Source organism: Lactuca serriola, chromosome 1 (assembly GCF_051521515.1).
Source record: "Lactuca serriola cultivar US96UC23 chromosome 1, Lser_US96UC23_V15, whole genome shotgun sequence".
Classification (NCBI taxonomy): domain Eukaryota; kingdom Viridiplantae; phylum Streptophyta; class Magnoliopsida; order Asterales; family Asteraceae; genus Lactuca; species Lactuca serriola.
The window spans coordinates 235,067,734-235,131,262 of record NC_136408.1 but is presented as its reverse complement, the minus strand read 5'-3'; the positions used below and the strand labels follow the sequence as shown (position 1 = coordinate 235,131,262).

Sequence of the window (63,529 nt, the reverse complement as noted above, 5' to 3'; positions counted from 1 at the left end):
CATGATGATTATTAGCATAACACTTATGCTCCCAGTAGCTTTGACATGCACTCAGAAATCAGCTGGACTTCTAGAAGTCAATACTTTACTGACTTTCTTACCAAAGTTCAGATTTCTGAGATGAGATTGCCTTGATAAGAGTTTATCAAAATCATACACCTTATATTAGATAGCTCACATGTGTGTCTAAACAATTTTAGATCTATGAAAAGGGATGTCGTAATCATAGTCTCAGTTGTTTAGATCTTTGCTATCTGCTTCAAATCTACTTGGTGGAAGTGTTTCCTCACCATCATTTTCATGAATCGGAGAGAAACCTTATGACCCTTAGATTTTATGGTGTATGTGTTCTTATCCATGTGAATTGTCAAAACCATAGTCACAATACAAGGATAATGAAAAATCCAAACTCATATGGGCTGAACTAATCTTATTTTCTTGCCGCATGGCAGCTCAAAGGCCTGCCATTGCTTCCAAGTTGCTATGCAAGCAATTGAGAACTCTATGAAATCATATGCAAAGCCAACTTTAACTGGAATGGGCACAGAAATAGAAATATGTCAACACGATAGGTTATAAACCTCACGTCGTGTGCTAGTGTTAAACTACAGGTTTTTATTCATGATTAGATCTTGAAATTCTTTTCAGGATCTTTAAGACTCCCACTGTCCTCTTGACCTATAAGACTTTCTTTTCAAATATTCAAGAGATAGTGTGGATTCTAATCAAGACATACATTTCACATAATTGGCCTTAGTTGGTCTTTGTTTTATCCAAAACATCACAGCATACCAATTTCAAAAGTACAAGAGTAGAATACTTTTACTCTTACATTTGACTAGTGTTAAGAAACCTTCCTTTAAGATATGTCACTCAAGTTACAATCTTGGAGTATGACTCTAAGAATTGTTTTTTTGGAATCAAGCATGACTTGTCTTCTTGATTTCATCATTTCAACAATTCATGATTCCTCTTCAAAGTCATACGAATGCACTTAGAGGATAAATTGTGATAAGGTCTCTTAATCATTAAGATGATCATATACCATGATACTAAAGTACTCTCCCATCTTTTCAGATTTGAGAAACTTTTATCCTTCTGCCTAATTTGATTCTTCTTATTCGCTCTGCCATACATTTGGAACTTTTCCAATGTTTCAGAATTATACTTTAAACTTGTAAGTATAACCATATTTACTAAGCTTTAGTAAATCATGACGAATAGTCTTATAGATCTTTTGTGGTGGACTTGATCAGTGCACAAGAATGTGTACTCGATCCCTTAGTCCCTCACTTGACTCACATATAAATGTGAACAAGGAACTAGTCTTAATTTTCCAAAGCTGAAAGTTCTCATTCATCATACTGTACAACTTGTATGATTCCAAGTTTCCATCCAACTGAAACCTTGGATGATGAGAATCTTTCCTTATTTGGTAAATTTAGACACTACCACTAGTGAAAGAATCAAATTCATATTTCCATTATTGCTAGAAACATACAAACATTAAGTTTTCATAAATGCCATTGCAAGGAGATATAAAATAAAGTAAAAAAAACTTTTATTTATTTATAAAATGCGGAAAAAACTTTTCCTTACAATGCAACATTAAATGAAAACTATACTATTACATGTTTCCTAGCAATCTATCATAACTCCTAAAAGTAGCTCAAGAATCTGATCTTCAATCAAGCGATAGAAATACATCTTCGCGGTCAGAGTTAGCATGCCTTTTCTTTAAGTTTCCTTCACTTTTACTTTGATTCTTAAAACATCAACATGTGACCCAGTCACATCATGTAATAAGAATCTCGTAATAGAGACTTAACCGAGTTAGATAGTGGACTTTACCTAAAGTAGAGTCAAACTTATTGACTTTACCAGCCTTATGATCTTTCAGGTAAATTTGGTAGCTTCGCAACCATTGCCCTTTCCTTTTGGCAATAGAACCATATGGACCCTTTTGGGAATGGTACATGGGACAATCTCAGACTTAGCCTTTCTCTTTACCATTTGGTCAACCGAGTTGACTATGGCCAATCCCTTTCAATTGGGAAGAGAATGCTTTTACTGGGTATCCAATGCAACCATTGTAAATGTCCATTGAAGGTTTAGGAAGTTGATCTACTAATCAAATTTGCTTTACCAAAGCTCCAAATCATTGCTGATTCAGCAGTATCAAGCAAATAGATAAGATCATTAAGGGTCATGTCATAGTCTATTTCATACTAGTCCCAAAGGTAACTCACTATGTGACATAGAAAGTGAATGAATATCCAACTTTCTTAAGACTTTGACAACCAACTCTCCCCGCTTGTCAATATGTGACTTCATCTCCAAGATGTGAGCACACATAGACTTTGCTTGCCAATAGGGCTTTAGTGACCTTGAACTTGTGGGTTAGGGAGAATAATTGGAGGAGATGGAGGAAGTGAAGTTCCAAGAGATTTGGGAAGATCATAGATGTCTGAACTAGACATCTTTTTGGGAGATATTCAAGATAGTTGATTTAAAGTCCTTAATATAACACCCCAATATGAAATATTAAGGCTAAGACCCAACACAATATTTTATAATTTGGAAGAGGGATGCCGTAATCCAAGCTATAGAATACTTGAAGGTAGGTGAATGACGATTCACCAATTTCCACCATGAAAACGAAATAATTCAATTAGGTTTTACATGGATTTGAAACTCCTAGATCTTTTGAGATTCATTGAACTGTTCAATGGCATGTTTCAATCTCGAGTGTGCCCTTCAGGTTTTGTGACTGGGATGCCGAGGATCACAAAACAAAGTGTGAAGTAACCATGCAAATTACTTGGTACTCTTAAGTGTTTAACCCTCAATCGATGTGCCAGTTAACCACACACGCTCCATCGATACTATGATAAACATTAAGTTACCCTTTGCCTACCTTGTTAAATACGAGTTAGTGTGCCGGTTAACCACACACGCTCCACTAACCGAATTAAACAAAGTGCAAAGTGTAATTTCATGGATTAGCACCTTATTCACATTTTCCTAAGTAACTAAGATTGGGTATTTTTAAAAGGTTTAGTTACTTAGTATTTATCATTAATACTTTTAATGAAGGCAGAATTTATAGTCTTTGTCCTACCCGTTCGGCTAATGACCATCCACCAGTCAAGGAAGCGGTGGGTGAGAGTGGACACCCATTAAACTGTCATTTTATAGGCAGTAACCTTATACCCCCCTTATAGATCGGCTTCGTGAATAAGGCCTACTAACGGTAAGACGACTTGCTCTTATACATATATATAATTATTATTAACTTATAATATTATAAAGTATAAGGGTTGAATTTTAACTTTTAAAATTCTAAGGGCTTAACTTGGAATTAAAGTATTCATGGGAAATCTTTACAAATTCCAAAACTTGAGGGCAAGTTTTGAAACTATTCAAAACTTTTCATTTCATAACTTTTGAGTTTAATCGTTCATCAAAATGAAGACTCTTCATTTTTTATGTAACCCCTTATTCTTTAATAACACTTTGAAAGAAGTGACTCTTAAACATCCATAACTTGAGGACAAGTTATGGAGTCATAATATTATTTAATGAAAAAAAAAAACTCTTCATTTTTATGTAACCTATGACACTTTTATGAGTTTTAAGATTCATAAATGTGACATTTTGTGTAACTTGAGGACAAGCTACAAAACCACATTTTATGAACTACCTCTAGATTAATTAGGATTGAAAACAACTAAAACAAATTTTTTTTCATTAATCTAAACTAACTCATAAATCAAGGAAACATAAAACTTTTGGTAATCCATAAGTTATGGAGTTAAATGTTTGTTTTATGATGAAACTTTTCATGTTCCATAACTTAAGAATAAGTTATGGAATTCTTTAAAACATTAACACCAAATTTTGTAACTCCATAAAAAAAAAAAAAAAAAAAAAAAAAAAAAAAAAAAAAAAACTTTGTATCAATTTTTTTAAAACCTTTTCATATCCATAACTTATGGAGGTTTCAAAAAAAATCTTTAGATCAAACTTTTAAAACTAATAAAATAATCATATCATTTTATCTTTTACTAAATTTGACCTAATTCAACTCATATAACAAATTATTCAAATTTGACAAATAATTTAGTTTTTCACAAAAACAAGTAATTATCTTTAAATTTGACAAACGTCGTGTTTTTTTTCTTGTAAAAATCCTTCAAGCCCTCGATTTTAGTCCAGACACCCACGATGGTGTGCCCAAATCCCTCAAACCAAGGCTCTGATACCAACTTGTAACTGTTGGGTTATGAGCATTCTAACACTCCTATGGTGTACATGCAACCCTAAATACCTTGGATCTATCTTTTTTCTCTAATATACATGAAAATACTAATATTCCAAGGTATTACCCTATCTAGCATACAATCATAGATACTTGGGTAATAATATAGATAGAATACATACCTCTTGTAGTGTAGCTTGACTCCATGGGGATTGAGTGCCTAGTTCCTCAAATGTGACACCTCAAATGGCTCACACAACATCTAATGCTCTTAGAATAACTTAGAGAGAAATCCACACTTTATGAAGTCAGCTAGCCCTTCTTTTACACACACTAGTGGCCAATTTTGGTGAATAATATTATGCTTATATAGTGTGTTACAATTAGAGTTACACCATGTAAACCCTAATTGTCATGACCTTTCATTTCGATGACCTATGGGTTATCTAACCTCCATGGAGCATCCATGGAGCATCCTATGGGTTTAACCCAACTTGATTATCCATGGAGCTTTGGCCCACTATATAAGTTATGGAGGATTTACACAATCAACCCATATATTTAATTAGTCTTCTTTTGATCACATAATTAATTCTAAATTAATTCTTGATCAATACTAATTAAATATTATTATTCTTATTATTAATATATTAGAACTTATAATATATTAATAACCATAAGTGTCTTATTTCTCTAATTTAGTCTGTCCAAGTGCACGATGCCATGCAACCCAAATGGACCATGTCGGGCCGGGTCAATTACATACCAAATATAGTTATGGACTTAGACATTAATCCAACAGTAACATCCCAAAATCGATACTCAAATTTTTTTTAATTACATTACTTATAAAAATAGTTTACAGAAAACATCGTTGCTATCATTTCAAAACGTCAAGTCACAAATCACAAGTCTCGAAAACCATACATCAAATAGTAAAATGTCAGAGTACGATCTCAGGGTTCTCAAAGCAAAAATCATATGTGTGCGATGCACTACTACCCTGCTGGCTCCTTCCCCTTTGTTGAAGAGGTACCTGAAACCAAAACTAAAAACGGTAAGCACGAAGCTTAGTGAGTTCCCCCATCATACCGCATACCATACAACCATACATACTGTCGGGCAGTTCTGGAGTGCCCGATCTACCCGTGTCAAGCCATTCTGGGGTGCTGACCTACCCATGTCAAGCCATTATGGGGTGTTGACCTACTCGTGTCAGGCCATTCTGGGGTGCCTGCCTACCCTCCGGTCTATCTCGCCCGGTCACGGGGACTATTTCACCCCTACTACTATCACATAATAATATATATCATAATCATGCTGTCAGACAATTTGGGGTGTCCGACCTACCCTTCGGTCCTAACTACCGAATCGGGGACTATTCCCCTTCCTACTACCAATAGCACATAGAACATATCATATTGGCACATAGAACACATCTAATAATAGCAACAAGACAATTATCACATAGACCATCATCTCTAATGTAATAAACTACTAGTGGGTCGGCCTTGGTGCCTTAGACCCACTTCTATTGGAAGGTAACTCACCTCAATGTTGTGTAGTGACTGCACTGTCCTCGGTACGAAAACCAACTCTTCTCGACTCCTCGATCCCTATAGGACAACGTTTCTAAGTTATCAATTCATACTCATAATCCTTACAAGGGTCAATCAAATCCCAATCAAATTCAATGTCAAAACCTTGGTCAAAGTCAACCCTGGTCAACGTCAACATCTGGTTGACTCGACTCGCCGAGTTGGTCCACCAACTCGCCGAGTCCCCATGACCATAAAATGTCGTAATCCCTTCCCTACTCGTTGAGTCATTAAGAGGTTGACGAGTTCGCCTTCAACAAAACATCGGACTATCTTCAACTGACTCGCCAAGTTCGTCCTTGAACTCATCGAGTTCATCTTCATCCATATGGAGGTATTCAGTCTATGACTCGTCGAGTTCATCCTTGAACTCTTCGAGTCCGTCTTCATGTGGTTGGTACACTACCTTGAACTCGCCGAGTTCCTCCTTGAACTCGTCGAGTCTTTAGATGTACAAGTCCATAACAAACTCCTAACAGGCTGAGTATTCCTTCCACTCAACCAAAGACCATTTCCAGAAGGCATTTGGGGAAAAATGCGACCTGACTCGCCAAGTCACCCAAGTGACTCACCGAGTACCTCTTTGTCCAAAACTATTCAATCGATTATAATGGGTCTTAATGCATCAAAACCATAGATCTGACCTCCTAGGTTCCATTTTACATGTAAAGCTACAAACTTGATGTCCATTCATGGGGCCTTTGGCTCAAAAAGCCATAAAAAGGGGGTTTATATGTTGCATGGGTTGCCCAAGGCATTAAAGTTGGCACCTTTATGCCATAGGAACCCTCAATGGTTCCAGATCTGAAGTGTAACTCCAAATATACATACAAATCCGAGTATAGCCTCTCAAAAGCTTAGAAAAGGTAGAAAATAGCCCCAAAACAAGATCTAGGAGATAGATGGTCAAGTTCAAGCTTTTTACCTTGAATGAATTGAGCATGAAGAGAAACCCCTGGATCTACTAGCTTCCACTTGAACTCCCAAGCTTTCTTCTTCTCTTGCAACTTCAAATGCACATAAAAGTCACCAAAAAGCTCAAGAACACTCAATAGGGACTTAGGGTTTCGAGTTAGGGTTTGTCTGGGTTGGGAGGGACGATGGGGGTTGGGTTGAGGCAGAATAAGACGTTTAAATAGGCTGCGAACCCTAACATTAGGGTTTCCTCCAGACAGCTCCTACTCGTCAAGTCGGTCCCCCGACTCATCGAGTAGGTCACTAAACCTCCGGGTCCAAAGTCGAGTCTACTAATGAGTTGGGTGTGACATCCCCATTTTCACGGCCAGAAAAGACCGGTTTTGTTTATGCTTTATAAAAATCAGAGTATCTCTTTTAATAAAAACGTTGCGGAATTTGTTCCCAGTAAAACATGATAAATACGTTATCAAAGCGTTTCCGAGGAAAAGTATTTTTATTCGTTTAAAAACATTTGGGATGTCATCGTCAATACAGAAACATAAGCATAAACATAACTTACATTCATTAGCGCTAGTGATTTACATCTCCTTAATCTCTCAGTGTAATGTGACATCATAACAACATCTGTAATATAAATAAACTGAGTGGGTCAGGTTGGGAAACCTGGTGAGTACATAGGGTTTTCAACCCACAATAATATAATTATTATGTTTAAACAATCAAACAATCGACCCAATTACCCATACCCATTATATTCTTTACTCTTAAGGATCTATCCTAAGAGTCATATATCCCGCATTCGTTCATTCTGAAATCCTTTGCTTCCAAAGTTATAGGACTGGCATTAAATCCATAGCTGCCAATGCTCGTTTGTAAAGCACTAATTCCATAGTTGTTGGGTACTAAATCCATAGCTATCAGTGTTTATCTAATAGGTACTAAGTCCATAGCTACTAATTCCTAACCGGTACTAAGTCCATAGCTACCAGCGTTTGTCCAATAGGTACTAAGTCCATAGTTGCCGATGTTATTTGTTAGGCACTAAGCCTATAGCTGCCAATGTTTACTCACATCATCTTTTATCTCTCATCATTCATCTACCCATCTCATACCCAACATATTTGTATATTTAAAATACGTATACAGTTCAAATCATTTAAAACATGTATAAAAAAAACGTTCATCCAACATAGACAACAAGTATTCAAATAATATGCACACATAGCACGTAGTTTATATAAAATACTTCATATCTATGTGTAAGATGAGAGTAACTATGCACTCACCTGAGAAGGTGGTGACTCGGTACTCGGACAGCGCTTCGTTTACTTTAAAATAAATTCCTTCGACGAAACCTAGTATTATTCCCACTAGATTTTAGTCTAATATGTGACAACCGTCAAAATTCGATTTAGTTCTAGATTTGAATAAACTTAGTTGCACAAATAGGCATGACACATACTAGACTTAGTGACTAGAAGCTAAGCTATAACCTACTAGAAACTTGGAAACAATTAGAATCGAAGGCTGGTGTACTTAGATTTCACATTGATATGTGAATTCTATCGATATTTGGGTCACTCTTTGACTCGAACACCATTTCATGAATCATATACACGCATCAGGCACTTGACCTAGTAGTAAAAGTTAGGTCACAGTCTCATAGAAACTTAAGTCAAAGTTGAAACTAGGACTAGTATACTTGATTCCTCAATTTCGTTTGAATCTCGGAATCACTACATAGAATGCCAATAAACCAATAAAAATAAATTACAAACAATATTTCTAATTTGAATAAGATTTATGAAACTCTAAAATAGTTTGAAGTCTCAAAATTCAAATAATTTTGATATCCAAAGATTTACAAACTCTCAAAAACCCTAAATGCCCAAAAAACTCATATTTACAAACTTTAACCTTAAAAATTCTATAAAAATAATTATGAAACTTATAATATGATCTTATAATAATTAAAATTATGAAAATTCATTTAAGGAAAATAAAACTTAAGTCATTAACAATTACCCTAAATTTATAAAGCAAAATAAAGGTTTTATGAATAATAACTTGATTTTAGTATATATTTTATAAAAAGTTTGATATATTTATAAAAGATATAATTTTTTATAAAAGAAACAACAGAGAGGGAGCATCTCTCACCCAAAATCTCGGCCTCCCCTCTCCCAAGACCCTCCTCCTCTCCCCAATACACCATTTTCCCAAGTCATTAATCAATTTCACTCACCCACTCCATCTCTTTCTCTCTCACACTCTCTCACTTCATTTTCTCTCTATTCTCTCTTCCTCTCTCCCTCAACCACGAAATTCTCCAGAAAATGGGTCATAGAACACACCATGAACTCTAAATCTTAATCATCTTGAGGTGTTCTTAAAGGTAAACCCGAAAATCATTCATTTTCCTTCTCTTTTCCTTCAAGTTTTACTTGTTTTTCATGGATTTTCTCCATCTTCTACTCCATTCTAATGAAAGATCATGAACACATAAACATATACACACAAACTCATGGTTTTGATGATGGTGGTGGTAGGATTTTACCCAAAAACAACATGCATGTTGTTAATGGTGAAATCCAAGGACCAAAACCTAAGTCAAAATCAACATAATGCACTTTTCTACAGGTTTTGGGTAAAAATCACCACATGCACCCTAAGTTTTCTATCAAAAACGATTTTTGAACATTTCATACTCATGAATGAACTTCAAACAAACATGCATGTGATGATCTTCAAGCTTAGAAGCTAGATTATCAAAGTATGTTGTTAAAAGCTTTCAAATATGTTCATGAAGGATTTATTTCCAAATAAGTATCTAAAACTCCTTTTCTGACCAAATCCGATTTTTCCCAGATTCCCATCAACAATATAAGATCATCTGTAAATTTTCAGAGAAAAATTCATTTTTCTCGAATTATTATAGTTAATGCAATAAAATAGAGCAATAAATCATATAAAATACTTTATTAGGTCTATAAATCCTAGGTAAATTTATGCAAAATAATGTCTCCACATTAAATTTCATCGGTTTTTGTTACTTTTTAATATGATTTTGAATTTTTGTTTTGTTTAGCCCCAATAAATCATAAAACCGCTTTAGATATTTTGAAAAGGGTATATAATAATTTTCACAGCTTATACTCTCCGTGAAAAACTTAGAAAAATATTTACAGAATTTTTCATAATGTAGTCTTATTTTTCTCCGATTTTTGTATTGATAGTGGACTAAAAACAGGAAAAATATTTTTACTCATCTAAAAATTATGAAAGTTTACCAAAGCACCTTTTAGTACATTAGGAGGCTACATAAACATTTTTATGATTTTTCTCTTCTTTATACTATTTTTCTCCTATTTTCTAAGATTAAATACACTTAAATACACAAAATCGAATTCCGATAGATAAACACTACCTTTGACATTTTTCCCAGATTATTTACACCGTAAATGAACTTTACAAAAATTTTGGTAATCTACTTTAACTGTTTAATAATTATTCTCCAATTAATGATTATTTAAGAGGATAAAACAAAGAAAAATAGAAAGACTAATTGAAAAATATATTTTATTTTCACAGCTTCTGCATGTATACTAAAAGTGTTACACAAATTTTGGGCAAGTTTGGAAACTGTTTCCTATTTATTTCAATTCTTATTAGAATAAATGTTCAAAAATCATAAAATTTGGTTAAACAGTTAGAAACCCATTTTTATATTTTTCACAGATTAAGTATGTGTAATAACACTTGTAAAAAACGTTTGGTGAATTTTTGAAACGGTTACCTATTTATTTCAATTTTTATAATATAAATACACAAAAAATACGTGTATAGTCATGAGGCATACCTTTGATTTAGTCAGCTTTGATATACTCAATTACACTTTTTATCATATACATCTTGTTTTTATTTTGAAATCTCTATAAACAAGTAATCCTTATTTACATTTGCTCTTTCGTTTTAAAGTCGAAAACTTGATTTAAAATGCAATTTTCATTGAATTTTTCCTTATAATTAATGCACAAGATGAATACTCTTATGCTTATCATTTTTCTATATTCAGAAATTATATGTGATGGATATGTTTCCTTATGTTTTTCTTTTCTTTCAATACACCAAAAGTTTTGAATTTTACGATTATCTATTCTCTAAATGATTGATTTCGTAGAACCACTAAACTAAGAATGCACTATTTCCAAAGATCAACATTTTTACACCTTTCTTAAAATAGCATTTTACTTTGAAATTTTCATTGAGTTCCTCAACTCTCAAACTTGTTTTCATAAGTATTCTGACTCCTCGTAAACTTGAATTTGTCCTGACTTAGACAATTGGACAATTTCTCAAAAGTTTAATACAAATATTTCTATACAAATTCCTTTAATGACGACTTAAACCTTTAACCTTAATTAATCTTTATATTATTTTACTACTTTATTTGATCGCCACACATGTATCTTCATTATCTTGGAATTATTACACATTTTTATAATAGTGAGATTAATTATCATTTCTAAACATACATTTTGATAACAGTGAGATTTTTAATCACTTCTAAATACTTAAAATGCTATATACAAAATGTGATTTAATTTATCATAAATTTTCTTCGCCTCCATTTGCACCAATGACTCTCTAAATATATATATTCTTCGAATATTGTTTTATTATAGTAAGAGTAACCGTGGTAGTAAATATTGCTTCAGAAATCCCCGATCGTTTCGTAACTTATTTTATAGACGACACTTAAATAGCCTTTACATTCGAGTGGTACCAAATCTTCGTTGCTTACCCTTAGTGCATGTCTTTAGGAACTTACCCTCGATTGTTTCCCTTTCATTCGTGCTAACCCATCTTATTTCGCAATATATCTTTTCCAGATGTAATGGCCAACCCAGAAGTGAACAAGTTGTTCCAAATCTCTTCTTTATTGTATATTTTCTAAAAAGTTTGATATTTTTATAAAAGATTTAAATTTTTATAAAAGAAACAAGAGAGAGGGAGCCTCTCTCATCCAAAATCTCGGCCTCACCTCTCCCAAGAGCCTCCTCCTCTCCCCAATACACCATTTTCCCAAATCATTAATCAATTTCACTCACCCACTCCATCTCTTTCTCTCTCACACTCTCTCACTTCATTTTCTCTCTATTCTCTCTTCCTCTCTCCCTCAACCACGAAATTCTCCAGAAAATGGGTCATAGAACACACCATGAACTCTAAACCTTAATCATCTTGAGGTGTTCTTAAAGGTAAACCCGAAAATCATTCATTTTCCTTCTCTTTTCCTTCAAGTTTTACTTGTTTTTCATGGATTTTCTCCATCTTCTACTCCATTCTAATGAAAGATCATGAACACATAAACATACACACACAAACTCATGGTTTTGATGATGATGGTGGTAGGATTTTACCCAAAAACAACATGCATGTTGTTAATGGTGAAATCCAAGGACCAAAACCTAAGTCAAAATCAACATAATGCACTTTTCTATAGGTTTTGTGTAAAAATCACCACATGCACCCTAAGTTTTCTATCAAAAACGATTTTTGAACATTTCATACTCATGAATGAACTTCAAACAAACATGCATGTGATGATCTTCAAGCTTAGAAGCTAGATTATCAAAGTATGTTGTTAAAAGCTTTCAAATATGTTCATGAAGGATTTATTTCCAAATAAATATCTAAAACTCCTTTTCTGACCAAATCCGATTTTTCCCAGATTCCCATCAACAATATAAGATCATTTGTAAATTTGCAGAGAAAAATTCATTTTTCTCGAATTATTATAGTTAATGCAATAAAATAGAGCAATAAATCATATAAAATACTTTATTAGGTCTATAAATCCTAGGTAAATTTATGCAAAATAATGTCTCCACATTAAATTTCATCGGTTTTTGTTACTTTTTAATATGATTTTGAATTTTTGTTTTGTTTAGCCCCAATAAATCATAAAACCGCTTTAGATATTTTGAAAATGGTATATAATAATTTTCACAGCTTATACTCTCCGTGAAAAACTTAGAAAAATATTTACAGAATTTTTCATAATGTAGTCTTATTTTTCTCCGATTTTTGTATTGATAGTGGACTAAAAACAGGAAAAATATTTTTACTCATCTAAAAATTATGAAAATTTACCAGAGCACCTTTTAGTACATTAGGAGGCTACATAAACATTTTTATGATTTTTCTCTTCTTTATACTATTTTTCTCCTATTTTCTAAGATTAAATACACTTAAATACACAAAATCGAATTCCGGTAGATAAACACCACCTTTGATATTTTTCCCAGATTATTTACACTGTAAATGAACTTTACAAAAATTTTGGTAATCTACTTTAACTGTTTAATAATTATTCTCCAATTAATGATTATTTAAGAGGATAAAACAAAGAAAAATAGAAAGACTAATTGAAAAATATATTTTATTTTCACAGCTTCTGCATGTATACTAAAAGTGTTACACAAATTTTGGGCAAGTTTGGAAACTGTTTCCTATTTATTTCAATTCTTATTAGAATAAATGCTCAAAAATCATAAAATTTGGTTAAAAAGTTAGAAACCCATTTTTATATTTTTCACAGATTAAGTATGTGTAATAACACTTGTAAAAAACGTTTGGTGAATTTTTGAAACTGTTACCTATTTATTTCTATTTTTATAGTATAAATACACAAAAACTAGAAAAGTTGTATTAAACTTTTTGAAAACAATATTAGTATTTTTCCTAGATTATGTACACTGCAAAATAGTTACACAAAATATATAAGAATTTTTCATGATAATTTACTATTTTTCCATGATTTTATTATTATTCATGGAATTAAATGGTGAAAAATAGTTAGACAAATCAAAAATTCAAGAAAATTTATCTTAAAGTCTTTGACTTTAATTAAAACTGAAATGAAAAGTTTGGAAAAGTTTAGAACTAAATTGATTTAGTTTTGAATATTTAATCATTGGAACACCTCTTAAAATGTTAAATATTAGCATTTCAATAATAGGAAATTTCCACTTAAATTGTTATATAACAATTGATTCATTGAAATTAAATTTTCACAGAAAAATGTTTGTAACTTATCAATATTAAATTTTGACACATTATTGGCATAATTCTATTGTAATAGTAAGTATACTAGTATTAGATTACAATTAGAGACTCATTAGTGTGTAACATCGTTGTAGGAAAATGATAGTGGTACTAGTGGAGCGTATTTCAAGGCATCATTTGCATCATCTCAATGCATATTGTGAGTATTCACGCACTCCCTTATTTTCAGTTTTTATGTTTTGGGGTGGAAAAGCATGTCCGGAAAAACTATTATTTGAATGTTGTATTTAAATTAATTTGTATCAAACATGATTGCTATTTTATTGCTATATCTCTCTCTATGTATGTCTATGCAACACGGAACATGAGAACTTATTGTATTAAGGCCCTTCCCTTATCTCTAACCATTAACTCTTTGAGCCAATGGTCATTATGGATAGCACTATTAGGAATTGACAACTCCTCACTCGCCCTATTGCTGGATTGCATGATACCATATTCATCTATGGAACGATAAGCATAGATCTTGATAGGGCTTCAGTCATAGGTTTGGTTGAGAACTCATTGTTTGCTCATACACATACAAACTTGTTACTCATTATAGTAATAAACTTGTCATTTATTATAGCAATAAACTTGTTATTTATTATGGCAATAAACTCATTTATCAATTATAGCAATCAACTTTGTTTCTCATTATAGCAATAAAATTTGTATCTCATTATAACAACGAACTTTTATTACTGAAAACTTATATACATGCTTTAGCAATGAAATTGTTTGCTCATTGTAACAACGAAATTGATTGCTCATTTTAGCAATGAAACTTGTTTACTCGTTTGAGTAACAAACTTTATCTTCCATGAGAATATGAATTTTGCATCTTAATCGGGCAACATACTTTATCTCTCATGATGACAAAGAAATTTGTTTTGACAAACTTATTTACTCCTTTTAACAATATACTTTTGTTATTGGAAACTTTTATCAAAACTTTGATTTCAATTCATGAACCAATATTATTTTGTTAAACTTGTGAGTACTCACCAACTACTTTTATAGTTGACGCTCGTTTTACATGTTTTTTCAGGAATCATCGAGTAAGTGGCACTTAGGGACACTTCACTGTTAGGAGCATTCGCATGTGTTGTATTCCAATTTTCATTGTAATTTCTTTTAAAAGTTGTCCAAACCCATTTTAAATTTGTAATGATTTTTAATACTATGGTTGGTGTTATCTTTTAACTTTTGCTATAAACCCTTTATACTGCCACGCCTCGTGTTTCCGCTTTAGTGGGGTGTGACAGAATATTTACCGTGACTAATTATTAGTCTTATTATTATTATTATATAAGCGTTTAAACAATACTTTCCATCCACTATGTACAGATAGGGGCCATACATAAAACACTGGAGGGCGGGACCATTTTGGCGTGTAGCACTTCTGAAATCCAACAACCCTATGCGGCCCTTTAACCCAGATTTCCCGTACCGCGAGTAGTTAAAAAGATATTATAACGACACTTATATAAGTCATAATAATAGCTCAAATATTTATTATAAATTTATAATAACAATACTAATTTTAAATATAAACTATATTTAAAATAGGGTAAGCATAACTTACTTACAAGGGGATTTTAGCTAGGAGTCGGACTCTGCAAGGGCAGAACTTCGTCGCTGAATCTTTCTAAGAAAGATTCGTGCAGCGCTTCAGCGTTCACCTTACTATACTAAAACTACAGAAAGAGAAGTCGAATCACGAGGGACCAAAATGCTCGGGGGATAAGAAGAGAAAGACTCTTGAATCAAGAGAATGGTGCAAGAAATATGAGAGCCTTATTTATAGTAATTGAATTTACAAAAACTACCCTCCATAACTACTTAATGACCTTATAGTTATATAAACGACTAAACACCCCTTCATAATACTATTTTAAATAGATTTAATGATATTTGTACTAAACTAATGTCGAAAGAACTCATCATTAGTCTTATAATGACCGCATCGTCGATACCTTTCTAATGATATATACATATGTATATATATATATATATATATATATATATATATATATATATATATATATATGTGTGTGTGTGTGTGTACGTATATATGATTTATACTTTATTTTAATACGTAAATATGCTATTATAATTTGTAACTCGTTCATACGAACTCCATTTTTGACGTTATTTATATCCACGCATAGGTGGAGACGTACTCTACAACTTTCGTTTAGACTCCGTTGGCTAATTTTGAATTTATTTTTAAAGTTATATTTTTAACAGGCCGAGACAGGATTGGTCCATTAAAATCTCATAACTTCTTCATCTGATGTCTATTTTCGTCTGTCTTTTTATCGTTACGCTACTAATAATGAGATATTCGATTCTCGTTTAGGTTGTGTCGGCTAAAAACCGCTCGATCTAATACTCGAACTTCGGGCTGTACACCGCTAAGCTGAAACTTTGAAAAATCATAACTTCCTCATACGAAGTCAGATTTGGGCGTTCTTTTTATAGACGTTCTCAGGTTAACCTATTCTACGACTTTCATTTATATTACTAAGGCTAAAAGTCGCTCTATCATAAATTCACTATTTACGTCTTCGCGGTGCTGTGCCGGTTCCGTCGCTAAACTTCGACAGGTCATAACTTCTTCGTTATAACTCGGATTCCGGCGCTCTTTATATGTACGAAACCCTTGAGACATATTCTACAACTTGGTTAAGATTTTTTATTCTAAATAATATTTTGTCAAAAAGTCATTTTCGACCCTTATTATCTTTAAATTGACTAGCCTGGATCTACGGGCGTTACATTGGGCCTCCAAATCGTCGAGTCCCAGGGTAAAACATGAAAAACACTTGAAAAACACTCAAATCCTAGGCTATCCTAAGATTTACTCCATCCATATCAAACCAAAGCTCAATCATAACAGGTTGCCTTATGCATGCAAATTATACACAAAACATGATCAAATAAACTTTCGAATAACATACTCTACCATAAGACCACAAACAGACAAGGAACAGGAATCGGGTGTTACATATGATAATCGTATGAATCTTGCTACATGTATGCTTTCAAAATTGTATACGGTTAGGGTCTTATAGTCTCAGAATGATTGATTTAGCCTTAATTCCTGTTCCTTGTCTGTTTGTGGTCTTATGGTAGAGTATGTTATTCGAAAGTTTATTTGATCATGTTCTGTGTATAATTTGCATGCATAAGGCAACCTGTTATGATTGAGCTTTGGTTTGATATGGATGGAGTAAATCTTAGGATAGCCTAGGATTTGAGTTATGCATAAGGCACCCATAACAAGTATGACTGGCCCTGGCGTTGTTGTTGTTGTTTGGCTGTTGGTTCTGTTGGGGTTGAGATCTACAATACCGGGCGGTGTGCCCCTTGCGGTTGTAGTTGGTACATTGCATTTCTCTGCATTCGCCATGATGGTGATAGCTGCATTTGTTACATCTTGGTAAGGTTCCTGAGTATGGTATGGTAGTGGTTTGCATAGTTGAGGCTGGAGCAGCTGGTGCTGGCGCTACTTGAGCGGTAGCAGCATGGACTGCTACAATTTGCTGCTTTTTAAAGGATCTCTGGTTCTGTCGCCCCTTTCGTTTGTTGTCCGCATTTTTCTTGTTATTCCCTTCCTTCTTGATTTCAGGCTCAACAGTTTAGGCTCCTTTCTTGTTGCCATGGTCGTAAAGTTTCTGAGCTAGCCTTTTCGCACTGTCAAAATTCTCTGGGTTTGCTGCAATCACATTTCCTTGGATTGGGGAAGTTAATCCCCAGATGAACCGCTCAATCTTCTTCCCTTCTGATGCAATCATACCCGGGCACAAAAGGGCTAGCTCACCAAACTTTGAGATGTAAGCCTTGATATCTGAGTTTTGTACTGTGAGGTTCCATAACTCCTGCTCCAATTTATGTATCTCCCTACAGAGACAGTATTCTGCCATCAACATTTCCTTGAGCTCCTCCCATGGCATGGCATTTGCCACTAGGAGTGTCTTATCCTGCACATGACCATTCCACCACGAAAGTGCTTATTCGACAAACGTGCAAGCTGCGAATTTCACCTTGTATTCTTCAGTACATCCGCAGATCTCAAAGACCGACTTGATCTTTTCCATTCATTGTTATAAAAGTTATCATGCCTCTCGTTCCATTGAATGTTCGTGGTTTGGCATTTGAAAAGTCTTTGTAGGTGCAGACTTTTGTATGACCTTGGTTCATCCCTTGGTTCGAGATTCCAGTTCCTTGACCATTACCACTACCGTTGTTTCCATTATGAATATGTGTCAATGTTGTGGTGACCGCAGCCGATACTGCTACCTGGAATGCAGTAGAGTCTACCTCCGGCGGAGGCGGCGGTGGTAGTAGTGTCGTGTTGTTTCCGCGATTTGGTCTTTGAGGCATCTTCTATCATAGAACAGAAAGATGGTGAGTACATAGTAGTTCATGGTTTCGAGTTCCTTCATCATCTAGTTGTTTTGATTATTTGATTGTGCATATAAGTGAATTCATACAACATCATGAAACAAGGAAAATAAAACACATAATAGATAACAATGTCACAAATAAAACATAGAACTATTTCATTAAAGTTAAACTTTGTGGCACAGTGTGTGAAAATTCTCCTTGGAAGGCGTACAGTACATAGAGACATATATGATTTGACAGCATAACGACTTTATGAGTAGTGTAGTCACTTAATCATAAAGCCAGTTCTACATACAATAGTACATAAAAGAGAATCATAACAATAGTGATGAGGGGTGGAGCTGATCCTAGTCGCGATGGGAAGTGTTTGTTGGTTCTGATGATGAGGTGGATGCGCCCTGAAGTCTGGCCAGATGACGCTCGGTGGGCTTGTAGTCGGGCCTCCAACACTGCATGTCTCGCCTGATAGTCCCTACCTACCTCAAGAGTCATATTCTCTACGTGCTCAACCGCAGTTCTCATTGCAACCATCTGACCGGTAGTTGCTTGTGCCTGCTCACCTATATCACGCGTCCTCCTAACCATCACTGGCAGGGCTCAATCCGCAGGTCCTTCGGGACTCAGGTCGTAATAGTCCCGGTTCATGCCGAATGGGGGATGCACCCCTTGCTAGCGACTCCACCTCCATATTTCATGTGCCCTTGAGGGCGTAGCTCCGTTGGAACCCATCCTGTGCGGGTGCACCCTGACCATGTATGGCGGATTAATGACTTCAGACTCAGCATCCGATTCATCTGCATCGTCACCTTCAGACTCCTCCTCCTCTTAGTCCACCACCGGTTCTGTTGGTCCTTCTTCGGGTTCTTCCTCCGGCTCTTCCTCTGGTTCTGGCTCTAGACATCCTCCATTCCCCTAGTTAGGGAAATAAGGATCTCTGGGGTGATGAAATCCAACCATAGAGTTTGCATAGAACTATATGAATGCGAGAAAATGGATAGTATGCAAGAATACTCCTATGGTATTTTAATTGTTTATGTTTGAGTTCCTCAATCCTTTGGGTATTAGGTTGACAAGTTTTAGATTCATTGCCCACCATGATTACTCCCAAACACATGTTGATCGTATTTTGAATAAATATAGTTAATCAGGCTATATTTACCCCCAATTTTGAAAAGCGTCAACATATAAAATGTTGGTGAGTTCATAAGCATGTTTGTATGAAAACTTTCTATTGCTTTGTAAACACCAGAAAATACAATATTTTCTGTAAAAACGGTTTGTAAGTTTTGTTTCAAATCTTGTAGTATAGCATGTGTGTTCTGTTTTTGACAATGTATGAAAAGAGAGTGTTCCATAAAATCCTATATTTTCTGTTGTTTGAAAACTGTAGTGTGTAGTATGTAGTTTCTAGAAAACCAGATGTTTTCTGTTGGTAAAAGCGTTGTAGTCTTAAAAACCCATAAGATCCGAGTAATATAGTAAATGTATAGTTCGTACAATGTATCAAGATCATAGTATGTGTATTCTTGTAAGTTTGTATTGTTGTTAATCTCTATGTGAGTCGTTATAACCATGCTTGACGTGACTGTTATGCCTGTCTTGACGTTTTTCAGGCATCGCTTGTTTAAGGTAAGATATTTGTCACTCTAGACTCGTCTGGTCTAGTTGTAGCGAACAGCTCAGGTGTCGGGGTGTTAACCCCGTATAGATCTATACACAAACTCTCGCTCTCCCTCTAGGAGACTCTGTTTATAACTATAGGGCTTACGGTGTACACTAGGTAGGTACAAATGAAGGAGTGTCTCACAAGAGCCTTAACTAAACTTATGTGACCAGTGTATCACATTATTTAATATTTGAAATATTGCTTTGAGTATGTAATTGATTACAAAACATTAGTGATAAATTACAATTTGTTTTTATCGAAATGCCAAGTATTTATTTGTTGTAGGCCTGGTTAACGTAAAGTGTGTCGTAAGGCCCAATAAACGTGTAATGAGTGTAACCGGCCCAATTAGGGTAAAATGTGGTAAGAAGCCCATTTGTAAACAAAAATGAACGTTTTAATCCAATTAGTGTTAAAATGACATTTTAGGCCCATTTTTAGTAAATATGACATTATTGGCCCATTTTAACCGAAATTTGTCATACTTGGTCCATTTTATCAAAAATGACCATTTTAGTCCAAAAATACCGGAGATGACATAAAAGGTCCATTTTTATGAAAATAACCATTTTAATCTCTTTGAAACCGAAAGTGACATAAAAGACACATTTTGTTAAAAAATGATCATTTTAGCCCATTTTTCACTTATTTGATAAATAAGGTCCTTTCTTGTAATTTCTTTTAGTTTCATGATAAATTTGTAAACATGTTTATCATGTCTAACTATTTTATAAAGTTACATAATGTAACTTATTTTGCAATCACTTCAAAAAAATGATGAAATCTCGAGTTCATGGAGGTTTATCAAGAGTTCATAGCATTACACACAATAGAACAAAAACTATACACATGCAAGCATAAATACTAAGATCAACACAAAACTAAGCTTGTATTCCCCCCCTCCCCCTAAAGGTATAAAAAACAAGAAAATAAGGGGTATGAAGCTCACCTTGGGTGTTTTTGTGAGAAGGTTTGAAGTTTGGAGTAGAGTTTGTTGAGCCAAACACTAAGATTTCTCTTGAAGAACACTTGAAGTTTTTAACACCTTATGAAGAGTCACACACGAAATTTTTGTGTGTAAATGGAATGAAATGAACACAAATAAGTGTAAGAACACAAGGAGTTTGTTGAAGTACTTACCAAGAAGCAAAAATCACTTGGATGATAGAGTTATTTGAGAGTTTAGCCCTTATTCTTGGAGAAAATTGGAAACTGTTTAATGTTGGAGTATCAGAGAATGAGAGAAGGGAAGTAGAGTACAAATGACTTGAATAAGTCTCCGGTTCGTGGTTTATAAGATACAAAAGTGGCGTGGATGTTTGATGGATATTTGAGGGGATAGTGTGGAAACTCGATGAATAATAAGAGGTAATGCCAAATTTTGTTTCCAATGCACCTTTTACGTATAGGAAATCTATTAAACAATTGTTATCCCACTGGAAAGTCTTTGATTTTGGCCGAACACCTATTAATTTAATCAAGGTATGGCCAATTTTACCCTATTTTATAGGGAATAGGTCCTATATGATTTAAAAATGGGGAAATCAGTCCTAAAGTTCCCTATACAGAGAAATCAGTTTCTTGCTTGGACTTATTATGGAGAATTCGGTCCTAATATATATATATATATATATATATATATATATATATATATATATATATATTAGAAATTCGGTCCTTAAATCCTCCTATATAGAGAAATCGGTTTTAAAAGTCTAGAAATTAAGACAATGGTCCTATATTGGCCTTATATGGAGAATTCGGTTATGGAAGGCCCAAAACAAACAGGAATTCGGTTTTGTGAGGCCCAATACACCCTTTTGAAATGTGTGTTTGGTCATGGCTTCTCCATGGCCGAATTCCTAAATGAAAAGGTAAGAAAGTTTATGTTTTGGTCATCTTAAATTTGTGTTGCTAAATTGTCTCGTATGTTTTGCTTATATATGCATCCAAAATATGTGCATCTTTGACTTAACATAATCTATTTAAATCATGTTACATAAAAAGAGGATTGGTGCAAGCATACAATCATAAACCAAAATTACTGACATCAAAGTATTTATTTCCTTGAAATTAAAACTAAAGTAAAATTTTCAAACATGTTGGTATTATAATATATAATTTGTTTGTACTTATTGATGTTCCAAATTTCAGGAAACTGACTCAGAGTTTTTATTGGTTGAAGCTACTCTTACTAGCAAGTCAAATAAGGAAAACCATTCAAGTAATAATAAAGCAGATGTATCAGAAGACGATGTGGTAGTTTCCACTTTAACTATTTATGAGAAATTATCATTAGAATCTTCATTTGTAATTGATGAATCTAATCAAGAACATGTCCATTAGAAGTTACTATCAGAATTAAGGTGTCACTGGGGTAATAGTAATAAATGGTGACTGATGGTGACGAACCAAGGTAAAATCGTTATGAGGTTCAACATATCTTAGCCGGGTAAAAGAGTCCCAATAAAGATTTCTTATGTGTTGACGCCCTTCATAACATCTTAGTCAGGTAAATCGAGCTTCTTCTTACATTTTTCTGTTCTTAGACTGTGATTCCAGAAGATAAAGTATCTACAACCACCATTATCTCGCCTTTTCCCTAAGATCTTTACTATAACAATCACCTTCTTCAGTGTTTTTCTCCCAATTGGGTCTCAGTAAATCTCTCTCCCCTGTTTCTATACTTCATTGAATAGATCCAAGATTAAGTAAAATGAACTTTAGGGTATCAAGTATTTTGAATAGGTGAGTAGACAAGCCATAGCACATTCTACTATAAGGTTTTATAACCATGGTTTTGATCGTTGATCAAGTCACAATCAGACCGTGTCGATTATTTTAAATGTTTTACTCTCCTGATATTGTCCTGTTATTCTTCATTCTTCTGAGTTTGTCAACCTTTCTTCTATTGGTATGTAAAGCTTTTTCCAATATTTGTTTTTATATACCGGTGAGAGTTGTTATTGTTACTCTTACTTTTATGATATTTATCATATATAAAATCCATTATTAGGTCTAATCTTTTTGATGAAATGAATTATAAGATTGTATTGATTTTATTATATTTAAAATGATATTTGATAGGATTGATCCAGTTGATGTGTTAGATACTTAAAAAAGTTTTAAATTTCACTCATTTGATTTTAAAGAAGTTATTGAAATTACTCGTCTAGTATGTGGATGAAGATAATATATAACCTAAATCAACCTAATTTTTAGGTAAGTGAGTCAAAAGTGCTTGAGACAATCTCACCAGGTTGTTATGATTTTCTTACAAAAAATGGAAATGAAAGTAAAAAAAGATGTCCAAGTGAAAATTATGCAATCTTATCATGGCATAATGAATTTCTTAAAAAAATTATAATTTTTATGTGCTTTAAGACCTTATTAAATGCATAAATAGAATAAAGCTTTCAGGTTGAAGTGGTACCATGAGCATTTGTGTCGACTTGGCATTTCTTAAGTTTTTCAGGGGGCGGGGGTTGATTTGATTCATTTTTACTCACTTTGATATATATTTGACCCAAATTAATTACAGTATTCCACCGGTATTCTAATTACGAAAGATCGGGTCACATACTATATCTCTCAACTTTTTACATTTTTATCACTAAGGAATATGTACAAACTTTCATAGATTTTGACTCTTCCTTAAAGGTAAAATTAAAATTTTGGACCAACTATTTTTCCAATTGGGTTACTGAAACAATTGTGTACTTTGGTGGTTGCTACATCTAACATAAATTTGGATGCATATGCAAGCTTCTAATGGTGATAATGGACTTTTTTTTTGTTCCTTTTAAGAGCTACTACACTAATGTTCATGATCCAAGACTATATTACGGCAGTCCAAAGATTAGATGTAATCAAAGTGTATAAAAGTCTAAGAAAGATCAAGTTTTTTTTTCCTAATCAATTCACATTGATTTATGTTAAACTCCCAAGCTGTCATTGATTTTACTTCTGGTTCATGTATATATGTTCTCTTAGCTATAATCCTATTCAATAAGTCATACTATTTAGTGGTGCTCTTCTTCACAGGAATTGCATTTGTTAAGGAAGTCTAATCATATTTTGTGGTCGGTTTTGTGATGGATTTTATCTAATCATTTAAAATGACTTGCCATTTTTGAAAGACCATCTTAGAATGACCATTTTGATCATCTCTAAATTTATATTACCATTTTGACGGTTTATAAAGTTCATTACCATTTTGGTTTTCATACGGATGGACTTAGACCTAGACGTGCTTTAATGAATTTGTTGCATGCTTTACTGCCACCGATGCTTATGTTCCAAAAATAGTAATAAGTTCCACTTTTTGCAATGGAATTGGATTGATAGGACAATATATTACATGTCCTTTATAGGTTATTCTTAATAAATGATACATTTACGTTTAATTAAGAAATGTGTATTATATATGTGCAATTTATTATTTTTTATAAAAATAATTTTAAATAGTATTTACTTTATATAGAAATGATATCCCATTAAATAATGAAAACGAATACCAATATCAATCAGATTTATAGTTATGTATGTTTATTACGTTACCGTGGATTTCACTATTTTGTTCATATTCAAAAAGCTACAATAATTAGTCACATTTCTATCATATTATCTTTTTTTTTCTGCATTTTATATAAAAAAAATTAAATTAATCAATGAAACTTTAGAAAATATGCAGAATATATCATTTTACTTTATAAAAATTTGATTTTTAAATATTTTTCCATAAGAAGGTATATTGTTTTGTTGTGTGTGACTGATTTGCCCCTAAAATTCTACATCTCTTATAGAAAAAATGAAAAAAAAGAAAAAACAAATCCAAAAGTATGAAATAAATGGCATTGTACTTTCAAAAAAAAAAAATTTGCCAATTTTTTTTTTTTTTTTTTTTTTTTTGTGTTCGAATATTATAAAAATGTATGATATTGTATGGTATTATATTGCACACCAAATTGAAAGTACAATATTGAAAATACAATGTTTTCATGTACAACATATGTGTTATAATAAAATACAAATATTACAACAAATTTTGATAGTTTAGCCCCACTCCAAACACTACTTTACAAAAAGTCATATTTCTGCCATATTATCCTCTTAATTTTCTACATTTTAAAAACAAAATAAAATATATTTATATTATTGTTTTAAGGGAAAGTAGGTTGCTATTAAACTTATATATAGGATAATTTAAATAAAAATTTAAAAGTCTAAACAAAATCTATATTTTATTATTTTAATAAAATTTATAAATTTTTTACATGTGATTTCTACGGGTTATAACCTAATATATAATATATATATATATATATATATATATATATATATATATATATATATATATATATATATATATATATATATATATATATATATTCTTGTTTGTTAGTCTTTACTTTTGAATGGGCCGAATATGTTTCGAATTATCTGCTTATTGCTTATTGGGCCAGTTTACAACGGGGTATGTTGTAGTGTGCATACAAAAAATACAACCACAAATTTTGTAGCTTATTCAACAATAAAAATACTGTACTATGTTAGATAAAAAAAAATTAGATCACAAAACTTGCAAGCCACATATTGCTTTTTAGTTTTTATCGGTGGAAAGCAACTAACTACTTTGATATGATATTTCATATAACCAATGTAAGTGTGCTATTGTGGACAAATAAATAGAGCACATCACAAATATCAATAATGAAGGAAACTACTTTATTATTTCCAACAATTTCAATCTATATTTATACTTGCTAAATCAAACGTAAGCCCAAATAGGCAAATATACATAACATCCAATATATATTTCCTACTCTTCTAATTTCCTGATTTACAAAACAATTATATCGTGTCATCTCAAAAACATTATCATAAATTTACACGTATCCAAATTATATACAACAAACAAACGATCCATGGCATGAGGTCTCATATTCAATTCCGCTACAGCCACCACCACTCATGGCCTTTAAGAAAAACACAAACCGACAAAAAAAAAACATCAGAAATCTAGTTTCTGACACATCGGTTCCTTAACAAACACAAACACAACCTTAACACATTTCACCTTTTCACTTGGAAACATTACCTTCCGGAAACTTCCGTAATGGTAACATCATTGGATGAAATATTGATTTCTCGGCCTTCCATTATCAAATCCATTTCTACCGAACTTAATGATGTGATATCGACTTCGGTTGGTTGTGGAAGGCTTGTGTTTTCACCTTCTAACATGAAGACCACCGATGACATGGTGGGCCTTTGCACGGCTGATGATTGCACGCATAACATTGCCACGTGGATGCATTGTAATGCTTCTGTTTTGTTACATGAGTCTAGAATTGTGGGATCGATTAGTTCATCGGCTTTTCCTTCTTTCCATAGCTTCCATGCCTGAAAAATGTCACAAATGTCTCCATAACTTTGCAATAAAATGTATAAAAAGGACATGACATGACAGAACAAGTTATATTGTGTTTAGTGTGCATGTGAGTCACACTGATGTCATGGGTAGGTGTCGTTTTATGCAAAAGACATAAATGTCCTCTTCGTTCTAATTAAAAATAGCCCTACAAAGGTTATTTTAACTTATGTAACAAACTTAGATAAAATATATTGAATGACCAAGGACAAAGACTCGAAGTGTCCTAAAACAACAATAGAAATGTACTTTCATTGATTTTTTTTATTATGGCATCTTATTTTTATTTCTTCCTATTGCAACATTAGGATTTATAAAATTAACCAAATTAAAAAGCTATAATTGGGTATATTTTTTTAAGTAAAAGTTTGAATGAGACCATGAATTCTTGTGAAACCGAAGGAACAATTTCTAGCCACGTGTTTTGGAGGCCCTAACCATATTTATAAAGCATAAATATCTAATAAGAAAAAAAATGTGAAATTAAAAAGCTATAATTGGGTATATTTTTCAATGTAGAATGTCTTAACAAGAAAGAAAATTTAGAAGTAGAATTTGCAATAGAAAGAAATGTAAATACGATTGTATAATAAATAAATAATTAAAGTGAGCATGTTGATGTGACTTACATGTCGAATTAGATTTGTGGAATCATTAGAACGGAAAGCGTTATTTCGGTGGCCACTAATGATTTCTAGAAGCAAAACACCGAAGCTATAAACATCAGATTTCACCGAAAACAAACCTTCCATTGCATACTCAGGAGACATATAACCACTGCAAAATTGTATAAAAAATATCCGATTAAAGCCAATAGTAACAACTTCTTTACCTCAAGACATTAAAAACTGTTAAAACAATTTTGTTAGATTTAGTAATTAGTTGATTTTAGTTTCTCCTTTAGTTTTCACTCTAACAAAACAATTATGGAAAAAGACCTTATTATTGCCCTTACTAACTAACTCTATTTAATTGGTCAACTATAATGACAAATTTAGTATTATTATTCTACTATGAAATCTTATTGGAAATCAAATAACATAAAGTATTAGATTTATGTGGTAATATTATAGTATAATAAGTATACAAGTTGTTTTCATTATCAAAATATCCAAAATAATTTTTTATGTAAAAGTTTTAAATGTGGTTAGAGTGGAAAAAAAAATTGGTGTTAAAATTATAGAATTTTGGTTTTATGACAAGGAGCTCAATCCACATTAAAAACTCTTAAAATGTTATGATCCCACATCGTACTATAAGTTGGTGGCTTATAAGTCTAGGTGTCCCCTCCTCTTACAAGCTGGCTTTTGGGAGTGAGTTCTACACTTAGGCTTATGGCATGATACAGGCCTTGTATGGGATGGGTTCGTATCATAAAACTATTAAAAAGCAAAAAATAATAAATAATAAAAACTTACTAAGTTCCAACAACTCGATTCGTATTGGCTTCATTTTGGTTCCCCCCAAAGATTCTTGCCATTCCAAAATCAGAAATCTTGGGAGTCATTTCTTCATCAAGCAAAATATTACCGACTTTTAAATCACGATGAATTATTCGAAGCCTAGAATCCCGATGAAGATACAACAAGCCTCTTGCAATCCCTTCGATGATGTTGAATCGAATTTTCCAACTTAATTCCGCTTTTTTTATCGGGTCTTTCGTTACATAAAAACATTACCAAAATACAAAGTTTTAGAATCTTTATTCAAAGCATTTATATAAAAGGGAAAATACAAGAAATAGCAATTTACTATCATTTATTTGATTATTAACTTATTATACCATCATACTTTTATTTCGTGCTATTACATCGTTGTACTGTCATTTTTTTTACTTATTAAGGCATTGTACTTTTAGTGGAAATTGTTTCGTATTTTACTTATGTTGTTATAACTATCCATTTTCTATGTTGTGTCTAATGATATATGCAAACATTCCTAATTTAGAAAGATTCAGAATGTTTCATGGAAGCAATTATATAAAAGAAGAGCAAAAAGCTAGATATAGAAATGTAGTTTTATTTATTTGATTATTATATCAACCCACTATCCTTAGCTCTATTACAGCATTGTAATTTCAATTACTTTTTTAGTAACAAATTTGACTTAGTAAAATCTACTCGATTATAGCATATTGTTATTTCAATTTTTTTTTCTTATTTGAACAAATACTTTGAAAAGTCAACCTAATTATAGGGTTGAAAATTGCTTTGAATTGGATGAAGTTGCTATAATTGAGTAGATTTTCAAACCACAATGCTTTAATAATATAAAGAACTCAAAGTACAATTCTATAATAAACAAATCAATGAAACTACATACATTCCTATTTCATGCATTTAACCTTACCTAAAATACCTAAAGAAACTTACCAAATAGAAACGTATCGAGGCTTTTATTAGGCATGTATTCATATAATAACATTCTTTCTTCCCCTTCAATGCAATACCCCAACAATCTAACAAGATTTCGATGTTGCAACTTTGCAATTAAAATCATCTCGTTCTTGAATTCCACCAATCCTTGCCCCGACGATCTTGAAAGCCGTTTTACCGCAATTTCTTGTCCTCCCGGCAAAATTCCCTAAAAAAACAAACATTCAAAGTCAATTTCTTGAAATCAATCATACTGTGTTTAGCATGCATTTGACTGAGACTGACATCAATTTGACAAAAATCGCAACTTTTTCTCCCACCAAAAAAGATGGGACAAGAACTCGTTCTCGACCTCTCGTATGTGTAAAAGACGTAAATGCCCTCCTTATCCTCGTCATCAAAAATAGCCCAACAAAGGTTGTCCATCCCATGTCTACACAAGACTATATAGAATTGGACTGGTGAAGCTTTCTAGGGCTATTCTTACGACGAGGATGAGGAGGGCATTTAAGTCTTTTACACAAACAAGCGATCAAGAGCGTGTTTCGGTTGGAACAAAAGATTGCAAATTTTATGTCGGATTTGCATCCGTCCAAGTCCAACGAAGGGCAAAATCGGTATTTGTTTTAAATGAGGAATAAACCTTGTGCACGGGGCCGAAACCACCTTGACCGAGTTTGTTCTTGTTTGCAAAGCCATCAGTAGCGGCTTCTAAGACACTAGAACTGTATAAAGGCAACGAGGGTCCTTCATAGGGTTTCCCTTCATCATCTTGTTGTCCTGAATTCTCAACGTGATTTTGTACACCATTTGTCACCTCGGAAACTGATGTTTGTTTCTTTGATTTTCCACATAGATTTCGACCCTCTATTAACAAGAAATTTAAAAGTTTATAGAAAAAGTAAATAACTTTTTTCAATCATTATTTACTTAGGTGGTTGATTGAATAATTTTTATACAAAATATATAATTATCGAGAATAATTCACCTTTAAGGTTTCGCCGGAATCTCCATAACAATAATAGAATAACGGCAAGAACAACCGCTCCAGTCACCGACAATGCAATGACTAGAGTTTTAGATGCTTTCTTCCGACTTTCTGAAAACCAAATAAAACTGTCAACTAAGAGACGACACTCGAATCATGACAGGGATTGTGAGAAATATAAAACATACCTAAATCAGCATCTGCAAGACGAATGAAAAGGGTTTCGCCACCTTCTGCAAATTGCTCAACATCAACTAAATTATCTCCCCAAATCAAACACCCGATCCCGGATACATATGCATATGCACTACACGAACAGTTTCTCAAGCATCCATCTTCACAATCACCGCTACTTCCAGCGTCCAACCTGTCGGCAAGATCCGGTAGTTTAACACCAGTTTGCTGGAAAAATCCATCACTCGTTGAACCATTTGAGTTGCAGTTGAGTAGAGTTCTTCGAACACACCCACCGGTGGAATTTTGATCGAATCCTTCCATACAACTACACGGAGATGGAGAGTTTAGGGATGATTGACAGAGTCCAAAATTTCCACATCTGTTGTAATATTGGCAATCGGAAGTAGGCAGAGATAAATTGGCATCCCATCTGGACCTTTGATTGTCCCATGTCAATTGTTGAACAACTCCATTCCATCGGATCATGAATCGCATTAGAACTGTAGTGTTTGGATTGTTGAAGATGAAATACATGAGACTACTGTTTACACGAACTAAATCGAAACCATAGAGGAATAAGGATCTCATCTGCGGAATTCCAATGAAAATCTGATTATTCCATGGACCGGATCTCCATAGCCGCCGGCGAGTTTGGGCTTCCCAAACCACCACTTGGGGCGAACCTCGGGGATCAATTCCCATGGAGTAATTCCCCTCTGAAGGATCATTAAGAGACCTCCATGAAACAAATTGACGAGTATCTTCCGCTGTGATATTCAAATAAACTCTCTGATTCGGCAAGTAAGTGTCAGTTGGATGATCACAACTCCGCCAAATAGCTTCTGTATCAACACCGACGTTTTGCACAGTTGAAAGCATTAGGTTTCCGTTATCCATAAGAATCGCTGTTAAATTACTCCCAGATGAAGGACTATTGCTTGACCAATAAACTCTATCATTTCCATCGGAAACAATCAAGCTTCCATTATTTCCGATGCTGAAAACACCAGAATCGCCGGTGATTGGATCGTTTCTGTTCGCTACCCATGCGACTGTTCGGTTCTGAAATCCGTAATACCAAATTCCGACGTATTTTAATCTTGAATTCACAGGGCTGAAGAATCCGAGCTCGAAAACCTGACTAGGGGAAACAACGGTTTGGCCATCTCTAAGCAGCTGACCTTGATCGATTCTACTGTTGTTTCCTTGTGGAAACACAGGGAGAAAGTGAAGAAGAACTATGAAAGAGATTAGGTGGAGATTTTTTATGGTTTTATGAGTAAAACCCATGTCCAAATTCGATGAAAGTTAACAGAAATTCATGGAAACATGGAATTCGTATGTGGGTTTTGGATGAATCGAAGCTGAATGGGGAAAAATGGAAGATTTGAAAGATGGAAAGCGAAATCTAAGATAAGTTTTTCCAATTTGAAGTTCAATGGATTTGAATATTGGGGTCAGCTTAAACAATTGATTCCAACAGCATCAGCCCACTTCCCACCAACTGCCACCAATTTAGAATCTTGCCCGATAAACCCCTGTCCATGGAAAGTGGAAACTACCAAGTTGCCAATACCAACCAAAAGGGAAAATGGAATGTTCCCTCTAGTCATGGTCAATTGTGGTAACACTAATCAAATATCGAATAGTCAATAATAAGAATATAAACATAGTTTAGATTTTATAGAAGACATTAAATTTATATAAAAATTTGACTTTAACTTTATATTATTTTTTTTATCTTAAATTGAATATTTTTTTTTTCAATTTCTAACGATTCCGACAAATTAACTTGTAAACCATATTGTTTGCAGTCGTGTCACTTCTGATGACGTGACATGTTAATTCTGTCAGCATATCATGTCATTAAAATTAACATGTCAACGGAGAGTTTTGTTAGTTGGTTAAATAGTTATCAGGGTTGATTCTACAATTTGCAAAACTAAGCAAGGGCTTAGGGCTTCCACTTCTGAAGAGTCCCCAATTTTAAAGTTTATTATATTAGTTATATATGTATATATCCGTATTTCTTGGGTTACAAAGAAAAATTCAAGCTTGGCTTGGTGGTGAAAATGTTGGTTTATCAAACTAAGGGTTTTAGGTTCGAATCTATTTGCTTACATTTCATTCATTTTATTTTGGAAGTTACTTACACATATCACACATCGCTCGTGGATGAAACTCAGCCAACTCTCCTCTCTTATATAAACTCTACCATCCTCTTGCTTTATAATTTACCTTTGAGTCCCACATTGTTGTGAGATCAAAACTTCAGCAAACTTCATGTTTATATAAGTGATTAGCTGAGATGCATTAAGATAGTTTGGAATTTGGTTTAAGTTATAAAACCAAAGGGTCCTAATTTTTTTGTTTGCTTAGAGTCTAGAAATTAGTTGAGCCGCCACTGACAGTTATAAATGTAAGAAATTTTGAAAAAACAATGATAAAAAAATAACATGGTATTAGAATCGAAATTTCGTATAAACTTAATGAATTTTTTTTAACGTCAAATCTAACATACTCTTACTAAAATACTCCTAATACCACTTATGTCCCGAACGAAATTTGAACCTTCGACCTCACTAAATTTTTATTGATTAATAAAACATTGAAAAGTTGAAATCTACCGATAAATGAGCAACCATTCAACATATTCTTTTGAAAGTTACATATTAATTAAGAAATTGTTAAATTTAACCTATAATTATGAAGGGGGTGTTTTGGTTAGTGCACCTTTTGGCATTATTTGAAATTTGTAAAAGTAATAAGAACTAGGGAAGAATCTCGTTATGCGGGGTTGGGTACGCCAATGAAATGGACAAAATAGAAAGATTTTATTGAGTTACATTGAACTGATTACATTAAATTGGTTTTGTAGACCCAATCCCTTACAAAAGGTTCTTTAGTTGACCTTCAACATTTGACTATTACAATCTTGTTACACATTCTTCGTTAAAGTATGTATTTACTCTTATTCAAATGTTACATTCCATCCAAATAAAAAGCATTCTTTATTTGTCCAGATAGAAACTTTATTTATTCATATGTTTTTCCATATTCTAAAAGTTGATTTAGAGCAAATGTGCAATAATCTAAAAACTCAAAACTTTTAGCATGACTACTATATATAAAAGACAAAATGAAAATAAAAGTGTATTTTTGTTTAATATCTGATGTTAATTGGAAACTAATTAGTATCTTTAGTGATAAAATTTGTCCCGTTGAGCATAGTAATAAGGAATCTGCAAAATTTCAAGAAATATATCATGTTATTTATAATTCCAAAAACCAATCATCAACTATAAAGTAATAATTTTTTATCCTAAAGAAAAAAATCATGGGAAATTTTAATTATAATATTACCCTTCTCGCTAGCTTTACAGGCGTATCAACAGATTGAGGATGAGTATCTGTATAAAACACAAAATTAAACATAATTTAGATTCACACGTTAGCAAACTATAACATCCCGATTTCCATGAATGAGATTTTAGGGATTTTTTTAAAGCAATTAAGAAAGTCTACTCGACGAGTTGGAGGCCCCAACTCGTCGTGTAGAAACTAAGAAGGATCGCATATTCCGGAGAACCTACTCGACGAGTTGGAGCTGCTTATGAAAATCCTAATTGTTAAGGTTTACACCCTATTTAAAGGACCTTAATGTTGGATTAGATGTCTAAGCCCATAAATATTACAGATATGTATTTGACCCGAGAGTAGCATGGTCCATTTGGGTTGCATGGCATCGGAACAATTTGGATAGACTTTTGTGAGAAAAGGATATTTATGATTTATTAATATATTATAAGCTCTAATATATTAATATGAAATCATGTTATTTAATTAGTATTGATCAAGAGTTAGTTTGGAATTAATTTTGTGATCAAAAGAGACTAATTAAATAAATGGGGATTGATTTGGTAAATCATTCATTCTTATAAAGTGGGCTTATGATCCATAGTTCTTCATGTTGGGCTAAACCCATTTGGTGACCCATAGATACTCCATGGAGGTTAAAACCCATGGATCATGAGGAATATGGAAAGTCATGAGTTATATGGTGTAACCCTAATGTGCACACTATATAAGAAGCCTCATAGCTCATGAAATGGCACCTTTAAAGTGATAAGAAGTGAGGGCTAGCCGATTTGTAAAGCAAGTGTTCTTCTCTCAAGTTATTCTAATTGTTGGTGGTGTTGTGTGATTCCATTTGAGGTGAAACACTTGGGGCACTAAGTTCTTAAAGGTCCAAGGTTTCAAACTACAAGAAAAGGTATGTTATCTAAATTATCCAAGTATATATGTTTTGTATGCTAGTTAGGGTAATACCTTGGAAAGTTTAAGTTTGCATGTATAATAGAGAAAACATAGATCCAATGTATTTAGGGTTACATGTACACTTAGGAGTGTTAGAATGCTCAAAACCCAACAGTGATATTAGAGCCTAGGATTGTTTCCAATTATACAAATTCATCCAACTCGCCGAGTTGGTGCTCTAGAATGCAGTTTTTCGATGTTTTTGGCTGGAATTGGACTAGGATCATTACCCCAAGCTATTTTTGAACTTATAAACCTGTTTTTGATGTGGTAATGATCATGCTTATCCAATTTATAAGATAATTGTCAAAGTTTCATGTTTTTTTTTGTAAGTTTATATGGTTAGGCTAATTACATGAAATTTGTTTGATATGAATTGTCTTGTTCTTATGAGTTTAATTTAGATCATAGACAAATTGTTTGATTTTCTTGTTAGAATTTTTGATCTAAATGATTTTGATGAATTCCATAACTTGTCCTCAAGTTATGGAAAATGAAAATTTTTTTTTTAAATAAATAATTGAAGTCATAGGTTATGAAATTGAAGAGTCTTTTTCCCATAAATGATTTTATGAACTCCATAACTTGTCCTCAAGTTATGAAATGTCAAGAGTCTTTTGATAAAATCTTTATTAAACTCATAAGTTATGGATTCCAAAAAGTTTTGAAAGTTACAAAACTTTCCCTCAAGTTTTGGAATTTGTAAATGTAAAAGTCTAGCTTTTTAAACATTTAGTTCCAAACCCTAGAATTTTAAAAGTTTAAAATTTAATCCTTATACTATTATAATATTATAGGTTTAATATATATATATATATATATATATATATATATATATATATATATATATATATATATATATAAGAGTAAAGTCAGTCTTTCCGTTAGTAGGCCTCATTCACGAAGTCGATCTATAAAGGGGGTGTAAGGTTACTGCGTATAAAATGACAGTTTAATGGGTGTCCACTCTCACCCACCACTTCTTTGACTGGTGGAGGGTCGTTAGCCGAACGGGTAAGATAGGACTCTAATTCTCCCTTCATTAAAAGTATAATGATAAATATCAAGTAAATAAACACTTATAAATTCCCAAATCTTAGTTATTTAGGAAAATGTGAACATGGTGCTAACCCATGAAATTACACTTTGCACCTTGTTAAGCCGTTAGTGGAGCTTGTGTGGTTAACTGGCATACTCATCTGGACTGACAATGTGTGGCAAAGGGTAGCTTGATGTTAATCATAGATCAATGAAACATGTGTGGTTAACCGACACATTGATTAGGTGGTTGTAACATTGGGTATACCAAGCTAATTTGCATGGTTATTCACACCTTGTTTGTGATCCTCGGCATCCGAGTCACAAACTTGAAGGGCACACTCAAGATTTAAACATTCCATTGAATTGCTAAATGAATCTCAAAGGATCTAGGAGTTTCAATCCATTTAAGACCTAAAATTCATTTTCGTTTTTCGTGGTTGAAAATGGTAAATCGTCATTTACATACCTTCAAATATTTTACAGTTTGGATTACGGCACCCCCTACCAATTTGTATAATATTGTGTTGGGTCTTAGCCTTAGTATTTCATTTGGGTTTTATATTAAGGACTTAAATCAACTAACTTGAAATTCTCCCATTGTAGATGTCTATTTCAGACAACTATGGTCTTCCCAAATCCTTTGGAACAAGCTTTCCTCTTGAAGATGGTGTCCCGTGGTTGGATCGTGGGAGTCATACTTCACTTCCTCCACCTCCTTCAATAATTCTCCCTAACCCACAAATTCAAAGACTTGAAAATCTCAAGGTCACTCTAGCCCTACTTGCAATGAAACATCAAGATGGAAGGCTTGTGTGTACTCACGTATTGGAGATGAAGTCACATATTGACAGGCTGAGAGTGTTGGGTGTCGAAGTCTCAAGGAAGTTGGCGGTTGAGTGGGTTCTTCAATCAGTTCCTGAGTTATATAGTGAGTTCATTTAGGACTACTATGTGAAAGACCACGACATGACCCTTATTGATCTTACCTATTTCCTTGTTGTTGTTGAATCAACAATGATGTGGGGCACTAGAAAAACAAATTTTATGGGAAGATCTACTCCCCAAACTTCAATGGACATTGACAATAGAAACATTGGAAGTTCAAAAAATATTTCTCTTTCCAAGGGAAGGAGAAAGGCTAAGTCTGAGATTGTTCCGTGTGCCATTCCCAAAGAGTCTATATGTTTCTATTGCCAAGAAAAAGGGCATTGGTTGTGAAGCTGCCTTGACTACCTGAAAGATCGGAGAAAAGATAGAATCGAAAATTTTGACTCTGCTTCAGGTAAGTCTACTATCTAACTCTATTAAGTTCCTAGTTGTTGATTCTTAATACATAATGTGACAAGGTTGCATTTTTATGTTTTGTAGGATCATGCAAAGGGAAGCAAGCTTAAAGGAAGATTATGTTGAGTCGGATCGCAAATATGGATTTCAATCGCATGGTTCGAAGATCGGATTTTTGAGCTGCTGCTTAGGAGTTATGATAGATTGCTAGGAAATATGTAATAACATAGTTTTCATTTGTAATTGCATTGTAAGGAAAAGTTTTTTCCGCATTTTATAAATAAATAAAATTTTTGTTTTATTTTATTATATCTCCTTACAATGGCATTTATGAAAAATTGATGTTCGTATGTTTCTATGTTAGCAATATGAATTTGACTCTTTCGTTTGTGGTAGTGTCGAGGATTTGCCAAATAAGGAAAGATTCTTATCACCCAAGTTTCAATTAGACAGAAACTTGGAATCATGCAAGTTGTATTGCATGATGAATGAGAATTTTCATCTTTGGTAAATTAAGACTGATTCCTTGTTTACATGTATATGTGAGTCAAGTGAAGGACTAGGGGATCGGGTATATTGGGTTTGTGTTGGTCAAAGATCCACCACAAAGATCAATAAGAATATTCGTCATGATTTACTAAAGTTTAGTAAACATGGTTATGCTTACAAAGTTACAAGTTTAAGTATAATTCTGAAACATTGGAAAAGGCTCAATGTATGACAGAACAAATTAGAAGAATCAAATTAGGCAGAAAGATAAAAGTTTCTCCAATCTAAAAAGATGGGAGAGTACTTTAGTATCGTTTTTTATGATCATCTTAATGTTTATGGAAAACCATATCACAATTGATCCTCTAAGGTCATCTTAGTGCATTTCTATGGCTAAGAAGAGGAATCGTGAATTGTTGAAATAGTTTAAATCAACAAGATGAGTCATAATTCGTTCCCAAAACAAGTCTTAGAGTCATACTCCAAGATTGTAACCTTGAGTGATATAATCTTGAGAAAGTTTTAAAACACTTATCAAATGTAGAGTAAAAGTTTTCTACTCTTGTACATTTGAAGTTGGTAAGTTGTGATGATTTTGGATAAAACAATGACCAACTAAGGCCAATTGTGTGAAGTGTTTGTCTTGATAAGAATCCTCACTAACTCTTGAATATTTGTTTGTCAATGAATCCTTCATGACAAGAGAATCTTACATGTCAAGAGGTCAGTGGGAGTCTTAAAGATCTTGAAATTTTCAAGAACTAATCAAGAGGAAACCTATTGTTAAACACTAGCACACGACTTGAGGTTTCTAACCTATCGTGTTGACATATTCTTATTTCTGTGCCCATTTATGTTAGGGTTGACTGTTCATGTGAGTTCTGTGAGTTCTCAGTTGTTTGCATAACTACTTGGAAGCAATGGTAAGCCCTTGTGCTGACAGGTGGCAAGAAATTAAGATTAACCAAGTTCAGTGCATATGAGTTTGGATTTGTCACTAACAATGTCTTGTGATTATGGTTTTGAAAAATTCACATGGATAGGAACACATACACCATAAAATCTAAGTGTCATAAGTTTTCTCTCCAATTCATGAAAATGATGGCGAGGAAATGCTTTCCCTAAGTAGATTTTAAGGAGATAGCAATTGTGATATTTTCATTCTAAAATTTGATTATGATTACGACATCCCTCTTCATAATTTGAATTGTGAGTAATGGCAAAGGGTCTAAACATTTGAGACTTATTGCTGTAAGTTCTAAAATTGTTATGACACACATAAGAGTTATCTAAGGAAAAGTGTATGATTTTGAGAAGCCTAGATACAGTCTTGTCGAAGCATCTCGTATCAGAAATCTGAACTTTGGTAATGAAAGTCAATAAGTATTAATTTCTAGAAGTCCAGCTGATTTCTAAGTACATGTCAAAGCTAGTGGAGCATAAGTGTTATGCTAGTAAAATAATAATTATTATGGTAGTGGTAGCATAATAATTATGGAAAGTGTTGCAAGTTAGCAATGTTAATTACAGAAAACAAAATTTTCATGATTTGAAAATTTGTTTTGCTATAATTAAGGGAGGGGAATACATACTTCATTTCAAATCTAAAAGCTTACGTTGAGTTTTAATCAATTTTAGTCAAATATATGAATGTTATGTTGGAATGGTTCAACATAAGGAAATTCTATATATGGAAAGGTTAATTGCGTTCTCAAAATTTGGTTATGATTATGGCATCCCTCTTCATAATTAAAATTATGAGAACATGGAAAATAGAAATATTATAGCAAAAGATTGATCAAGTATCATGTCTTTATGTTAGACATTATGAATCGTATCCCATATGCTTCGGGTATAGGATCGATTGCATATGCTATAATATTCTCGTGTTCTAATTTTTCAAATGCCTAGGGCATTTAGAGGGAAAAGTATGGAACCGGATATGACTAAAGTGGTTAAACAACTGTTAAGGACAATCTAAGGTTTGCTAAAGATTGGTCGCTTAAGGACAGTTAGAAGTATAGTACTGGAAGGACCATATTAGCATTATTATGAATAGATTGGAGTCTATTAATAATGAGTTGTCGTATGGAAAATATGGAATGTTTCCATATTGGGAGTTGAAGAATAGATGAGAAAGTTAGAAACTTTTATGCAAGAAGGATGTTCAAAGGAATGTACTTTGAATTTGAGACATCATTTCCATGAAATTGTCTTGTAACAATCTCCAAAGGAATATTTTGTAATATCATTGGTCAAGTCTCTATGACTTTTGGTACCTAGACATTACAAAAGAATCATTGCATGATAGTATAGAATCTAACACTTTCTAGCAGTGACAAGAATTTGGAATTCTTACACTTGCAATAAGGATTTGGAATTTTGAAATGAGCATCATTGAAATGTTTTTTAATTGATCTATTTCACAAATTAAGGACCATAGAAAAACATAGTGTGAATGCTTGGAGCATGCCACAACCATTATTTTAATTCAAGTTTTAATTTTATTATTCGAAACATTATACAATGATTGATAAGTAATCAATATGGCTCAAAAGTTTTTGGGGCCATATAGGATTAGTATTATTCTTGTGTTTCACTTTGCATGTTTTGACTTCCCGAATAACTAGGTTATTCAAACCATCCATAATCGATCATACTTTGGAAGTAGGTATTGAGGCAAGCCTGTCATGAATGAGTTTGTAGTTTGTCTAGGACAAAGTGGTTACAGTGTTCATGAATACTCCTGGAATAATATTCGAGTATTGGATTCAATCCACGCTCATTTGAATCACTTCATGGATTTTATCACGAGTGATCATGAGACGATAATATCTGTTATTCTTGAAACGGAGACGTATGAGTTGTGGTTGCAAGTCGGTTGCACATTGACATATGTAAACGCACCAGTAACTTGGTTGTTATAAAACATATCGTTGTGTGTAATTTCATGAGTAAGTAAAAGCGAGCATTTCGGTCGAAGTTTATCCGTTCGTTTTACCCCATGTGGATAAAAGCGATTTTTGTGGGCCCCTCGATGATTTAGTGATGGCATCAGGCCTGAACTAATTTGATTTGTTTAATTAGTCGGTCGTCATAAATTGGAAATCTGGTAACAACAGATTGAAAGAGAGAATGATTATAATCCATGTCTCAATCCGTATGATATCTAGAATGGAGGAATATATGATCCCTTATCTAATGGACGCGTCAATGACTAGGTCAGAGTTCGGCAGCGGCATTTTAGAGCTACGATTGCTAGTCGGGTTGGAGTAATGCTTGCAATAATAGTTATTAGACTTATCCAAGTGGGAGACTGTTGGATTAGGTGTCTAAGTCCATAACTATTATTGGTATGTACTTGACCCGAGAGTAGCATGGTCCATTTGGGTTGCATGGCATCAGAATAATTTGGATAGACTTTTGTGAGAAGAGGATATTTATGATCAATTAATATATTATAAGTTCTAATATATTAATATGAAATCATATTATTTAATTAGTATTGATCAAGAATTAGTTTGGAATTAATTTTGTGATCAAAAGAGACTAATTAAATAAATGGGGATTGATTTGGTAAATCATTCATTCTTATAAAGTGGGCTTATGATCCATAGTTCTTCATGTTGGGCTAAACCCATGTAGTGACCCATGGATACTCCATAGAGGTTAAAGCCTATGGATCATGAGGAATATGGAAAGTCATGAGTTACATGGTGTAACCCTAATGTGCACACTATATAAGAAGCCTCATAGCTCATGAAATGGCACCTTTTAAGTGATAAGAAGTGAGGGCTAGCCGATTTGTGAAGCAAGTGTTATTCTCTCAAGTTATTCCAATTGTTGGTAGTGTTGTGTGATTCCATTTGAGGTGCAACACTTGGGGTACTAAGTTCTTAAAGGTCTAAGGTTTCCAACTACAAGAAAAGGTTTGTTATCTAACTTGTTTTATTATCCAGGTATCTATTTTTTGTATGCTAGTTAGGGTAATACCTTGGAAAGTTCAAATTTGCATGTATAATAGAGAAAACATAGATCCAAGGTATTTAGGGTTGCATGTACACTTAGGAGTTTTAGAATGCTCAAAACCTAACACTTAAGTCCTCCCTCCAGCCTCTCTTACCACCTTCATGACCAGAAACAAACCATAATCGAGCTACCTCCTATTTTGAGTGTGTGTGTGTGTGAGGCTAAAGAGTGTGTGTTTGGTGCATTTCTTGAAGAAACTTGAATATTGAGAAGCTTGGAATGATAAGGAGTTTGTAGATCCAGCATCTACTTCGTTTTGGCATTCATTTGAAGGTAAAAAGTCATTACCTTGATCATTTTCTTGTTAGATCTCTTCATTTAAGAGTTTAGTGTCATTTCTAGCTTATTATTGAGGCATTTTTGGTATGGAGCACGTTTTGAAGTGAGGAGTTCAGATCTGGACTCCTCTAGGCTCTCATGAACATAAAGTTCTCAACTTTATCAAACTTTGGCCCTTCTCCATGCTCTAAACCTCTTCCTAAGACTAGTTTTGGGTGTTTTAGCCTCTTGAAGCCATGCATGCACGTAAAGTTGGCAAATTTACGTGGTAACTACACCCTAGGAGGCTGGATCTACAGTTGTAACACCATAAATTTTCAAAAAAAATTATTGATTTTAAATTACCAACATCACATATAATAATTCTCAAAATCTCAAGTGTCGTTATCATAACATATTTCAAATTAGTTTTCAAAAGTAATTATCAAAATCCAGGATCCTCATTCATGACTCTTTTCTCTTGTGTACAATCGAGTCGCCGCCTTCCTGCAATCCTGGTAAGAACCTAAAACACATAACACGTAACACGGTAAGCATGAAGTTTAGTGAGTTCCCCAAAATACCACATAGATATGACTAGCCACTCGAGGCTATGGCTCTACGGGACCTTCCAGTCGATGTGTCTCAGTGGACCTCGTATGATGAACAACCTCTAGCAATGTTGCTGTTATACATTGGCCTCTAACTCTGTGCCAAAACCCACAATTATCCCAATTAGGAACTAAGTCCAATTCTCACTCTATAGGTCTAGAGGTAGCCTACTGACCAACCCATTAATGACCTAAAACCCATTGGGACCCACCAAGGCCCAATTCTCAATCTAAATGACAGGCCCAACATTAGATAAACTCCCCAAGCCCACTAAAGGCCCACTTTGCTAAACTGGGACCACTCCCTCCAATGGCCTCACCCCAAGCCCAAATATATCCTTGGCCCATAACTTCAGACTATTGATGGCCCAACAGCCCAAAGCATGGCCCAAAACACAAGGTCCAACACAGACAAGTTACGTGGGGCATACTCATATGTACGCTAAGCGTGCCGACTCGATGGCAAGTACGTTGGGCATTCCTTCACGTACGCTCTGTGTAACCTTCCTGCTAAGACCTTTTCCATTAAGTGCTTATTACTTCATTCCAGATGCTACAAATTCAGATCCAGGTTCTTATTATCCTCTTAATCCTTAAAGTCATAATCTTGGTGACTTGAAATCCACCAAATAAGCTCAAACTCAAAAGGCAACAACAAACTTCCATAACAAGGGCTAGATATCATGCATGAACTCATTAGAACCATCAAGATTGAAACTTTACTGCTTATGGGACCCTTTTAGCCCTGAGGGTGGCAACCCTATGCTCAAAAACGAGATTCCAACATCAATGTAACATCCCGAAATTCAGGTTCAACCATTTAACCCTTCTTCTTTTCCAAGTTGTCATGTTAGGTCCCTTTATGTAAATGCTAGGCTTATGAGTACGCTGGGCGTACTAAGGAGTACGTTGCGCGTAATCGCGCGCTTATTTTGTATGCGGATTCATCCAGGTACGCTGGGCGTACCCAAGGTTACGTCGGGCGTAACCGGCCCAGATGCAAAACCCTAATATGACTTGAGGGCTATAAAAGGAATGAGATGGCCTTGTCCCTCAACCACCATCTCACAGAAAGAAACCCTAAGAGAGTATTCCCTTCATCCTTAGCTTGTGTGTGAGTGTTCTAAGCTTCAAAGTGCCATTTCAAGGTGGTGAAAGAGAAGAAGAGGCCATTGTAGGAGCTAGAAGTTGGTGGACAAGAGTAGATCGGAGGTCTACAGAGGTTGGAGCTTCTTCCTGAGGTATAAAGTTCAGAACTTGCCTTATATTTTGTGTTGTGTGCTTCTTGGACCAAATTTTAGGGTTTTTGGTCCCAAGATGGAGACTTTATGAGCAAATAGTCTCCATTGGCCTAGATCTATCATATTTCAGGACTATATGAGTTGTATGTTCAAAAAAATGCAATCTTGGACATAAATGTTGAGCCATGCATGAGATCTAGACTTTTGGAGGATAAAGGAAAGGTGTTAGAGGGTGTGGGAACCTTTATAGCCATGCAAAGGCTTAAAGGTTTCGACTTTATGGATTAAGAGGAGTTAGAATGGCCAGATCTGGAATGTGAGATTATGTCTTAACTGTTTAAGACCTAAAATGAAGAAAGTAGGAAACTGGGATTTACGTTGGGCGTAATCCCAGTACGCGTCGCGTAGGGGGGTCGCGTTCCCCGATTCTGGAGTGCAAGGGTACACCCCGCGTACAGGAGTTGGTAAGCCCCGCGTACTGCTTGCTGTTGACTTTTGTTGACTTTTATGGTTTTGGTCAACATGTGGACTTTTGAGTCAGGGAGGGGTAAAATGGTCTTTTACCCTTATGTGGGATTGTAGAAAGGGATGTAGTATAGACTTGAGAGCCGTTAATGATTTGGAATGATTACTTGTTATGATTAGGCGAGGCTAGGTTGTTGTTTCGAGATTCAGAGATATCGAGCACGTGAGATACTAGACATCATATGAGGTGAGTCTTCTCACTATACTGTACCTGGAAGGGTACCTATGTGTGACCGGAAGGTCTGGTATGCTATGAGATATATGCATTGTATGCTATGAGTTGCCTGTTTTGTATGCGCTATGTATGTGATATGTATGCTATGATTGATATGGGCCGGAAGGCATTATGATATGGGCCGGAAGGCATTATGATGTGGACCGGAAGGTCAGGGAGTTATGGACCGGAAGGTCGACACGGGCAGGACCAGAAGGTTTACAGGGTTGGGACGGAAGTCCCCTGAGACACATGGACCAAAAGGTCATGTGGAGGATGGCCTGGAAAGGCGTATGTGTGTAAGTGGTATATTGGGGAACTCACTAAGCTTCTTGCTTACAGTGTTTATGTGTAATGTGTTTCAGGTACTAGTGAGGACCGTGGGAAGGTGCCGGCGTGACTCGTACACACACAGGCAGATTTGGATATGTTTGATCTTGGTATTTGCTATGTTTTGTATTATGACCATGTTACATTGGATTTTATGGTTTGTCTTGAATGAAGTTATGTTTTAAAGAAATGAAAAATTGTTTTGAAAATTTACGTTGTTACAAGTTGGTATCAGAGCCTTGGTTTGAGGGATTCAGATGCACCTTCGGGCGTAACTGAACTCAAACTGAGGATTTGAGAAAATTTTCAAACGATAAAACTAATTTTTTCTAAAAAGCAAGAGATTTTGAGACAACCAGAGCAGAACAGTGTGTACGGTCAGCCAGCACCCGAACGGTGAATCCATAAAATGCCCTTACGTTATGTGTTATGAGATATGATATGTCATGTTATGCATGCTAGAGCTGGCTAGGTATTCATATTAGGACTAGAGTGGCCTGATTTTGTGATGCCTTAGCCTAGGAAGGATTGTGCTGCTATGTGATGCTTGAGAGCAAGTAGGTAGCAGTGAGGGGCTGATAAGGGGTCTACCGAAGGGTAGCCTATGCCTGTGAGATATAGAGTACTTGTGATCTGGGATCTAAGGAGGAGGACTTAGGGTGAATACTGATGCGGTGTAGGCGGTAGTATAAGGGCCCGTAATACCGAAGACACTGGAGCAGTGCGCACTCTAAGTAAGAATCCTTTGGGTACTAAGGAACAAGTAAGGTTGAGTTATTGAGTGTGAGCATGCTCGAACGAGTCTTTGATATTATTATGTTATATTTCAGAGACATCATGGTTGGGACACGCCGCAGACCTGAGGCGAGCGGTGTGAGTGACGAGGAGCTTCGTCAAATGATCCACGATGAGGTGGCGGCGGCGATCAGGGCCGAGATTCTGAAGATGTTTGGGTCTATCAAGACCACACTGATTGAGAATTTCAATGAGCGGTACGCCACGGTGACTAAGGTTGCAGCCGTTGCAGCTACAACAACTGTGGCTACTGCCAGACCTAAGGGAGGTGACTCGTTGTTGTTCCGGGAGTTCAACAAGACGAAGCCGCCTGAGTTTGATGGGACGCAGGATCCAATCGCTGCGATGAGATGGATTGCTGATATTGAGGGATGCTTCTATACATGTTCATGTCCGGAGCATCTGAGGGTTCGGTTCGCATTGAACCAGCTTCGCTTGGGACCGAAGGACTAGTGGAAATTCGTGACGGCGAGCTTTACAGTTGCAGAGATCTCAGAGGTGACCTGGGATAGGTTCACCACCATGTTCAGAGATGAGTATGTTCCCCCGGTGGAGAGGGAATGGTTGGTTCAAGAGTTCTTGACTCTCAAGCAGGGTACTGATTCGGTCACTGTGATTACGAGGAAGTTTCATGAGAGGGCGATGTTCTGCCCTGAGCAGGTGTCTACTGAGCAGACATGTATGAGCCGGTATTTGGGCATTCTGAGGAGAGACATTCGAGAGTTCTTGTCGAACTCGACGTACCAGACATTTGTTGAGTTCTAGGAAAATGCCCAGAAGAGGGAGATTGAGTTGGAGACTCAGGCCAGGGAGGACGCCGAGTCTCATAGGATGGATCGGCGGCTGGCTCAGTCTCAACCGGCAGCCAAGCGGACCAAGTCCGCTGATTCGAGGATTGGAGGCCAGAAGGTCCGCACTTGCGAGAAGTGCGGCAAGGGTCATATCGCCAAGGATTGCCCCAAGGGATTTATGGTTTGCTTTCATTGCAACCAGACTAGCCATCGGAAGGCCGAGTGTCCAGAGTTGCATCAGGGGTCAGCACAGGGATCTGCGCCTACTGCTAGGGTTATCGAGGTTCGACCAGTGAAGGCCGAGGCTCCAAAGGATCTTGGGAGAGCTTTTCAGTTGCCTGCGGAGGAGGTCCGCACAGCGCCCGATGTTGTGGCTGGTATGTATTCTGTATTTATCTTTTTTTGAGTTGAGATATTGTGCTTATATGATGATATGCGTAGGTACTTTTCTTGTGAGTTCTGTACCTACTTTGGTGTTATTTGACTCGGGTGCGAGTCGATCATTTGTTTCCTTGGCATTTAGTCAGCACATTAGTATCCGTCGAGAGGCGTTGAGTCAACCTTTGTGAGTTTCCATAGCTGATGAGCGAGCAGTGTATGCTACGGATGTGATTCAAGGATGTATCTTTGAGATCTTCAGTATGGAGTTCCCGATAGATCTGGTCCCGATTACGATGGGGGACGTGTGCGTTATAGTGGGCATGGATTGGTTGAGCCGATTTGGAGCTGTTATAGACTGCGAGCGTCAGTTTGTGACGATACAAGACCCTAGTGGGGGAGTACTTATGGTGTATGGCGAGGGAACCCAATGTGGGTCAGCATTTTGTTTGACTGCCAGGGCGAGACAGAGTTTGCAGCATGGCTGTAGTGGATTTGTAGCCTATGTGATGGACACGCGAATGGCCGCTGGGAGGCCAGGTTCGATTGATAAGGTTCCGATAGTGTGCGAGTTCCTGGATGTTTTTACCGAGGAATTGTCAGGTGTGCCTCCCGAGAGGCAAGTGGAGTTCCGTATCGATTTGGTTTCGGGAGCAGCACCTGTCGCCAAGGCGCCTTATCGCCTCGCGCCACCAGAGATGCAGGAGTTATCCTCGTAGCTTCAGGAGCTGCTGGGGAAGGGGTTTATTCGACCGAGTAGCTCGCCTTGGGGAGCACGGATCCTTTTTGTCAAGAAAAAGGATGGTTCACACCGGATGTGCATTGATTACCGGGAGTTGAACAAGTTGACGGTCAAGAACCGTTATCTGTTGCCGAGGATCGATGATCTGTTTGATCAGTTGCGTGGGGCGTCTTGGTTCTCCAAGATAGACTTGAGTTCGGGTTATCATCAGATGAGAGTTCGGGATGAAGATATCCAGAAGACAACGTTCAGAACTCGTTATGGGCATTACGAGTTCGTGGTGATGCCTTTTGGGCTCACCAATGCACTAGCAGCGTTCATGGATCTCATGAACAGGGTGTGCAGACCGATGCTGGATCAATCGGTGATCGTATTCATTGATTATATTTTGGTGTATTCGAGATCTAGAGAACAAAATGATGAGCATTTGAAGGAGATCCTTGGAGTTCTGAGATCGGAGAGGATTTATGCTAAATTCTCCAAGTGTGAGTTCTGGTTATGAGAGGTCCAGTTCTTGGGACACCTCGTCAACCAGAATGGGATATTGGTCGATCCGGCCAAGATTGAGGCGGTCATGAGGTGGGAGGTGCCGAGATCGCCCACCGAGATCACGAGCTTTCTAGGATTGGCCGGCTATTATCAGATATTTATCAAGGATTTCTCCAAGATCGCCGTCCCACTCACCAGGTTGACCCCGAAGGGTGTCGCTTTTTCCTGCGGTCCGGAGCCGCAGATCTCATTTGAGACACTTCTCCAGAAGTTGTGCGAAGCCCCGGTGCTCGCACTCATGGAAGGGATGGAGGATTTTGTGGTGTACTGTGATGCATCGATATCTGGGTTGGGAGCAATGCTTATGCATAAGAGGCATGTGATAGCATATGCATCAAGGCAACTGAAGCCTCATGAGTCGAGGTATCCCACCCACAACCTGGAGCTGGGGGCTGTGGTGTTCGCCCTCAAGATCTGGTGTCACTATCTGTATGGGGTTCGGTGTACCATATACACGGACCACAAGAGTTTGAAGTACTTGATGGATCAGCCCAACCTGAATATGCACCAAAGGAGATGGTTTGATGTGGGAAAGGATTATGATTGTGAGATCATGTACCACCCGGGCAAGGCTAATGTTGTAGCCGATGCCTTGAGCCGTAGGGTGGAGAGCACCCCGATACGAGACGTTTGTATGAGATTGACAATGATGACTCTGGTGTTGGACACCATTCGAGGGGCCCAGGCGGAGGCCGTGAGACCGGAGAACCGCAAAAGGGAGCAGGTGATTGGGCAGGTATCCGAGTTCGTTACCGATAGTCGAGGATTTACGACCTTTCAGGGTCAGATTTGGGTGCCATTTGTGGGTGGAACGTGTACCATCTTGATGGAGGAGGCACATACATCGAGTTTCTCGATCCATCTCGAGGCCACTAAGATGTTTTTGGACCTGAAAAGGGAATATTGGTGGCCCTGTATGAAGAGAGATGTCGCTTGGTTCATGGAGAGGTGCTTGACCTGTCACAAGGTTAAGGCCGAGCATAAGCGTCCACAGGGTAAGTTGCAGCCATTGGAGATTCCCGAGTGGAAGTGGGAACAGATTACCATGGATTTTATCACCAAATTGCCAAGGACTGCAAGAGGTGTCGATGCGATTTGGGTGATTGTGGACAGGTTGACGAAGAGCGCTCACTTTCTTGCTATTAGTGAGAGCTCTTCTACTGAGAGGCTGACAGAGTTGTACGTGAGGGAGGTGGTATCGCGACATGGAGTTCCGATCTCGATTGTTTCAGACCGAGATGTGCGTTTTACTTCCAGATTTTGGAAGAAGTTTCACGAGGAGTTGGGTACGAGGCTAAATTTTAGTACCGCATAACCCCCACAGACGGATGGACAGAGTGAGCGGACGATTCAGACGCTCGAGGACATGCTTCGGGCATGTGTATTGGACTTCGGAGGGAGTTGGGACACGTATTTGCCCTTGGCTGAGTTTTCCTATAACAAAAGCCATCACTAGAGCATTGGTATGCCACCTTTTGAGTTGTTGTATGGGAGGAGGTGTCGGACCCCCATTTGCTGGGGTGTGACAACCCGATATTTCGAGTCAATGTAATGTAAAACCGATCAAATTTAGGTCAAAATGTAACCTTCCTAAAATCTTATTCGGATTAAATAAAGTAGTAGGAATCATATCAAGGTTTGCGTACATAAAAAGAACGTCCAAATCTGACTTCGACCTCATGCCAGTCTCAATAAAAAGTTTCGACGTTATCATTGGCATGGACTGGTTAAGCCTTCATTGTGCCGACATCATGTGCTTCGAGAAAGCAGTCCATCTAAACCTTCCGTCTAACGAAACTCTTATAGTCTATGGCGACAAACCCGGTGCAAGTCTTCGCATCATATCAAGTATTCAAGCACAGAAATACCTGCGTAAGGAATACCACGCATTCCTTGCTCACGTCGTCGACACGAACCTAGAAACGAAAGAACTAAAGAACCTCCCAGTAGTGAGCGACTTCCCCGACATTTTCCCAGAAGAACTACCCGGGTTGCCTCCACAACGACAAGTCGAGTTCAGAATCGATTTGGTCCTAGGAGCTACCCCAGTAGCCAAGTCGCCCTACCGTTTAGCACCAGCCGAGATGCAAGAACTCTCTGGTCAACTTAACGAACTGCTCAGCAAGGGCTTTATAAGGCCAAGTTTTTCACCTTGGGGAGCACCGGTCTTGTTCGTTAAGAAGAAGGACGGATCCTTCCGTATGTGTATTGACTACAGAGAACTCAACAAACTGACGGTCAAGAATCGTTACCCTCTGCCTCGCATAGATGATCTAATCGACCAACTGCAAGGGGCGAGCTATTTTTCCAAAACTGATCTGAGATCCGGATATCACCAGTTACGAGTGCTAGAGGAGGATGTACCGAAGACAACCTTCCGAACTCGTTACGGACACTACGAGTTCGTGGTGATGCCATTCGGATTGACCAATGCGCCCGCAGTCTTCATGGATCTGATGAATAGAGTATGCCGACCTTACTTGGATCAGTTCGTCATCGTTTTCATTGACGACATCCTAATCTACTCCCGAAGTAAGAAAGAACATGGCGATCACCTACGACAAGTTCTAGGGACATTACGAAAGGAGAAACTTTATGCGAAGTTCTCGAAATGTGAATTTTGGATCCGAAGAGTCGAATTCTTAGGACACGTGGTAAGCGAAGAGGGAATCCACGTGGACCCATCCAAAATTAAGGCCATTGAGAACTGTTCAGCACCGAAGACGCCTACAGAAATTCGTCAATTTCTAGGTCTCGCTGGCTACTACCGCAGGTTCATTCAGAACTTCTCACGAATAGCGAAGCCTCTTACAACCCTAACCCAGAAAGGCGTGGCCTTTGACTAGGAAGAGAAACAAGAAAGAGCGTTCCAAACGCTCAAACGAGCCTTGTGCACCGCACCAATACTATCCCTTCCAGAAGGAATAGAAGACTTCGTAGTTTATTGCGATGCATCGAATCAAGGGCTCGGATGTGTTCTGATGCAGCGAGGTAAGGTCATCGCCTACGCCTCGAGACAATTGAAGACACACGAGGTTAACTACACGACCCACGATCTTGAACTAGGAGCAGTAGTGTTTGCTCTGAAGATCTGGAGACATTACTTGTATGGAACGAAGAGCACTATCTTTACCGACCACAAGAGTTTACAACACATTTTCGATCAGAAGGAGCTCAACATGAGACAACGACGGTGGGTTGAGCTACTCAGTGATTACGAATGCGATATTCGTTATCATCCGGGTAAAGCCAACGTAGTAGCAGACGCCCTAAGTCGGAAGGAATATTCTGGTCGCAAAGTCAATTCATTATCGATAACCATCCATTCACACCTGACTAAGCAAATTCAGGCGGCTCAACTTGAGGCCATGAAACCTGAAAATGTGTCAAGTGAATCCCTTAGAGGAATGGACAAGAATTTAGAAGCCAAGGGTGACGGAGCTTTATATTTCATGAACCGGATCTGGACACCGAAACATGGTGGTTTCCGAGACTTGGTCATGACCGAGGCGCACAACACTCGGTATTCCGTCCACCCAGGTTCAGATAAGATGTATCTGGATCTTAAGAAGCTATACTGGTGGCCTAATATGAAAGCAGAGATTGCTACCTTTGTAAGTAAATGCCTTACTTGCGCAAAGGTTAAGGTCGAGTACCAGAAGCCCTCTGGTTTATTGCAGCAACCAGAGATCCCGGAATGGAAGTGGGAGCGGATCACTATGGATTTCATAACCAAGTTGCCCAAGACAACGGGTGGACTTGACACCATATGGGTCATCGTTGATAGATTGACCAAGTCTGCACACTTCCTGCCTATCAAAGAAACCGACAAGATGGAGAAACTTACGAGAACATACATTAGGGAAATCGTACGGCTACATGGTGTACCTATGTCTATTATCTCCGATAGAGATAGTAGGTTCACCTCAAGATTTTGGCAATCACTACAACATTCCCTAGGAACAAGGCTGGACATGAGCACAACCTACCATCCTCAGACCGACGGACAGAGTGAAAGGACCATCCAAACTCTGGAAGATATGTTGCGAGCCTGCGTGATTGACTTTGGGAAGGCATGGGATACTCATTTACCCCTTGTCGAGTTTTCCTATAATAACAGTTATCACACGAGCATCAAGGCTGCTCCATTTGAAGCTCTCTACGGCCGTAAGTGCAGATCCCCTCTGTGCTGGGCTGAGGTGGGTGATACCCAATTAGCCAGGGGGCAAACTTCCGACAGTACTCTCACCGGTCCGGAGATCATTCGGGAAACAACTGAGAAAATCGTTCAGATCCGTGAACGATTGAAAGCCTCTAGAGACTGACAGAAGAGCTACGCTGATAAACGAAGGAAACCTTTGGAATTTCAGGTGGGAGACCGAGTCCTCCTCAAAGTCTCACCCTGGAAGGGCTTGATACGCTTCGGCAAGCGTGGAAAGCTTAATCCGAGATACATAGGGCCTTTCGAGATTCTTGCAAGAGTCGGCCCCGTAGCTTACAAACTCGAACTACCAGACGCACTTCGTAACGTACATTCTACATTCCACGTATCTAACTTGAAAAAGTGTCTATCCGATGAGACTCTTGTAATCCCACTCGACGAGATCGAAATCAACGAGAGCCTCAACTTCGTGGAAGAACCTGTAGAGATCATGGACCGTGAGGTCAAGCAGACAAAGCAAAGCCGTATCCCTATCGTGAAGGTTCGCTGGAATGCCAAGCGAGGACCGGAATTCACTTGGGAACGTGAGGATCAGATGAAACTGACATACCCTCACCTTTTTGCTTAGTTATTTGAAATTTCTAACTTGCTTAAAATTTTAATTTCGGGACGAAATTCCTTCTAACGAGGGGATGATGTGACAACCCGATATTTCGAGTCAATGTAATGTAAAACCGATCAAATTTAGGTCAAAATGTAACCTTCCTAAAATCTTATTCGGATTAAATAAAGTAGTAGGAATCATATCAAGGTTTGCGTACATAAAAAGAACGTCCAAATCTGACTTCGTATGAGGAAGTTATGAATTTTTGAAGAAATTCCTTAATCACGTCATTTTAATAAATAAATAATAAAAATAATTTCGGAATTTGCCAATGGAATCTAAACGAAAGTTGTAGATCATGGTCTCACCTTCGCGTGGATATAAAGAACGTCAAAAACGGAGTTCGTATGAGGGAGATATGAATTTTTGAAGTTTATTTAAAATAAATATGAATTTAATTATAAATTCCCGGTAATATCCGAAGGGGAGTCATCGGATTGGACCGAAGTACGCCCTGCGTACCTTCGTACGCCCCGCGTACTGAGATCGAGGGTCTCGGATCGTCCATGTCGCACTATCCGAAGAATCTAACCCGTCCGACCCGTCCGAAGCTCCGACCCGTCCGACCCGCTGTCCCGTCCGACCCGCCGTCCCATCCGACCCGCATACCCAGCAACCCGTCCCATCCGAACCGAGGCAGTCGAGGCTTCGGTCATGCATGATGTACGCGTACGCGCTGCGTACGAGCGTACGCCCCGCGTTCGGAGGCGGTTCAGCCTTCCTATAAATAGGATGCGAGACTTTCCGAAAATGTTGCTCATTTCTCTCCTCTCTCTCACAACCTTGTCTCGTTTTCCGTGCCCGTTATAACCCGAAGCTCTGGTCTTTTTGCTCAAGTCCCGAGGGTCGATTTTACTCCCGAGATTCCCGAGAATCCCGAGAGAAATCCGTTTTCCGAGACGAAACTCTGCCCGGTTTTCCATCTCGCTTTCTTCAATCAATCAAGTGAGTTTCATACCCCTTAATCAACCTTTTTAAATATTCTAAATGCTTTTATATGCTTTCAAGGGGGGGAATACAAGTTAAATACTTATAGTTATTGTTTCAATCACATGTGATTGCATTAAGCACATGTGATTAATAACTAGGGAAACCATGATTTTATCACTATTCAAACTACCTATCAAACTGTTTTACTTCTAAATGTTTTCCAAACCCATTTACTTTTCGAATTTACACTGCAACTGTGATTTAAACAAATGTTCCTTATACTTAATCTGTTTTAATCAAATCTACGCCTTCAAATTGTTTTATAGATTGACATCAAGTCAATCTTTCTTTAAAAATAATACTTATGTTTCAAATGTTTTATAAATACTTATTTATGTCTTTATATTATAAATTGCATGCCCATATATGTATAGACGTATAAATAATGTTTAAAGGGCTTAGGAAGGCCATCCACCCTATTTCCTTTTCCTCGATTTGGATGTGGTCTGGTGGGATTTTGGGTGACCATCCGAAGGTCGTTTCCATGTTAATTACATATCAAATATACATATATAGACATAAAAGTACTTCCATAATCATACATACTAGACGCACCGTTAACAAGTTACCATCGGGGTAACACAGAACTATATTATTACAACTGCTAGATCAATGAGTCAGTTCATTCATGAGTCTATACTAGGAAGAGAATATATACAACTATACTATGAGAACATATACAACTATACTAGAACAAGAAACATTTCATCACATATGCAAGAATACGATAACAAATGTGATCCACTGTATCGGAGCATGCCTTAAATGTCATGGCCCGAGTTGTAGCCAGAATTCTCTTGGAGGGAGAGCGTTGAGTTTGCGTATAGATCTATACTGGATTGACTATCCTACACCTTGCTGCTAGCTACAGCCGGACCTGCAGGTCTGCGGGTGCCAAACGTCATTCCGTTATTACGACCGTTCTTTATGTCGTTGTTATCAGTCGATAGTATGGTGCAATTATCACATTATACCTTAATATAAATCCGGTTTAAGGTAGTAGTAATTAGTACAACAGTAGTTCTTATTATACAAAGCTACAGTACTACAATGATTTACCCATTACATATTTTGGTGATAATCTCACTTAAGCATTAATGTACAAACTATATTTTAACAAATGATAGTTATACTTGGGTAATTACACACTTTTACAACAGACGAGTTTACAAAACAGTTTAGCCTTGGTAGAAGGTTACTTTTATAGAAAATATAGGATTTTCTGAGAGATTCAAACTTTTACAAACTTATACATTGAGACAGGTTCAAACGTTTTTGACAACAAACATTGACACTAAAATGCTTATGAACTCACCAGCTTAATGCTGATAAACTCTTTCAAAATAACTTGTATTCTCAGGTCATCAGTAGACAGGTACCGATGCCAGCTTTTGAGATGATGGAGCGTACTCAAGACTCATCATTTTATTATTTTGATTTACGTTATATTTTTTGGTGTCTAAAACTGTACAGAACACGCATGTATTAAAATTATATATTTAATGCAATGGATGATGTTGTTTGCCTATTTACATTTACTGTGTTATGATTACCTTACATGACGTCCTCCGCCCCAGAACGTTTCCGCCGTTCTTGGTTTTGGGGTGTGACATGGGGTGAGGTAGGGCAACGTGTGATGGGTAGTACGGAGATAGTGCTTTAGACGACAGAGCAGATACAACAGGTCAGACAGAGGTTGTTGACTGCTTAGAGTCGCCAGAAAAGTTATGCAGATAGGCGACGATCCGAGCTCAAGTTTCAAGTTGGGGATTTTGTACTCCTGAAGGTGACTCCTTGGAAAGGAGTGATTCGATTCAGGAAGAGGGGCAAGCTGGGGCCCCAGTTTATTGGGCCATTTAGAGTGATTGCGAGGGTAGGCAGAGTAACTTATCGATTGGAGCTACATGCAGAGTTGAGCCAGATTCATGATACCTTCCACGTGTCTCAGTTGAGGAAGTGTATAGCCGACGAGTCGGCGGTAGTGCCGCTGGAGGATATTCAGGTGGATGTGGGCCTGAATTATGCTGAGAGACCAATTGCGATTCGGGATCAGAAGACCAAGGTTCTGAGGAACAAGGAGGTATCGTTGGTGCAGGTTCAGTGGCAGCATCGGAAGGGGTCCGAGTTGACGTGGGAGTCAGAGTCAGAGATGTGGGAGCAGCATCCGAAATTGTTTTCGACATAAGACGTCGAGGGCGAAGTCTGGTTCTAGTGGGGGAGAATTGTAACAACCCGAAATTCAGGTTCAACCATTTAACCCTTCTTCTTTTCCGAGTTGTCATGTTAGGTCCTTTTATGTAAATTCTAGGCTTGTGAGTACGTTGGGCATACTAAGGAGTACGTTGTGCGTACTTGCGCGCTTATTTTGTACGTGGACTCATCCGGGTACGCTGGGCGTACCCAAGGTTACGCCGGACGTAACCGACCTAGATGCAAAACCCTAATATGACTTGAGGGCTATAAAAGGAATGAGATGGCCTTGTCCCTCAGCCACCATCTCACAGAAAGAAACCCTAAGAGAGTATTCCCTTCGTCCCTAGCTTGTATGTGAGTGTTCTAAGCTTCAAAGTGCCATTTGAAGGTGGTGAAAGAGAAGAGGAGGCCATTGTAGGAGCTAGAAGTTGGTAGACAAGAGTAGATCTGAGGTCTACAGAGTTTGGAGCTTCTTCTTGAGGTATAAAGTTTAGAACTTGCCTTATATTTTGTGTTGTGTGCTTCTTGGACCAAATTCTGGGGTTTTTGGTCCCAAGATGGAGACTTTATGAGCAAATAGTCTCCATTGGCCTAGATCTATCATATTTCAGGACTATATGAGTTGTATGTTCATAAAAATGCAATATTGGACGTAAATGTTGAGCCATGCATGAGAGCTAGACTTTTGGAGGAGAAAGGATAGGTGTTAGAGGGTGTGGGAACCTTTATAGCCATGCAAAGGTTTAAAGGTTTCGACTTTATGGATTAAGAGGAACTAGAATTGTCAGATCTAGAATGTGAGATTATGTCTTAACTGTTTAAGACCTAAAATGAAAAAAGTAGGAAACTGGGATTTACGCTGGGTGTAATCCCAGTACGCGCCGCGTAGGGGGGTCGCGTTCCCCGATCCAGTGCAAGGGTACGCCCCACATACAGGAGTTGGTACGCCCCGCGTACTGCTTGCTGTTGACTTTTAGGGTTTTGGTCAACATGTGGACTTTTGAGTCTGGGAGGGGTAAAATGGTCTTTTACCCTTCTGTGGGATTGTAGAAAGGGATGTAGTATAGCCTTGAGAGCCATTAATGATTTGGAATGATTACGAGTTGTGATTAGGCGAGGCTTGGCCGTTGTTTCGAGATTCAGAGATATCGAGCACGTGAGATGCTAGACATCATACGAGGTGAGTCTTCTCACTATACTGTACCTGGAAGGGTACCTATGTGTGACCGGAAGGTCTGGTATGCTATGAGATATATGCATTGTATGTTATGAGTTGCCTGTTTTGTATGCGCTATGTATGTGATATGTATGCTATGCTTGATATGGGCCGGAAGGCATTATGATATGGGTCGGAAGGCATTATGATGTGGACCGGAAGGTCAGGGAGTTATTGACCGAAAGGTCGACACGGGCAGGATCAGAAGGTTTACCGGGTTGGGCCGGAAGTCCCCTGAGACACATGGACCGGAAGGTCGTGTGGAGTATGGCCTGGAAAGGCGTATGTGTGTAAGTGGTATATTGGGGAACTCACTAAGCTTCTTGCTTACATTGTTTATGTGTAATGTGTTTCAGGTACTAGTGAGGAGCGTGGGAAGGCGCCGACGTGACTCGTACACACACGCAGGCGGATTTGGATATGTTTGATCTTGGGATTTGATATGTTTTGTATTATGACAATGTTACATTGGATTTTATGGTTTGTCTTGAATGAAATTATGATTTAAAGAAATGAAAATTTGTTTTGAAAATTTACGTTGTTACAATAAAGGTCCAAACTTGGGACCAAAACTTCACTACACAAGATCTATGCATTCTTAAGTAAAGTTATGAACTTTATACCTCATAAGAGCTCCAAATGATGATGATATTCCAAATCTATGAGCTCCAAACTCCCAAGTTCTTCCTCGCCAAGTTATTTTTTTTGAAAAATCCAAGCTTACATCACCAAAATAACCCTCTTGAAGACCAAATCACCCAAGGTTGAAGATATGAGACGTTCCAGGGCTTCTCTGAGGTTGGGGAACAAACATGGAGGCTAGGGTTTGAACTATAATGTTCTATAAATAGTGGCACACCCTTAATTTAGGGTTTATGGACTCTGGACGTACATTAGGCGTACCTCCTGTACGTTGGGCGTACGCCAAGGAGCACCCACAACCATTTCCCTTATACGATGGGCATAACCCAACCTTACGATGGGCGTACCCACGTGCTTCCATTTCACATGCATGGCCTTCCATGCCAACTTTTCTCCTTAAGGGACTATTTATGCCAAAAACTTCCAAGCATCATATCTTCATCACCCGATGTCCATTTTCGACGAACTTTATATCCACGAGAAGGTAACGAGAAGCTCTACCCTTCTATCAACTTTATATCCTAGAGCCCACTCGAGCTCAAATCCACAAATTCATGAAAAGCCCAATCCAACACCTTTGTTGATAATCTTGGGACCTAAAGTACAACCCGGACCCTTTTCTAACACACGATCCACCTTATCCATATCCAAGAAGGCCTAAACCTTTCTCCTTCAAAATTTCATAACCTTCTGATACTCATATTACAACCCTCGAGCCTGGAATTCTAAAGCAACTCTGAAACATGATGTTACAATAGTTTGGAGCCTTGGTTTCGCTTAAAAGCGTCTGAATGAGAAAAGGGCTGAAGGGAATCGACGAGTTGGTTAGGGTTTTCCCGATGGACATTGCATGGACTTGACGAGTTGTTTGGTAACTCGACGAGTTGACTTGGGTTTTCATGGTTTTCTGAGTTATGAAGGAACTCGACGAGTCTATAAGCTGCACTCGACAAGTTGGGTCAATATGGACTGTTGACCTTGACCGTTGACTTTGACGTTGACCAAGGGTTGACCAAGTTTGACTTTTGAGGGTATCTTGGTAATTTGGGAATTTATGGAATGGGATCAATGGTGGTTGTAGATGTTTATGCTTGGAGCCATGTTTCAGGAGTTTGATCTTTTCAGTTCAGTTCGACATTGTGAGGTGAGTTTTCTTCACTATACTAATAGGGTCGAAGGCACCAATGTCGACCCTTTTGGATTGTTATCCTGGTTATCACATGATGATACGCTTAGTGATCTGTTAGATCTGTATCCTGGTATATAGGATGATGCTACGTTTAGTGATCTGTTGGATCTATATCCTGGTATATAGGATGATGCTATGTTCAGTGACCTGTTAGGTCGGTATCCTGGTATATAGGATGATGCTATGATTAGCGATCAGTTAGATTGGTCTGACTGTTTGTACATGCTAGCATTTATTATCTATGTATTGATTGTATGTATGGGGGTGGGTTGAGGCGGTCCTGCTTTGTGCTGAAGGCCAACACACCAGGGTGGCCTGGATAGACTAAAGGCCCAATGGGGCATACCAGTCAGGTCAAAGGCCCGAAGAACGGTCCAGACAGGCTGAAGGCCCGGTAGGGCAGACTAGACATGCTGAAGGTTCTGAGAGTGGGCCAGATAGACTGAAGGCTTAGTGAGGGCGGTCCAGTCGTACTGCAGACTCTATATGCATGATGTTTGTTATGATATGGTTATGGTTTGTATGTCGTTGGTATTTTGGAGGAACCTCACTAAGCTTCGGGATTATAGTTTTGGATTTTGTTTTAGGTACTTCGGATGATCACGGGAAGGCGAAGGCTTGATCGTGCACCTCCTCACATTTTATAATTTTGATTTCTTTGATACTCTGATATGAAACTATTTTAAAAACACTTTGTAATATATGATGGTTTTTGAATGCTTGAAAAAGTTTTAAATTTTCACGAATTTTATGGATGTTACACAAACATCTTAATATGCATCATAAAAGAAACATTGTTGGTTGTTACCATAAAAATGTTTCTCATCTTTGTATGTTGTTGTTTGATGTATCCTAATAGCTACATTTAATTTTACCTACTATCCTACTAGCTATTTGACTCAGGGCAGTGTACCCATTCGCAAATAGTATAGCACAAAAGTCGGGTATCGATCTCAGGGAACAAAATTAATTATTTAACCTACTTACTATTAAATTAACCTAAAATTCTAAGTAAAAGTAAAATGGTATTTATCTAATCTTGCAAGTTTAGACATACTTAATTTCTCCACAACTATGCAATCAAATATTTAAAACACTTCTGTTAGTTCGAATCCACTTTTCCCTCAATGGTTAGCTATTATTTATAAACAATTCCTGTTGGTTACCAATTAATATATTATTAGCAATTCGAGTCTAAATTTACTAATGTTGAGTTAACTCATGTAGAGCTACGCATGGTCGTACATAATTTAACACATAATCAATTCTTATATTGGATTGGAGCTATGTAAAATTGAGTTAACAAACACAATTATGGTCACAATATGTGTTCTCCAGCACAACCAAATTTAAATACTTTAATTACTTACCTAAGATTGATTTGATCTTAGCGCTAATAGTCTAATGGTCACTAAATTACTAGGTAATCAAATTCATGCAAATTAATCGTCACTAAACTACACATAATATGAATTAAAGCAATCTAGTATCAAATTTAGCATGCTATGTATAAACAATCAAACACAATCCATTAACCAACTAAAAAAAATTCATACTGACATAACTAAACCATGAGTTCCAGCTTCATCTAGCTAACAAAAGAAGCTAGATTTAGCTACTCATAGAAACAATCAAACAAATAAACTTCATAATTAAAAACATAGTACTGTACCAAACTAAGAATAAAGTAAGATCTTCTTCTTCCTCCTTGGATGTTATTACTGTTGGATTAGGTGTCTAATCCCATAACTATTTTGGTATGTACTTGACCCGTTTATGAGCGTGGTCCTTTTGGGTTGCCTTCACTCATGCAACTTGATAAGATGACAAGAGGAGAGAGAGAGAGAGAGAGAGAGTAAATTTTAATATATAAATAATAAATTCATACTCAAAATGGTTTTATTAATATATTACAAGATTAATATATTATTTGGAAATCATATTATTTAATTAGTAGTGATCAGAAATTAATTTGGAATTAATTTGGTGATCAAAAGAGACTGATTAAATAAAGGGGACTGATGTTGCAATTTTCTTATAGTTGCTAGTTGGGCTATGGATTCTTAATAGAAAGGGATTGGACGAACTCTATGGAGAGTCCACGAAGATTTCGTCCAAGGGATTTCTAGATGGGCTCCATGGATTTCTTGAGGCCTAAGCAAAGAAATTACGGTTTCCACCATAAAACCCTAATAGCCTCAACTATAAATAGATCCTTCGGCATATGGAAATCGGCCCTATGCTTATTGGAGTTACCCTAGCCAATTTTCTCCTCTCTCCTAAGTCGTCTTGTTGCATTGGGTGTTTGTGATTCCATTAGAGGTGCAACATTTGAGGCACTAAGCTTTCAAAGGTCAAGGAGTTCTTGTTATTACTACATAACAAGTTGAGGTAATCATTCTAACTAGTTTATATGTCAATTTCTATTGTTATATGCTAGTCATAAGGTGTTGGGTCAAAATATGGTTTATACTTTGCTTTTCTAGGCAATCGAGTTTTTGTTCATGTAATATGTGTTTGCAGTTGTGTGTTCACGACCCAAGTGGGTGTTTACGGCTGTGAACTGGTTCACGGTCATGAACCCGTTCATGGCCCATGTTCCATATAAATATTTGTAAGGGTGAAGAGTGCATGTGAGAGTTTGTACGGCCAAGAGAGAGAGGAGCTTAAGTGTGTGAACATCAAGGTTTCCTAGAGAGAGAAACTAGAGAGAGGAATAGAGTGTGTGTGAATCTTGTAAGGAACTTCATTCTAATCATCAAATTATTGAAGATTCATAGTTTTACAATTGGTATCAGAGCCTGGATTGTATCAATCAATTTGGTAGATTTGGAGCGTATTTGATCTTTTTCGTGAAGGATTCGTGCGTTTTTGGATAGTGTTTTGAAAAATATTGGGGGTTTGTTCTTTGTATTTTCCATGAAAACGAGTTTTTGATCGAGTTTTGGAGCAAAAAGTGGTCAAAAACGCTGTTTTTCACGTCATCTGCGAGGGTTCTCGGCCACCGAAGAAGGGTTCACGGTCCTCCGAAGCAGCTTTCACGGTCTTCGGTGGGTTCATGGTCCGAAGTTCTTTTATGACTGAGAAGGGTTTGCGGTCCAAGGTCTCTCACGTTCACGGTCAGCCTCGTTTGCGGTCCATCCTCGCAGTAGCGTTTACAGCTCAGCAGCGTCGTTCTCGGCCAGTACGTGATTCAAGCAAGTCTTCGATCAGAGAGTCCGAACTCCGAAGTTTGCGGCCAGCAGTATTCAAAAACTTTTTTGGGGTGGCCAAGATTCGAACTCGAGTCACCTGATTCATCAACCAACGCGCCTTACCACTTGATCTAGCAAGCAACACGTTACACTCCTTCCAGATTTAATTCAAAAGGCTTCTCTATTTCGACCTAATTTCAAAATTTTGACATATTTTGCCCAAAAATTAATTTTTTTTAACAATCTTAAAATTTCACCTTCAACCCAAAGTTTTTAACTTTTAACTTAAAAATTTGACTTTGACTTTTAAGTTTGACCTTTGACTTTAAACTTTGACTTTCTCGTTTAGCTTTCAACTTTTCAAATTGAGCTTTTCGGTTTGACTTTTAAGTTTGACATTTTAAATTTGACTTTTAAGGTTGAATTGTGAGTTTTTAAGTCAAAGGGTAATTTTTTTTTAAAACAATGAGTTCCTCAAACATTCCGGTCAATGAAGTTTCTTGTTCTCAAACTTGCATTAACACTGTTAAATTTTTACGTGAGCAAATTGAATTAATAAAAAGGGAGAACGAGGACCTTAAAAGGGAGGGGTACCAACTTAGGAAAGGCCATAAACCATTGAAAGAACAACTAGAGGCCAAGACTAAGGACTTCAGGAAACTACAGGAGGACTATACCAACAAGTGTGTCAATTATAGATATCTTCAGAAAGAACTTGTTGCTGTAACTGAAGAACTCAACACATTGAAAAATCGTTTTCAAAATGCTGATTTCCATTTTAAAAAATATGATGTGTCAAGTGAAAAAGTTGCAACAATGATTGAAAAAAAATTAACATTCAAAGAGAATCTATCTAAGGGGTTAGGGTATCACAGTGTTCCACCTCCTTTCAATGACAACTATAACCCACCTCTTGAGACTAATGAGGTAGAGCCACCAACTCTGTTTGGCCCACTCCTTGAACTAGCTTTAGTTAAAACTGAACCAACTTCAGTTAATACTGAACCATCTAGGCCTATTGAGGTTATTAAGGTGAATGTTTCTGATGCTTCTACTTCATGTGCAGGTAAAGTAGTGGAGGATGAGAACAAGGAGAACACTACTGAACAAACAAACGACTCCTTGAACTCTGAATCTATTGCTTCTGATCAACGTGCTGTTGTTAAATACATGCCACTAAAACAAGCAAATCTGAGTGCCTGCTGCAACTGTGCTTGTGGGAACAATAAGAGACAAGGCATGGGAACCCCACCAGGGGCAAGAAGAAACAATTTCTATGTGAAGAAAAAGACATTTTTTCATTGTGGAACACCTAGACACATTTCCTGAAACTGTCCAAATTGCACATACGTTCCCTAGTACGCACAAGGCTGGCAAAATGCATCAGGGAGATATTTCAAAAGAATCCCTTTGAGGCCACGTTCAAAAATGGTGACTGGAACGCGCAAAAGGCCAAGAATCAAAATCCCAAAGTCAAGAAGGGAATGAAAAACAAGAAGTCCAATCCAACAGATGCTCCAGTGAAACCAAGATCAGTTAGGTCAAAGTCATCTCGGCGATCGGCTTCAAGTTCAAAATCAAGTGCTGAGACACCCATTCGATCAAACAAGAAATGGGTTAAACTCGAATATAGATGGGTTCCGAAGGTTCACTCTCCCAAATCACCTAATGACTCTAATATTTCTTCATCTTCTGTTTGTGATAAACAGGATATGTCATGGAAGAGAGTACCGTGCAAGGATG

The 63,529-nt window shown here is 36.7% G+C and overlaps 1 protein-coding gene across 3 annotated transcripts; it reads right to left on the bottom strand.

Moving 5' to 3' along the window:
• Positions 1–25,695: 25,695 nt before the first annotated feature.
• On the bottom strand, positions 25,696–31,491 carry LOC145049903 (G-type lectin S-receptor-like serine/threonine-protein kinase B120). Of its 3 annotated transcripts, none has more exons than XM_078998249.1 (8): positions 29,954–31,491; positions 29,766–29,876; positions 29,421–29,644; positions 28,775–28,985; positions 27,821–28,058; positions 27,032–27,179; positions 26,034–26,374; positions 25,696–25,947 (listed from the first exon to the last, which is right to left on the bottom strand). In XM_078998249.1, the coding sequence occupies exons 1-7, from the start codon at positions 31,230–31,232 to the stop codon at positions 26,066–26,068; spliced, it is 2,520 nt and encodes an 839-aa protein (XP_078854375.1). In that variant the 5' UTR covers positions 31,233–31,491; the 3' UTR covers positions 25,696–25,947; positions 26,034–26,065. The 3 variants fall into 3 exon arrangements, with proteins under 3 accessions (XP_078854375.1, XP_078854372.1, XP_078854370.1); XM_078998246.1 differs by having other exon boundaries at positions 26,049–26,374; positions 29,954–31,490; XM_078998244.1 differs by having other exon boundaries at positions 26,070–26,374; positions 29,954–31,490.
• Positions 31,492–63,529: the final 32,038 nt, after the last annotated feature.

Coding starts and splice junctions, on each gene's coding strand:
- LOC145049903 (XM_078998244.1), bottom strand. CDS start 31,232: ATGGGTTTTACTCATAAAACCATAAAAAATCTCCACCTAATCTCTTTC. Junction 29,877..29,953: donor TCTTGCAGATGCTGATTTAG/GTATGTTTTATA, acceptor TTTGGTTTTCAG/AAAGTCGGAAGAAAGCATCT. Junction 28,059..28,774: donor CCTCGATACGTTTCTATTTG/GTAAGTTTCTTT, acceptor ATGTAACGAAAG/ACCCGATAAAAAAAGCGGAA.